The 70,734-nt window shown below is 37.8% G+C and overlaps 6 protein-coding genes across 7 annotated transcripts; 5 read left to right on the top strand and 1 right to left on the bottom strand.

The window, feature by feature from the left end:
- Positions 1-4,974: 4,974 nt before the first annotated feature.
- On the top strand, positions 4,975-6,596 carry LOC133803514 (uncharacterized). Its single transcript, XM_062241584.1, has 4 exons — positions 4,975-5,281; positions 5,509-5,611; positions 5,968-6,129; positions 6,293-6,596. Exons 1-4 carry the CDS (start codon positions 5,004-5,006, stop codon positions 6,455-6,457), a joined length of 708 nt encoding a protein of 235 aa, XP_062097568.1. The 5' UTR covers positions 4,975-5,003; the 3' UTR covers positions 6,458-6,596.
- Positions 6,597-10,111: 3,515 nt separating this feature from the next.
- On the top strand, positions 10,112-13,191 carry LOC133805262 (uncharacterized). Of its 2 annotated transcripts, none has more exons than XM_062243394.1 (9): positions 10,112-10,271; positions 10,432-10,554; positions 11,159-11,239; positions 11,332-11,420; positions 11,554-11,628; positions 11,749-11,810; positions 11,892-11,951; positions 12,202-12,390; positions 12,759-13,191. In XM_062243394.1, exons 2-9 carry the CDS (start codon positions 10,432-10,434, stop codon positions 12,833-12,835), a joined length of 756 nt encoding a protein of 251 aa, XP_062099378.1. In that variant the 5' UTR covers positions 10,112-10,271; the 3' UTR covers positions 12,836-13,191. The 2 variants fall into 2 exon arrangements, with proteins under 2 accessions (XP_062099378.1, XP_062099377.1); XM_062243393.1 differs by having other exon boundaries at positions 10,113-10,271; positions 12,202-12,396.
- Positions 13,192-14,402: 1,211 nt separating this feature from the next.
- LOC133805261 (expansin-A11) lies at positions 14,403-16,493 on the top strand. Its single transcript, XM_062243392.1, has 3 exons — positions 14,403-15,154; positions 15,259-15,580; positions 15,793-16,493. The coding sequence occupies exons 1-3, from the start codon at positions 14,914-14,916 to the stop codon at positions 16,100-16,102; spliced, it is 873 nt and encodes a 290-aa protein (XP_062099376.1). The 5' UTR covers positions 14,403-14,913; the 3' UTR covers positions 16,103-16,493.
- A 1,881-nt stretch (positions 16,494-18,374) lies between these two features.
- On the top strand, positions 18,375-20,408 carry LOC133805260 (peroxidase 64). Its single transcript, XM_062243391.1, has 4 exons — positions 18,375-18,673; positions 18,796-18,984; positions 19,104-19,266; positions 19,728-20,408. Exons 1-4 carry the CDS (start codon positions 18,443-18,445, stop codon positions 20,126-20,128), a joined length of 984 nt encoding a protein of 327 aa, XP_062099375.1. The 5' UTR covers positions 18,375-18,442; the 3' UTR covers positions 20,129-20,408.
- Positions 20,409-25,113: 4,705 nt separating this feature from the next.
- LOC133804124 (uncharacterized) lies at positions 25,114-27,375 on the top strand. The gene is made up of 6 exons (XM_062242280.1): positions 25,114-25,355; positions 25,454-25,502; positions 25,604-25,730; positions 25,844-25,914; positions 26,014-26,086; positions 27,054-27,375. Exons 1-6 carry the CDS (start codon positions 25,175-25,177, stop codon positions 27,165-27,167), a joined length of 615 nt encoding a protein of 204 aa, XP_062098264.1. The 5' UTR covers positions 25,114-25,174; the 3' UTR covers positions 27,168-27,375.
- Positions 27,376-27,549: 174 nt separating this feature from the next.
- Positions 27,550-29,449, bottom strand: LOC133804123 (UPF0496 protein At1g20180). Its single transcript, XM_062242279.1, has 2 exons — positions 29,226-29,449; positions 27,550-28,958 (listed from the first exon to the last, which is right to left on the bottom strand). Exons 1-2 carry the CDS (start codon positions 29,278-29,280, stop codon positions 27,778-27,780), a joined length of 1,236 nt encoding a protein of 411 aa, XP_062098263.1. The 5' UTR covers positions 29,281-29,449; the 3' UTR covers positions 27,550-27,777.
- Between the last annotated feature and the right edge of the window lie 41,285 nt (positions 29,450-70,734).

The raw sequence follows: 70,734 nt of genomic DNA on the forward strand, positions 1-70,734 counted from the left end.
GGCTTAGGTGGGTTTAGACCGTGTATTAGTTGTCCAATATGAGTATAATGACTATAAATACTCATATTGACTGCTAGGTTTTAGTTACCTCTTTTTGTATTTCATTCTTATTTGTAAAAGAAATTCTTTGTTTTGTAGAGGTGAGTGAGTTCGACTCTACTTCTGTTTTTCAGTGTCCTTGTAATTGTTTTGAGTCTTCAAACAGTTCTACAAAGGAGGAGAACAAAGTGCAAACCTTCGGGAGAAGGTGGTTCAAGTCTTGCTTTGGGAGGAAGCAAGCACACTTCAAGCAGATCGAAGGGAGTTCGTATTCTTGAAGGTTCAGCAATGTTCATTTGTCAATGTGTAATACATCAAGCTTGCGGCATATAATAAAAGGGAGTCTATTTATGCATAAGTAAAAAACTTTGTATTTTTTAGATTTTACTAATGAATCTTATCTCTGGGCGTGACCCCGTGAACTAGAAGCAATCCGCAAGGATTGCTGATACCACGTATAAAAACTTTGTGTGTTTTTATTTTCTGCACTTTAGTTCTTTTCTAATTTTCGGGTATGTAGTTACAGAACCCTGGTCTGTAGCTACAGAATATCTGTTTCAGTACCAACTTAATTATTCCTCATATAATTAATTGATTAATTAAATAATAAATTGATAATTATAATATAGAGAATTTTAATTAAGACAGGTGCAAGTTGGGCTAAAGGCACTGCTGGCGGAAGTGGGGCTTGTCCTATACTGTTAATGTGCTCTCAACGTTGTAGAGCGACGACAACGGAAAGCTTGCAACCAAAACTGGTAATGCTTATTTTTTCTTCTAATTTGACACGACTTAGTTATATACACAATACTCTATCATTCGAACTGCGATTTTGATGATTTAACATGCTATGGAAAGTTAAGAAATTGATATTCAACTTTCACGTCGTTTAAGAATATGAAAAGAGAAAATTATTGAAGGATTTATAGTTTTTCGACCTAAAAAAGTCGATCTACGTCTACTGGCCACAACAACCGTACGTAGGCTAGCTTTCTCATGCTCACTAAACTGGTTTTTAGACTAGTCGTAAACAAATAAAAATTCCCATGCAAAATTTAAAGAAAAGTTTTATATTTTATGTAATTTCCACTAATACTTATACTTGGGCATGTGTTATAATGGGCCACTGTTTAGTGGGGCTTGTGCTTAGTACTGGGCTTGAGTATTGGACCAAAGCCTAATTGTGGTCATTACAACATTCACTTTATTTAAAAAAAAAAAACAAAATAATTTGAAAAAATTATTTCCTTTAACTAGCAATATAATAATTTCATTTTCTTTAACTTTTCAAACAAGGAAAAAACAACAACAAAGGATGGTATTTACAAATATATAACTAGTTGCTATGTTTATTCAAAATCAGCTTAATGTTTTTTTTTTTTACAATAATATGAAATATTTATGAAACTAGTAACTATTGATTACGAAATTTAAAATGCCGATCATTATATATATATTTTTTAATATAGATTAATAATCATACTTATTGTTTTCAGAGTCCCATCACTTTTGTGAAATCATTTATTAAATTTCTTAAAATTTAGTTATTAATGTATTTATACTAAATATAAATAATTTTATTCTTTTAAAAAGTTTTTATAATTTAATGTAGATCAAATCTAATTACAATAAAAAGGAATAGTTTTTTCTTTTTATAATATGGAGTTAGAAGATTCAGTTTTCTACAAATATAGCTCTTGGTAGATTCTTTTGTTGATGACACAATGAGCTATTTACAAATTAAAATTCAATATAAGAATTAAAATTATATTCTATGTAATTAAAAAAATTGAAAATAATTACCTTTAAAACTAAAAAAATATTTTTTTTATATCCCTAGATTACTTTTCGTAAGTACTGATTTGTGGTATATATTTTCATAAACACTCTTCTAGTTTAATTAGTTTTGAATGTGGGACAAAAATGATGGTTAATGCATCACTAGTTTACAAATATGATTCAAATTCTATAATATCCATAAATTTGGAACAATTTTGGACTACAAATCTCACTAGACTAGATAATACTATGTGTATTATAAAGTGCGTCTAGGCCTAGCCCTAAGCACAGGCGGTGTAATGCCCCAAAATCCTTAATGTGGTTTAATGGTCGGATTAGTAGGCTGGGAGGGCCATAATTGATTTATTATGCTATTAAACTATTATATGCATGCTTATGTGAAATATATTGTAATATGATGTTAAATGTATGCATGTGAGTCCACATTTGATTATAAGGGTATATTGATAATTTGGCCCGTTGAGGGCATATTTGAATATTTTGGTGCATGTTTGTGATTAATTGTTGAGGCCACATTATGTGGATTTGTTCGAGCTATTCGGCATGAGACGATCTTTGATTATAAACTATCGGTTTGGTTATAACAGGCTTAAGCTCGGGGCTCGGGGTGAATCTCGGGGTGTTTTGGCGATTAGAGCGTTACCGGGAATAAAATGGTAACGAGATTTGATTTATTGGTATTTGAGAATATCGAGAATAGTAGAAATTGGAGAGTGTTAATTATGATTAACGAAATAGGTGAAAGATGACGATTTTACCCTTGGGGAGACTTTAGAAGCTTTTAAATGACCTCGGGGCATTAAGGTCATTTGGCATGGATATATATGACTTTATTGGCTATAGAAACCTGTAGAAAGAACAGAACAAAACAAGAGCTTCACCTTCTTCCTCACGTTCATCATTTTCTCTCTTTTCTTCTTTGGAATTTTTTAAGCCAAATTGAGGAATTAAGCTAGGAGACTAAAGGTTTGAGCTTAGGAACTTGATTCATTCATTGAAAGGGATTCAAAACCAGTTTGAGGTAAGATTTTATCCATGAATTTCAAGAATTGCTCTGTTTTTCTTATGGTTTTTAGTCAAGAGATTTTGATGTGGTTAGTTGGGAATTCATGGTGGTTTTTGAGAAAATTTGCTTGGATTCTGTTGTTGGTATGTTGATTGTGTTGTGGTAATACTTGGTTTTGGATTTGGAGATGTTTGAGTAAGTTTTTGGAAGGATTGAAAGAGGGAAAAAATGAGGTTTTAATGGGAGAAAACATGGGTTTTTGGCTGTTGGGAGGCAATGCCGCGACGCTTGGGAGGCAATGTCGCGGCATTGGGTGCAGGAGCTTGAGGCTGGCACCTCTGTTTGGGAGACGGGCCACGGCATGGTGGAAGTAGGGTCGCGGCCCTTAAGAGCTTTTTTGGGCAAAATTGTGTTTTTGTCATGGGAACTCAAACCTTAGGCCTCAGGATCGTTTCTACTACCCGGTTTAGTAGGATTCGACGTCCCGAAGGCTTGATCTTGGTTCAGGAACTTTTTATTATTCATTTTATTGATTAAATCCCATATTTGGTTATGACTAGGTGACCGCTAAAGGGACTAAAAGACAGATCATTCTCAAGGGTCGGTCTTATATTAATTATCGCTCGAACCAGAGGTAATGTGACATGCATGGTTATTCATGAGGCATGTTGAGTGTTTAAATGTGGACATGGATTGATTATTGAATGCTTAGCAAATCTTGCTCACTTGTGCATGGTACTGACTGAATAGTCAGAATTGACAAATGTGTCAGTATCAACTGTGAAGTTGTGACTCATTAGTCAAGTTCGGCAGTGGTACTGGGCACTGGTCACACAGTGCTGACTCATAAGTCATGAACTTCTTTAGCGTGTTCAACGCAAACCAACAAAGATTAGATCTAATCGACATCTGCATTAAATGACTTAGAAGAGCATTAATGCCAGACCGACCTCAAGTTTGATGAATACTATAAGCGCTTGTCTAGCCAAAGGCTAGTTACTTAGAGCCACAGTGACTATTTAGTCACATGGCTGTGGGTGCTGAGCCCCGTGTGACTTACCCATCAGTCACTCATCTATTTAAGCCAGTGACTTACACAACAGTCACTCATCTGTTTAAGCTAGTGACTTACCCATCAATCACTAATCTGTATAAGCTAGTGACTTGTTTGTCAGTCACCCATTATGGTTTACCAGAACCTCAAGTATTGAATCACTCATCTGATTAAGAGCTATAAGCTCCTTCATGGTTAATGTAACCACAAAGTGATATTCACTCATCTGTTCAGGGTTATAAGCTCTGTATGATTATCATGATCATCATTTGATATTATATACTTGCATTATTATGTTTTCTTACTGGGCTTTGACTCATGGGTGCTATGTGGTGTAGGTAAAGGGAAAGAGAAGCTCACCCAGCTTTGAGTGGATAGCTTAGGTGGTGATGTGTACATATGCGGCCGCTTGACCACCACGGCCAATGAGTATTCAGAGGAATTAGGGGGTTTACCCTATTTTTACCGCTTAAGTCGGCGGATTGTAAATTTGAACTGTAATGACCAAAGGCCCGCAAAATTTTTTACATACAGAAATTATATTTTTTTACATACAGAAAGACTCCTAAAAATTTGAGAAATATTATTTTATATATAATTTCTTTTAAAATAACATTGTATAAGGTTTCATACCACTCACGACCGGCCAGGGTGTGTCCAACACCATCTAGACTACCAGAATAATCTAATTTCATGTAAAATCATTTTATTTTACATTTAATCAATGTATTGATTTTTTTAACTAAATAAATAATTAATAATTAAAATAATGACGTCTTTATGCATAAAGCTGACGTATATATATATTGCTGAAAATAAATAATTGTTTTGTTCTAAATATCGAGTTGGGATATAGTAGATGTGGGGTCGAGCACTTATTTTGTAGTATTTTCCTTTGATTATAGTACATGCTCCACTTTTTTGTCTTTGTTCATAATAATGTCCACATACAAAGAAAAGAAAATATTATTAGTAATAATGTTAGATTTTAAGATATTAATTACTAATAATGGTAATAATTAAATATAAATAATATTAAACACTATTCGCTATATGTATTCATAAACCATATTTATTCTCTAATAAGTTACGACATAAGAAAAGATGAAGGGACCAAACTACGCCACTTCGGTCTTACAGTCAACTTTCGTGTTCTTCGTCTTTATCTTATCCGTTTCGATTGTATATGCTCAATCCTTACCACCTGCTAAATCTGATGGATTCGTCTATGGAAAACACCGAGTCGACTGGGATGCGATTCAAATTGAAGCGTTTGTCGACCCTGTTTGCCCAGATAGCAGAGATGCCTGGCCAGCCCTCAAACAAGTTCTAGACCGCTATGGCGACCGTGTTTGGCTTCTCGTTCACCTGCTACCCTTGCCGTCAGTATATTCTATCTCTTTGCTACTGATTTGGGTTTCTATATCTGGGTTTTTTATTGCAAGTTATGAACGCTAATTCTTATTGTTACTAACGGTCTTTGACTTATGCTTACCCATTTCATTAGGCGTAAAATACTTATTTTGTTGTTATGGTTTATGATGAAATGTCTCTGACTGTATTGAGATTAATCAATTTCTTTGATTATCTTTGTTTGTGGAATTTGCAGTTATCATGATAATGCTTTTGTGTCTTCACGTGCTTTACACATAGTTAATGACATAAGTAGTCATTCTACATTCAAATTGTTGGAGTGGTTCTTCAAGTATCAGGTTTGTGTGCTCTCATATTAGATCAGTGCTTCTTTTACATACTATAGAGTTTAAACCATGTTGTGAAATGGAGTACCTCTAAAAGTCTATTTTTGTTTCCCCTCTTATCTAACCGTGAGTTATTTTGAAATGATATTCTTGGTAGTGAAGCTAGTTTTGGTTTCGATTGTTGAATTGATGAAAATGAAATTGATGTTTTAATATCATCACATGGCTTCAAAAAGCAATCTTTAGTTATAATGTGGCCAATTCTAGGGAGGCTGCTGGCTAACTTGCCTCTTTTAGCCATATTTTTTCTGCTGTCAAATGTGTTACCATTTTCATGTGTGCTAAGCTGGATGCATACTTTTGAACAGGAAAATTTTTACAATGCTCAAACTCGCAACTTGACAAGAATAGAGGTTGTGAATGAGATTGTGGAATCTGCAACACAACTACTTGGGAGCTCTTATCTTGGTACTCTTGAATCGGGATTCAATGATCGGAAAACTGACCTTAAAACAAGGGTTTCCTTCAAGGTACTGCACCTTATTACTTTTCTATATGAGATGTAAAATTGCTAGTATTGTTGCAGTAGTACACACAAAGGTGGTTACTAAAATTTCATTTGCAGGAACTAATCAACCAAAGACAAATTTGATTTTGTTAGACAATTAACATTGGATTTCTTTGGTCTTGCAGTATAGTGGTACAAGAGGGGTGTATGGGACACCTACTTTCTTCATCAATGGATTTCAATTACCTGATGCTGGCTCCCCATTAGACTTCAATGGATGGAAAACTATCATTGATCCACTAATTGGGAATAAGACCACCAAGAACAACGAAAATATGCACTATTTCTAATGAAAAACTTGGCCATGAAGCCTTTGAAAGAATAAACTCTATGCCAAAAAACCGTGGCCCAATGTGTATGTTTTGTATTTGATACTGTGACACTGTAGTTGAAGATTTACAAGAAGAAGAATGGGGTCTTAGTTGTTTATATTATGTTGCTTGAGCTTCATTTGCTCTGCTATCCTTAATGGTAATTCGTAACTTATAATAAGATATGCTCTAAAGTTGAGATGAAATATATATATATATATATATATTTAGAAATGTTACATTATGAAAGTTCACTGATCAAAGCTATACAAACTAAAAATGAGACATTTAAAACCCCAGTTGGAGATCAAAATGAAATTTTCATTGTGTTCTCATTTTGTCTAACAAAAACTATTACTATTGGGTTAGAGAACCAAACTCATTCCCTAATATGATGACTAGCTGCAAGTTGAAAGGGATTTCATTTGGCTATGGCTGTGGCTATGGCTATGTCTATGGCTATTGTAGTGATTCAGAAGAAAACTCGAACTCTCTTTTTCTGGTTTTCTCTTTTGCTTCTATCACATGAGTTTCTTCTCAATTTCAACATACCTTATCTTGTGGTGGGGGTGTTTTTGTATCAAGCTTTGAAAGCTTCATTTTGTTCTCAAATCAATAATCTTTTGCTATTGTTACTGCCACAAGTCAATTTGAAAAAAGAGAATTAAGGTGAATTTGTAGGGATTAAAGCCTCTCTACCAAGCTGTAATCTTCAAATTTCATAGGTCCTAGAGAATGGGCTTCATGTTGAATATGGTAGTTCTGGTTCAGATTTGCAAATGTTAAGAAAGTTCACAATTATACCAGGTGCTTGGGGACTAAGCAGCTTGTGCCTCATAACATTGCTTTTTAAAAAACTTTGTTATAGGTTGCTTTCTATCTTTATAAGTGAATGCTTTGCTTTTGGCTTTAGATTAATTCCTCAATGATTATTCCTCTTCTTCAAGCTTAATTGACAAACATTTTTTAGTGTTTACCTAATGAGTGGATATGTTCTTTCTATATCAAAATAGATGAGAAGCTAATTATTTTGCTGAGGATCATCATAATCGACTGATAGTAACACATTGTCATAATCAATAATAATAGAAAGAAAAAAAGTTAGAACATTATTTTCCAAATTTATAAGTCATATAATTAAAGGAAAAACTTAAACAATCTTTATTGGTCAAGATAATATTAATATAGAAATTAAAAGAAATATTTTCTAATTATTAATTAATATCTTTTGTAATTATTGTCTAATGAGTTTGACTTCTGTATCTATAATTCTAGAAAGTAGGAAAACTTATTGAGATAATTATTTGGATATGTATACTTTCACAAGTTATTGAGACATTTTCTTTTTAAATAATAAAAAAGTACCAATTTTCGAATATTTTGAAATTTTGTGTACTAGTTTGGAAAAGCTTGTTCCAAAATTTAATTATTTGTTTATGTAGGAAGCTCACAAAAACGAATTATCATTATAACAACTAGTTTGAATTTTTGCAAATAGATTAGTTAAAAGCTATGTAAATCATTGAGAATTTGATTTGGACTTTTGGATTAAGATTCTTGTGAAGATATTTTTGAAAGAAAAGGGCATCAAATTAAAGGAAAATTTACATGGAGCAATGTTTTTTTCTAACTTAATTACCAAAATATCTTTGCTTATTTAAAATACACTTTTACCGTGTTTTATATACGTTTATATAAATAGGACAAACAGTAATTTTTCCCCTTAAAATATATTCATTGAATAATTTTGCCCCATGAATGATTTTTTGGGGGCAAAAATGCCTATTAAATTATGAAAATTATTGCAAACATTCTCCTTTTGTTACATTATGTTAATTTTTTAAGCTGTTTGTTATGTAGTCACATGTTACATGCATAATTACAGTACGATGATCTATTTAACTAGCTGAAGTTAGCTGAAATCGAGTTTATTGATGTTAAATATACAAAAATTAGTTCTAAAAATGAACATATATGTATTCAAAAATTGTCATTATATGACTATGTATGTATGTATGTATTAACGTGTTATGACTATCGAATCTTGTTACATTAGCGCAACACTAGTGCTACATGGACAAACTCTTTAAAAAAATGAACGAAATGCAATATAAGTGGCATATTTACAATAATTACTATAATTCAGTGAGGATTTTTGTCACATAAAAAAATTTAGGGGGCAAAATTCTATAAAAGTCATAATTCAGGAGGAAAATTTCCTATTTGTCCATATAATTATTATATTGTATTAAAATAAAAAAAATATTGTTGATGCTTTGTTTTTGTCACACATCTCTCCTTCTCTCATCTTTTTCCACCTTTTTTTTTTTAAGTTTATTTCATTTTCTCTCTTCTCCTTAATTTTAAAAATCTTTTCCGGCCACACCACTAGTCGGTTGGGCTCAAAAGTGTTACCATCGTGACCTACTCTTTAATGTGATCATCATTTTGATATGTGAGAAGCGTATATTTTTTCGCCGTCGCCGAGAAGATAACTAGAATAAAAAGTAACATTTTAGTTTTTTTTTATATATTTTGTTAACAAAAAAGTAATTAAATTTTAAACTTAAATAAAATTTAATATTCCAAAATTTATATTCTTATTTTACATTTAAAATATACCCTATGATATTCTAAACAACTTAGCTATTTTAGAAACATTTAAACTAACTTTTTAAAAATATATTATTTAGGATATTGTTTGGTAATTTTTAAATAGAACGTAAGAAGACTATTTTTTGTAACTCACTAAGTTTGTTGGTTGCTTTAAATTTGTGGCATACTAAATATCTTAGTCATATATCAAAATGTAACTAATTGATATCTTAAATAATTTTAAAAACAACGAAAATGTAACTTTTAAAAGTAACTATGCAGTATACTAAATAATATCATTTTCTAATAAGAAATTTATGATAACTTGGAATTATAGAAATAACCTTTTATACTATATGATAACTAATTAATTTTTAAAATAGACTTGAAAGTAATGTAAACATATTTTAATAATAAGACATGTAGATTACATGAGTGACTAAAAAAGTCTATTAAAAATTTTCATTTAAAAGTTAGTTTTTTATTAATAAATTATAGGTAACTTATTATACTATATGGTAGCTCATTAGTTTCTTAAATAAGCTTGAAAGTTACCAAAATGTATCTTAAATAATAAGATACCATAATATAACATAAAAATAACTAGTTTGTGTATTAAGATATCTACAAATGAGTTTTGGAGATAACCAAAATGTACTGAAATAATATGATCTAAAAATACAGTTTTTAATAAAAAAAAAGTGACCAATTAGTGTCTTATCGGTATCGTAAGTAACCAAAATGTAACATTTTACAATCCAAAAAAAAACAAAAAAAATTCGGGTTAATTTTTTCAAAATTTGGTATGCTATACTAATTTGGTACCAGTATTTATGTAAATAGTTTGATTGAAGGTATTTTTGTGAATATTTTATATTCTAAGTATATAATTGTAAATTTCCCTAAATTAAATTAGTATATATAAAGAGTTTGTTGAATTATGGGCCGAAGTATAAAGAGGCCCCGGGCCCAAACTCACCGAAATAAAGTGATTATTCGATTAGAAGAGTGGACACTTGGAGGAAAGAGAGGGTAATCGAGAGTAGTTGGGTAATTTGGAAGCGATTGGCAGTATATAAAGCTAGATACCTCGCAGTATCCGATTTAGGGCGTAAAAGAAGAAACAAAGCCGTAGAAGAGGGCTCTTTCTCAACTTAGTTCACTGCCTTAAAAGCTTATCCCTTTCCAAACTCCAACGGTAAACTCTCTTCTCTCCCTCCTCTTCCTACCAAACCCTAATTTCATTTCTCTCATCTTCTTCCACCAAATTACCACACCTTCTGTTCTGTTTTTCATCTACTCGACGGTTTTTTTTTTTCTGCATGGTGCTGATATGGTTTTTTTTTTTTTTTTTGAAGATGGATCGGTACCAGAGAGTGGAGAAGCCGAAAACTGAGACGCCAATTGATGAAAATGAGATTAGGATTACGAGTCAGGGGAGGATGCGGAACTATATCACTTATGCCATGACTCTGCTCCAGGTGTTTTCCGCTTTTTCCTTTTTATTTAACTTATTAATTAAATGATTAGAGTGTGTTTTGTGTATTTGCATGTTGATGATACAATAATAATATTCCATTAAGTAACTAGTTTTTAACTTTTAGGGGTTTAGTGTGGGTTTTAGGATGGTAGTGTTGAAGCCATTGAGAGAAATTAATAAGACTTGTTTGAAAAATTGATTATGCTTTATGGTAGAGATTTTTAACGTCTAAAATTTGAGAAAGGCGATTAACGTGGTTTTGAGAATGTTTATTTGTATAGTTTGAATATCGAAGGAATAGTTTACTGAACAAAGTGATACTAGATTCGAAGCGAGAGGATTGAATATGACTCATTTTTTAGTTTTGACATTGGGTATTCATCCTTTATCGTAAAATCAACTCTAGCACAAGGTACCCTAGGAATCAAACACAGAACTCATGGGAGCAAATTGTGGTTTTGATCACCTTTCTGAATCTGACTCGTTTCTATAATCTTTACCAATTTTGGTTGCTAAGAGTGAAAAAGTATAGAGTTGGTCTTTATCGTATTGTATGCAATATCTTTAGTTTTTTCTTGGTCTTACTCTTACATATTATTATGCAGGAAAAAGGATCCGATGAAATTGTTTTCAAGGCTATGGGAAGAGCCATCAACAAGACAGTGACCATAGTGGAGCTAATTAAGGTTTGATTCATGTTTGTACATTGACAGATGGTTTGGTTAAACTTGTCCGGCATTGCTCTGAGCCCTGTAAAGTTGTTTGCTATTTATTCCAGAGAAGAATTGTTGGTCTTCACCAGAATACGTCAATTGGATCCACAGACATCACCGATACATGGGAGCCCCTAGAAGAAGGCCTCTTGCCGTAAGGGCATCTTAAACTATTGTGACTGTTATTTTATTACAGTTTTGCACTATCTCTTGTTAGATAATAATGCAACCTTTGATGGTTTCAATTGTCGTTGTTACTTAATTCTTAGTTTTTTTTTATCCCACAGTTTGGAGACCACGAGACATGTGTCGATGATTGTAATAACCCTCTCAAAGAAGGAATTGAACAAGACTTTAATTGGGTGAGTTCATGATGGGTTCTTTATGCTCTTGGGTTGATGATCTTGTAGGAACATCATACATTGTTTGTTTTTATGTTTACTTGTGGTCCGTAATTATTCACAAACCATTTCTGCCCACAGGTACCAGCCTCCATTACCTGCTGACCAGGTGAAGGCATCAACTGAACTTGATTATGATGGAGGTAAGACCAGTTATCTTCTTTTTTTCCCAGTGCACCTATTGTCCCATTTTTATAAATTGAAGATTGAACCTTGTGCTGCAGAGCGCTCACCAAGAGGTCGTGGTCGGGGCCGCAACTATAGAGGACGGTCAAAGGCCAGAGGTATGTATCACAGCATGCTTCTATAATATAACTGCTGGTTGTACTGCTAGCCTACTTTGTTCCTCTTGTACCAAGTAGGATGTAAATTGCTGGATTCATCTAGCCATTGCTGCAGTGGTGATTTTTTGTTTGCACCAGTTGTCATGGTGTATCTTGTTGATCATTTAACAGCATATAAGATTTTATTTGGCTGATCTTAGTGGTTGTAAAATGATAATATATTTGATGTAACGGTTGTATTTTGTTTCAGGGAATGGTTTTGCTTCGGCTGATTATGAAGATGGAGGTTGGGACATGAGTCGGAACAACTCAAGAGGTAGAGGGTTCAGAGGTCGAGGGAGAGGAAGAAATTTCCGTGGCCGTGGAAGGGGAGGGTATAATGGAACTTACGTTGATACACAGCAAGATGGAGATTACAATCAAGAAGCCCCTGTTCAAGGTCGTGGTATGTACAAGTAGTAGTCTGTTCTGTTTAATATTTTTCTTAGACTGGTAGTTTAGCTTATATGCCAGTCATTGGAATCTAGGCTTGTCCTTAGATATATTCTTCTAAACTTCTTTTTCCACATGTTAGATCCATATCAATCCTGTCATCTTGTTGTCAACTTACCCTTTCCTTTTATACTTTTTCGCCATTAATCTCAACTCCCAACCTCCCCCCCAAAAAAAAGCAAAAGGATGTGCTTAAGTGGTATTTGATGGGATTTGGATGTCTACTTTTAAGTATGCATAGTTCTTTTGAGGAAAAATTTCTTCATTGTATGTTTGCTCATTTATGTATTGTTACCTGACACAATTTCTTTGTAGGTCGAGGCCGCAGTAGGGGAACCCAGGGAAGGGGACGTGGGTTCAGATCAAATGTGCCGATCCAGGTAGCTGCATAGGATGCTGAATGGGTGTTTTGACGGACGCTATGCATGCCTTTATTGGTTATGCTGTTTTTTTCTCTAGTTCTCCATAAAAGGTAGCTTTTTTGTTTAATTAAAAAAAAGGTCCTGGACTGCCAAATGTTATAGGGGTCTGTTGTGTAAACTATTTTGTATTTAGTTTGGAGCTGCTGTTGTTGTACAAGGCAAATCCTTTTTTTTGGTAGTAGACACTAGACATAGGTGAGAGAGAGTAGTTATTTGTTCATGTTTTTTCAGTTTTAGCAGCGCATTCTTTTATTTTTGTTTTGGAGAGTTGAGCTGTATTTTATATTTCAGATAAATTATAATATAATATAGTATTGTTAGGCGTATTTTTTGTGCTAATATGGTAAAAGAATTGTGTTGTTTATGTGACTTGATCCTATAAATCTGCTTTACCATATGATTGCATATTGCATTGCATGGTACGGAAAAAAACTTTCTTTTGACTTTTGAAATTTGTAAATTGGAAATGTTTGACTTCAAATTTTGTGAAGTTTTAAATCGAAAGTCGTAATTTGTTGGTGGATCTATATATATATTTATTATATCTTATAACGGCGGATATACTATATTATTGTTCCATATTCCATCTTCCATAAATTCCTATCACTTTTTTTTTTTTCAAAATTATAGAATGAAGAATAAGTCGTCCTATATAGCAGAACTGATATTATTATTTTCTAAATGTTATATGTTATCAAATTGAACTATGAACTAATTTGATCAGCTTTCACACTGTTATGGTGGTGGCATGACATAATTTTTATAATATGAATTCGCAACTAGCTTGTAAATTATATCATAAAGGAAGAAAAAAAAAAACCCAACAGCTTTGCGTATAATCCTCTCATAACAAAATAATATAAACCGTTAAAAAAGTCTTATCTATCATGTGCATCAACGACTAATCATTTAATTTCCAACAAGTACTCATTTTTAATTTTTTTTTTAAGGTACTAATACTGTTACTCTCATTACATGTAGACTTTTTCAATTGTATTTAATGTCACGCCTGAAAATACGAGAACACACTTGTATGAAAAAGAAATTCAGACTTTTACGTAATGGGATTGCAATTTTCATATATATATATATATATATAAATATATTTTCATCATTGCTTTCCATTTCATTCTCTATTCTCACTCTTCGTACGGTAGTTACCTACTATCATGCCCCAAATATAATTTGTCCTTGAATAAACAAATTAATTAAATCTCTCTTGATATGTTGGACGGTGCTCTCATCACATGCAACTACAGTTAAACTTAAATTTTTGATCCGAAAGATAATTCTTTTCGTACCGAATTTGTTTATTTAAAGATGTAAATGAGACAAAAAGATTGATCACATTTGGTCACTATGCCAAATTAGGCAGATCCCATATATACACACACACTTGGGCAGAACACATGGATAAAATAGAGCCCATTATTGACGGTGGCCCACCAAAATGAAACTCAAAACAACGGCGCCGTTTAATGGTTTTTTGTTTTTGAGAATTGAGATCCAATCAACACTGTGCTGTCCAATAGTCTATCACTCCAAAATCGAAAATGGGTCATGTGCATGTCACATGAAAAACAACTTCATTTTATCGAAAAGGTTAAGGTAGATAGAGTAACATGTGATGTTGAACGATAATGATTAAAAAAAAAAAAAAGCAAAAATATTCCCTTCAACCCTTTAAATTATACAACTTTCTCTTCAAATAGGAACAATGAACAGCTTTTTAAAAAATCCCAGAAATTGAACATTTTGTGATTATGGATGGGTTAATGATTTATTCACGGCTCTTTCATTGCGGAAAATGCATGTGGGTGTGGGTGAGAAAGAGCAAGAGAACGTGGGAATAATTGAATGAAGACTCAGAACCCCCTCTTACAGACTTTCAAACATAATTCACATCATTATTTTATTTCATTAAAAATAAAAAATAAAAAAAAATTCTATTTTAAGTTGTCTTCAGTTTCAGAGCTCACATGCTATACCTTGTTGTATTAGTATTACTTGTCCTGGTCCCTTATTTAAAGCTGGAGCTCTGATTGGAAATGACAATAAATGTAAACAAAGTACATTCATTCTCATCACTCAGTCCTCTCATCACTTCTCATCCATCTTTTTTTTTTCTTTCTCTCCTCCAATTAATAATGGCGAAACTCATTTTTCCATTGGCGATCTTGGCTGGACTAGTGCTCAATATTTCTACTCAAGTGGGTGCATTTGCAGCATCTGGCTGGACTCCAGCTCATGCTACATTCTATGGTGGAAGTGATGCCTCGGGCACTATGGGTATGTTATGTTATGTTATGTTATGTTATACACATTTAATCTTTATGTTTAGCATTAGACATGGATGGAGTTTTAATAAGAGTTTTTGTGGTATTTTTTTGCAGGTGGGGCTTGTGGATATGGTAACTTGTATCAAGCAGGGTATGGTACTAGGACTGCTGCACTAAGCACAGCTTTGTTCAACGATGGTGCTTCGTGTGGCCAATGCTATAAGATCATGTGTGACTACAAAACAGACCCAAGATGGTGTGTCAAAGGGACTTCTGTGACTATCACAGCCACCAATTTTTGCCCACCAAACTTTGCTCTTCCAAATAACAATGGAGGCTGGTGCAACCCACCACTCAAGCACTTTGACATGGCTCAACCTGCTTGGGAAAAAATTGGTATCTACAGGGGTGGCATCATACCTGTTGTGTTCCAAAGGTCACTATTCTCAACTCTCTCTTCCTAGAAACCCCAATTGTTGGGACCCCAATTGTTTTAAAAAATAGCATTAATTGTAGATTTTTGAAAAATATCACTTTAAACTATACCAAAATTAAAAATGTATACATATTTGGATTACACAAATAATAGTTTGGTCATCACTTGTGTTTGTCTCATCAATAAATGTGGAATTTGGTTTTATGGTGCAGGGTTCCATGTAACAAGAAGGGTGGAGTTAGATTCAGCATTAATGGGAGGAACTACTTTGAGCTTGTTTTGATAAGCAATGTAGGAGGGGCTGGATCTATTCAATCTGTGTCCATTAAAGGCTCAAAAACCTCTGGATGGATGTCCATGTCAAGGAATTGGGGATCTAATTGGCAGTCAAATTCCTATCTCAATGGTCAATCACTATCATTTCAGGTCACCACTACTGATGGTGTAACTAGACAATTCATAAATGTTGTTCCTGCAAATTGGTCATTTGGCCAAACATTCGCAACTCGAGTCCAATTCTAAGCTCGAAAACAGTTTAGGGTTCAGGGTTTAGGGTTTTGATCGGATAGGCCGAGGCGTGCTTGGTATTTTCATGAAGCAGCCCGCCGCTATTTTCTGGTCATCCAATCATATGGTTGAATGAATATTTTGGGGAGCAAAAACCTATGAACTCAAGGCTACTATTTTAATTATTCTTCCTTTTATTTCTTAAAGGAAAAGGCATAGCCAAGGATGTTTATCCTTCCTTCATGTGTGGATTTTGTATTTGTTATAGCACTCAAATAAGAAGTGCATTAAAGGTGCAACTTCGTCATGTAGAAATATTACTTTCACAGTTTACAATCCTTGTAATACGAAATCTTGTTGTAATAGTCATATTATTTAAAAGTTGAATGTACTCTTTATAAAGTAATTTGGTTATTATTTTGTACTATTGTGTTTATACATTTAAATGCTTTGAATTGAGGTGATGATAAATTTTTACATGCAACAAATTATAAGACTAAATCGACTCTATAATTGACTGGAAAATCAATCTTGCTGCATAGGTTAAGGCTGAGCATAGGCCCTAGGCAGGTTGAGTTTCACCATAACCAGCCCAATGTGAGACCTAAATGGGCCATCTTCCTGGTCTGACCTTAATTTGAAATAATAGGCCCAGAGCCCAATTCATTGGTCATATGAGTGGGCTAAGCATGACACTTGGCCCATATCTACTACAGTGACCGTTAGGCAGGCAGTCACATTGACTTTCCGAATTTACACGTCTTTCTCTTTTCCTAAATATTAGAAAATTGACCAACACTCAAAAGTCGTTAAGTTGTCATGTAAGAGAGTAGAGACCTAACGACATTAATAGAATTAAACGACAAGTGTCTCAAGCTAGGCATGAGCTCTAACCAATCTATTATCAAAATAAAAGGAAAGTCCATAACAAAAGCTACAATAATCATTTATGCATGTTTTTATTATGATCTTAATTATGAGCTGTTGGCTATGACATGTGAAGAACCGTTGAGTTGGAAACTCTTAAATTATTACTCTAAACTAACTAAAGAAAGCTTTAATTTATTCTTTATCAACTCTATCCACCAACTTGTATTCGTTTAAGTAGGGTCACTTTGTTAATTTATGGGAGGCAAATATTGTGCTTAAAATTTAAGCTCATTCTTTCAATTTAGAAAAAAGTCACCGAAATTCCCTGATTTGCTGTCTATATATATATATATTTGTTAAGCTTTTTATCTTAATTCATTCTTCATTACCTACTACCTTATATTATTAGACAGTAGTTTACTCAACCGAGCTGTACTCATTGAATATGTTGACCGATTAAGAAATATTACCAAGTTTTGTACCATGTGATCAAGTGGATTTGTTCTTTTTTGGCCATAGAACTAATTAAATACTAATCCTTTTAGAGGAAATTGGATTCAGTATGTAGTACTTTTTGGATTTGAGTTTAAAAAATTTGAGCCTCCTTTGTAATTTGAAAAATGTTGTAAGTACTAGTGTGTTAGAATGAATTCATAAATTAGTATAACTTAATCATAAAAGACTTTGAATTAATTTGGTACAATATAATTTTAGAGAAAAACTATTTATTTTACAATAAATAACGATTTATTTTGCAATAAATAATGATTATTAAGTAAAGAAATTGTGTTTTTCCCATTAAAAAAAAGAAAGTGTTGATGGTTTTCCCCTTACAAAATAGTGGTTTTTTTTCTTACCAACTATTATAACATATTAGTAGCAAGTGTAAATACATTTAAAATTTTAAAAGTTAGTATACATATACTTCTAAAATAAATAAGTGATGATATTCACATACAACTCAAATAAGTCTCAATGAATAATACTCTTAAAATACTACTTGGTACAAACATGAATAAAAAAATACATTAACTTTAATTTAATTAGTAGAGTGTGTGTGAGAACTATACTATTTTATTACTTAATAATTACTATATGATATATAGAGGTTGTTATAATTTATCAAAGTTGTTATCGTCACTATTATAATCATCATTAAATATATATCATATGCTATAAAACGACAAATAAGGAACCAATACGACTAGACTCTCCTCTAGTTTATATCATGAGAATTGCTTTAAGAATACTACTCCACTAAAATGGTGGTGGGTTCTCGATCACCAAATTTATTAACAACCACATCTCTTCAACAACGACTCTCCAATTCTCTAATCTCTGACTTTTTTTCTTCTTCTTTTTCTGCTATATATACCGCTCTCCATTCCAAGTCATTCTCACACTTTAAACACAAAACTATAATATCATAGTATAACGTATATATATATTACGCAGTAGTACTCTCTCTTCATCATCAACTTAAGCATGGAAACCCTAGCTAATAATTCAATACTAGTTTTTGCTCTTCTCATCATCATCATCACACTTTCAATCTCATCATCATCTGCTGCGAATTCACTGAGCTTGAACTACTACGACCAAACGTGTCCACATGTAGAGTATGTCGTCGCCAACGCCGTGAAGAAAGCCATGTCCTACGACAGAACAGTTCCGGCTGCTCTGCTCCGCATGCACTTTCACGACTGCTTCATCAGAGTAATAATAAATGTTTTGTTATGTAAATTAGTTTTGGTTAAGTGGTGATTGTGGTTTTGGTGTGTGTGTGTGTGTTTTTTTTTGTTATGAAATGAATTATATATATATATATATATATATAGGGCTGTGATGCGTCGGTGTTGCTAGATTCAACGAAAAAACACAAAGCTGAGAAAGATGGGCCTCCTAACATTTCATTGCATGCCTTTTATGTCATCGACAATGCAAAGAAAGCTGTTGAAGCTCTGTGCCCTGGTGTCGTTTCTTGTGCTGATATATTATCCCTTGCTGCCCGTGATGCCGTTGCTCTGGTGCGTATACTGTTCTTCTCGACATCCTATCTATCTACAATTAATGTCGTTTTGCAAAAATTATGATTACAATTAATCTAATTAACCTAGTAAGGTTTTTGGTGTGGTGTTTTTGTTAGTCTGGGGGTCCTACTTGGAAGGTACCAAAAGGCAGAAAAGATGGGAGAATATCAAAGGCAAGTGACACCAGACAATTACCAGCTCCCACCTTTAACATCTCTCAACTCCAACAAAACTTTGCTCAACGAGGCCTTTCCCTTAAAGATCTAGTCGCTCTCTCAGGTACATGTCATGCATACAATTATTATTATAAGTTTATATCTTTTATTATATATAATCTACCCTTAATAATAACGGGAAATTCTCAACTGCGACTCTGGTTTGTTTTGCTCGGAAAGTATTTTTGGTGAATTTCTTTTTTATGATCGTGTTATTTAGAGAATCCTGCAAATTTTAAAAAATGTTGAATAATTTACAGTACTGAAAACTAGATTTAAGACAGATTGTTGCATGTATGACTAATTTTTTTATGCATGTAGAATATAATATGTTTAAATTTTATTTTTAGTACAGTAAATTATTCATAATTTTAAAAATTTTGCAACATTCTAAATAGTTACAATATACATTGATATAAAAAAAACTCACCAAAAATACTTCGGGGAGCCAAAAACACTAAAGGGTGCACGTGTGTGACGCATTTGCCAATAATAATAATAATAATTTGTGTATATGGTACATAGGAGGGCACACACTAGGGTTCGCTCACTGTTCATCGTTCAAGAACAGACTCCACAAATTCAACGCCAGCGTGGACGTTGACCCGACACTTCACTCGTCGTTCGCGGCCAGCCTGAGGAGTATTTGTCCAGCTCACAACAAAGTCAAGAATGCGGGGACCACCATGGATTCCACGTCGACAATCTTCGACAACGCCTACTACAAGCTACTTCTCCAAGGCAAGAGTATCTTCTCTTCAGACCAATCTCTACTCACAACTCCCCCAACCAAGGCCTTGGTCTCCAAATTTGCTGCTTCTAAACAAGACTTCGATAAAGCCTTCGTTGAGTCCATGATCAAGATGAGTAGCATCCATGGTAGTACTGGCCAAGAAATCAGGCTCAACTGTAAGGTGGTTAATTAATTAATTAATTAATCATTTTTATAATTAATTTGTGGTTTGATTAATAATTGAAGAAGATGAGTGATCAGTAGCCAAAGATGTAATAATTAGTAAATTTGAGTTTGGGTTTGTGTGTGTGGGATATGTAATTATTGTATCACTTTGCTTTACTTTGTTACTGTTTATAAAGTGAACGATAACAAATTAAAATCAAAGTTTTGGGAAATCAGTTTGTGTACTATGTGTAAGTGTAGCTCAATTTTTCAATTAATTATAACTTGGCATTCCAGTTTGATCATAATATATATTTAGTGATTTTTTTTTAGTTTTCTTAACGGGCAAATGATATGAAACAGTTTTTTTCTTCCTTTAGTTTTTGGAGTGTGTATCAAATATTTATAAACCAGCAAATTATATGAAGAGCTCGAAGTACTGAACAAATGAAGAGCTCAAAGCTCTCTCTGCGAATGAAGGAGCTTCGAGCTCTGTGTAGAAATAGTAAGCAAAAAGGGTGCGGAGGGAGAATGATCATTGCTCTACTCTACACCATATTTGCGGTTTGATTTGAAGGAACAAAAAATAAGTGGGAAAAGGAATATTAGTTAGAAAGTTTGACACGTGACCTATCAGAGAATGTCTTTCTAATTCACCTACTCAATAATTTCTCCATAAATAGTAAAGAATGTACTCATTTTGGGAACATTGGATTAATTTACTGTGACTCTACGGCTACGATGTGATCATAATTATGTCGTCGCGTCGCAATAAAACACATCAAATTACAAATTTGAAGAAAAAAAAATATTTTTATTTTTTATTAAAAGTCTACAAAGATAACATGTCGTCGCAATAAAGATTGTTGTTGTAGATTCAAAATATCTTAATTTATAGAAACGACCGTCGTTGATAGGTCTCTTAACTTTTTTGAAGGAATATACAACGCCAAAATGATTTATTATATATTATTCAAGTTTAATTTTTTTAGCAACGACATTTGTAGAGCTTTAAAAAAAATGGTGGGAAACTTTCTACCAAAAAATTGAAAATTAAATTTTGGAATTTTCTATGTTGTCGTTATATGTTATTTTTATTAACGAAAACTATGCGTTTCATCTACTACAATGAAATTTGTGTAACCTACAGAAACGACACATCGTCGCTATAGGATTGCAAGATATAACCCAGCTAGGTCGTCTTATTCCCTCATTTTCCTCCATTCGACGAGGAAACGTCCCCTCTGCCATTTTCAGCAAGGGTCCTCTACTTGGGTCCCCTCCGCCTCATCCACGAGCCTTCGATGTCTCTCTAGTGCGTGTAATCATCTTGTTGCTTAACAAATAAGAATTTTTTTTCTTCAGATTTTTTGCTTGTGTGTAATGCTTTGTCTCCACCAATTCTAGGTATTGTTTTTATTTTTTAATTGTATATATTTATTTTATGATAATATTTACTATGTTTGATTTTGTGTTTTTTTTTGGTCTCATCTTTCTGTTGTTGGATCTCCATTAGGTGTTGGCATTTTTCTTAATTTTTAAATGTATAAATTTGTTTTATGATAGTGTTAGTATTATGTTTGATATTTAGTAATTTGTTGTGTTGTTAATTTTATAAATTGTATATTTTTTTTCCGATTTGTGTCTCTTTATGAAAGAGATTAATAAATGAATAATTTAAGCTATAGGTCAAAAGTGATAATATATAAAGGTAAAAAACTGAGCACAATCCAAAATCAAACGCTCGTTGCTCCCGTCGTAGAAAGAAGAATAAGAGAAAGAAAAGGTGAGGGGGAAGAAGAAGAAAAATTTGGAAAGTTTTTTTTTTTTTTTTCTTTCCTAATTGTAACTATATTTGGTTTTATATTTTATATATAGTTTGAAAATTTTATTGAAATTAATTTAATTGATTAAAATTAGGTTTTTTTTTTTCAAAAAAACAAAAAATCACTAGGCAGAGAAACACTATTTTGGAGTGGATTGTTACAGAAACACTATTTGAAAGTGTTTTGGTAATTTCATCGTAAAAATAAAATAAAATATAAATAAAAACTTAATTACTTAAAATGTCACAAACTAAAAGGCCCACCATAAATATCTCCTTAAAAATGTATCACTAGTTTTTTTTTTAATAAAAATAAAATATGTGTATCTTTAGTTTTGTTATTTGAATAAAAAAAAACACAATATATTCAACATATTTAAAAAAAAAAATTAGTACAATATTATTTTAATAAACAAAATTGAACATACAAATTTATTGGTTTGTTTTTTAACATATATAAAATGGTCCCATATATTGGAAATCGCATAGACAAAGCAAGGATGAGTTGGTATAAATTAAAAGGTGAACAGCACTAATAAGATGTAATATTTTATTATCCACTATTATTGCTTTAACAAAAATAGAATGGATAAGTTATTAATTTTTAAATTTAAATATTATTTATTAGATATAAATTTTTTATTTATTAAACACATTAAAATTTAAATTTAAATAAATTATACAATTTGTAGCCGAAGAAGAAAAAATCATACTGCTCTAAAGACAAGGCACGTAGTTCTGAAAAGCTCCATCAACAAATTAATATAGGATATCAAAGTTAATACATAGAAACGACAACAACAGATAATGTAAACATTGTTTTTAAGTTAAACGATAAAAAAATATAAGCATTGCAATAAAGATTTATTGTTTGATGGACGAATGACAATAAATGACATAATAAATTTAAGTAGCGTGATGACAATAATTTTTCTTTGAGTACAATATTGTTTTTAAAGGAGAAAAGTTGAAAAAATAAATACACATACAAATTTATTGGTTATAATTGTTTTTTATATAAAATGGTCCCATATTGAAAACCAATTGACAAATCGGAGGATGAAATTAGTATAAATTAAAGGGTTAATATTATATATTTTTTTTATCTAGTTTGATAATTGAACATGTAGTTTGGCTTGTTGTGTATCTCTAAGTTAAAATTTGTTCAGATATAGGTGTTTTATTTGCTTTTCCAATCCCATTGTTCTTGTACTATTTAAAGACTCTTTATATTTTCTTTTGCGTAATATGGTATCAAGAGCAAAACTACGAAGTTTTCTTTTGTTATTGGTTCTCATTCTCCGGCACCGCTCTTTCTTTTATTTTCTCTTTTCCTCCTTCATTTCTTTGATGTTGTACATGTCTGACACGACAACTCAAGAAAGTAATGAATCTCATCTAGCTGTCTTTGCTGTCATGGTGCCTCCCTCTTCCGCAAGTTCACGTGGAATGTTTGACGATTCGAACGACTCATACTAACCCGAACAATATTCTTGTTTCTCATCCTCTCAACAATGGTGATACTCACATTTTCAATCTTAGAGGCGCTTTAAATATTTATTATAATATGTATACATATAATAAAATAAAATAAAAAATTAAACAAATAGAAAATTCTTAATAAGGATGAGAATATGGAGGAATGTAGTCACTCTTGTTCTTGCATCGGGATGGAAAATACCTTATTTTCGCTCTATTCCTCATTTAGGCGGGGAATCCTACCCCATTAAAAGCGGGTGCCCATAAATTATTATTTTTTAAATCCTAATCATAATCAACACAAATAACACCAATAACCATCTTTCTTCTATGAAATACGTTACTTAAACCATCAAAACACAATCTTTAATTCCAACTTTGAACACTAAAAATAAAAATTCCTTTTGCTTCCAAATTTATACATATATGAAATAACTCATTTGCTATATCAACTTTTTTTTTTCCTAGGAAAAAGAAAACTATAAATATCTTCAAAATGTCTTCTTTTTTTCTTTGAGTCGAAACCCTTTCAATTATATAAAAGCACAAAGCAGATTACTGGAGAAGTCACTGCTCACCCCAAGTCCTCACCAACAAGAACAAAATGGTGGTCTTTTTTCCTTTCATCTATCCTTCTAAGAAAATCTTTATGCAATTTAGAAGTATGGACACATTTTTTATATACAAAAAAAAATACTTACTTTTATAGCCAATAAAAAATGGTATGAGATCACACTTTAAAAAAAAATTAATGTACATGATTTAAGAATATATCACATTATTACGTTTGCTTTTTTTCTTTAATATAAAATAGAGATTATACTACTTTAGTGATCTTTTGTTTGCATCAGCTTATATTCTTCTAATTTGATGAAAATACCAAAATACTATTTTGTATTTAACAAATCAGTACAAAATCATACTTTGAATATAATTTTAATCAAATTTATTTCAAATATTACCAGGATATTATATTTTTTAATTACATAAAATATCTAAAATATAAATTTTAATTATTTTTTATTATTAAAATGGCAATACTTTGGTAATATTGAAAATAAATTGATTAAAATTATGTTTAAGAATATGCTTTTGTACCAATTTGTTAAATACATGCTAGTTTTTTTTTTTTTGGTATTTATTAAACGAAAATAGTGTAAGCTGCTAGGAAAGCAAATAAGAAGTAATAAAATGGTATAATATCAGTATTGTTATTTGAAAAAAATATATATTTATACTTAACATTTTTTTCTAATTGTCATCGAATGCAAAATTAATTTTAATAAAAAAATTGAAAAATAAAATAAATATGTTTTCCTACATTTTACTTTAAGAAAGTTCTAATTGGCTGGTTTCTAAAAATTAAAAGAATATAACTTTTTGTTTATTAAAATGTTTGATCATAAAATTTAATTGAACTATCTTCAACATAAAATAAGAACAAATAAAAAATTATACTCATTTTTTTAAAAAAAATTGAACAATGAATAATTGATAATGTAATAATACCAGTGTTTCATGCCAATATTTTTAATTTCATAAACTGTGAAATCTGTAACATTTACCTTATTTCAGGGTAATAAATGTAAAATTTAAAACTAACAGGGGTCAAAAGTGAGATAAAAAGTAAAACTTGAGGACAAAATTGAAATTAACCTGTTTTTGTTTGTGTGCGTAGGTATTACTATCACTGTTTAAAGTCTCTAAAAAGTACTGAAAATTCGAGTTCGACTTCTCCTTCCGCACGCACAAGTACTCGATAGCTCAACAATGGAGTTTGAAGCCTTAGCTCCACCAGATTCTGCAGTGGTGAAGGACCATGAAACCACCACCACCACAAGCCAAGAAGAAGAAGATGATATTTACAAGCTTCTGCTCCCTGACGTTCGGGACCTTCCTCCTACTCCTCCCTCGGCCGTTCAATCCAACTTTATTTCCTATTTCGCTCCAGGTTTACCTCCCTAAAACCCCCCACCGTAACTGTCATTTAAACCCTAAAACGCTTCTGCTAAAGCCCTAAATTATGATTTTGTTTTTTTCTTCTTCCAGATTTTTTGAAGCCAGGACACGATCAGTACATTTATCGTCACGCAAATGGGTAAACTCCCCTATATTTATATATATTTACAATTCTAAAGTATTGTTCTTTTTAGTAAATTTTTGATTGATTTTTCATGATTGTTCTTGAAAAAAAAAAAGATTGTGTGTGATTGGTTTGGCTACGACGCATGTGGCTTTTAAGGACGAAGGAGGTATCACGGCTGTTGATTTTAATGTTGGGAAATCTAATCGAAGTGAGATGAAGGTCACTGGAAAACGCAAGAAGGTCTTTTATTTTTTTTTTCTTTTCTTTTCCTTTTCTCTCTGAAATTTGGTGTCAATTTTGACCATAATGAAAAAGGCACAGTTTAATGAATGTGAAAAAATGTTGTTATGCAGAATGCTCAACTATTGGAGCCAAATTCGGCTCTCTGTAAAGTTTTCACCAAGGACAACTCTTACATTGTGAGGTAGAAGCTTTTTTTTTTTTTTTTGGATACCCTTATCCCCAATTTTGGTTCTATGCTTGTTTTTATCTCTTACATAGTGTGGTTGGGGACTTTTGGCAGGTGTTGCGTGAAAGGCTCGCTATTGGAAGTAAATGACAAACTAATCAAGCAGCCACAATTGCTTAATTCATTGGTAAATCAATTCAATCACTTACTAATACTCTATTAATTTAATTCCCCTGTACTAATTCAAGTTTAAGTATTATTTTCTATGCCTTTGTGAGAAAGGCAATAAGTCCTCTGGATCCTTCTGTTTTTGAAATGATTTCCCTCTTCTTGCGGTGTTGTATTTGGATTTTTATGTACTTATGTCTGGCATGATTTAACTATCCTTATCATCTAAAGATGAATGAATCGTTGTTGTTTTTGCTGGAGTTGCTTAAGTTCTAATTGATTGTGTTTAACTTAGCATGCCATGACCGAAGTAGAAGCTGATATCGTATGGGTAACAGAACTCTATCACATAAGAACATAAATGACTTCTTTTATTCACCTCTTCTTTTTGATTCATAGTTCTTGTTAGTGTTGAGATATTCTTGGATTGTATTGGCTAGAGAAGAAATGAAAAATATAATATGGTTGAGACTAATATATAAGACAAAGATAATGAGTTTCGACAAGCTAACATTCCTTTAGTTTCCGTAGGCTAACATTGTTCTATTTCCCAATAAAAATCAAGACGAATTCGTACTATTGTTCCGAGTACAAGAGAATGTAAAACATGCTACTATTACCATATTTGCTGTTTAAGCTTGTTTCTAAATAAAGTCCATATCCAAGTTCTGTTAAGATTTTTTTTTGTCTTGGAAAATTTTCATCTATGATAATGGAAAACTGACAAACTGTGATATGTAATAAACTGTCAACTGTAGATGAACATGAATGGTTTAAATTGCATAGCTTTTACTGTGATAATTGGGGTTTATATCAAGTTTTATTCATTAGTGATTGAAAGATGCTGGAGGTATTAGTCAATTTCTTTTCATGCTGGAAGTGTTTGGGGTTCGCTTTTTGCGTTATTTGAAAGTAGTGTTCTGTTCTTAGCTCGTATAGTTCTTCCAACCTGTTGCTTATTGCCATTGCATTTTGCTTCTTTACAGGCAGACAGAGAGGGCTATATTGCCATTATCATGCCAAAACCAGCAGATTGGCTCAAGGTCAAGGATTCTTTAATGGGTTCCGAGGAGTATAAAAAACTTAAAGAAATTTGTTAGTTTGAAAAATCCATTACTCAAATTTTGTTCCCGAATTGTCACTGGCTTAGCAATTTAGCCAAATGAAAAGCATCAATGTTGTCATTGTGCTTTTTTTTTTATTTTTTTATCGGGTTTCAAGTGTTGTATTTTATTTGTCAATGAAAATAATTAATCATTTTGTGTATTATTAAAGTTATAAAATAATGGCTAATAATTTAGTATCAAATTTCCTTGAATTTATTTTATTTTATTTCCTAATCCCTGTTGCCATTGCTTCATCTATTTATTTACTCATGCAAAACTGGTACCAAGATATGCAAAGTTCTAAAGCCCTTGCGTGAACAAAATTTTGTTATATAGGAGAAGGGTGCATCTGCTGAGTGCATGGATAAATACTATATAAAAGAAAATGTCGTAATGTTGTATAAATAATTGTTTAAGTGAAATAACATTATCATATATTCATTTGTCACTGAAGCAAAATTCTGAGCTAATAACGAAGAACATAAAACAATTAATGAAAAAATTTCAATTATAAGACACTCGACAGTGTTACTTGCCCAATGACTTGTATTTTGTATAGACGAACACTATCTTCTTTATGGCATGAAAGCCCAATCAGCTTTGCTCATTGTTGACTAGCTATGATCTCTTGAATGACTTGCCTTCTGGTTCGGTTTATGGTCAGCAAACAAAGGTATATATGCTCTTCAAGCTCTTCAAGTTGCTCCAAAAAGCTAGAATCCTGAGCTTGAAACTCCCTCACAACTTCCTTCAATAGCTCAAACTTCTTACTCCTCACACATATATCAGCCACAAATTTCTTGTGCTCCACCTCATTTTGTAACCTTCTCACCATTTGACTCATCGTATCAAAATCATTGATCAATATAAAAACCCCTTTTGCAGCAACATCAAGCTGCTCACCAACCCCACCTCCGGAGGTTACCCCGCCTGATGACCCTACCCGATTCCGAGCCGTCGAATCCAACTTTCTCTTCTTACCCACCAAGTAAATTGAAGAACAGCCCATCACAGCAGGAACTGCCACAAAACAAAACATGCCATGTAATGCAATGACTAACAAAGCAACTAAGAGCAAACTATGCGATATCACAAGGCCAACTCCTCCAACTTTCTTGCAAATCTTTTTGAGCTTTTCTCTCCTTTTGATCTTCTTCTGTTTGGACGTTAGTTTATGGAGTAAAACCATGTAGCTTTCCCGAATATCACTATATTGAAGAGGGCTTATAATTGTCAAATGGTTTCTAAGCAATGCAATCGAAGCGAGCTCTCTGAATATGGCTCGGCAATAATATTGGCCACTGTGATGATGATCTTGATCTTGATCGTGATTATTACTACTGCTACTGCTACAATCATGGAGTATTAGTACCCTTTTGCTCATCTTAATCACTTTTTTTATTTTCCGATAATCTGACCGAGTTTGATGGATGCTTCTTAGAAGCAATTCGCACGCGTGACATGCTCGTAAGCTTGCGTCGAAGTATTCGATCAAAAGGTGATGAAACTTTAAGCTCTCCATCATGTTCTTTAGTGTTTCGGGCCTTGGATCTAATAAGTACTCGGAGAAATCCCAATAAAATGGCGAAGAAGACGACGACGACGATGATGATCTAGTTGCACTACTACTACTATTACTAGTGTTTGTTGTTAATCCCAACTGAACTCTTCCCCACATTTCTTCATAGGAACTTGTTCGGAAGGCGTTGGTGTACTCTTCATTAACACTTAACTTGCTCGACAAGCTACTATTATTGCCACCCTCTACGCGTGATGATCTGCCAGCTGATGAGAACATGAATTTGCAATCATAACAAAAATAAAATGTCAAAATCAATGAAAGAAGCAACTAATGCATTTCTACGTACTTTAACATAACATGTTCTCGTGAGATCATGATGCATGTGATCATTAATTATATATGTCATTGCTTTATTTTTTCACACAAAAAAACCCAGCAAATTATACTCGATCGATCTCAAATTATAATTAACACCCATGTATTACAAATTGTATAATTTCAAAAGGATGACTATATATATATATATATACCTGTAAATGGAGATTTGAACTTGTTCCACAGAGCCCTTCTCATAATTGAGTACATAAATGATTCAGTTGAAGTTGGAACAAACAACACACATACATATATATATACACACACACACACAAAACTAGCTTTTCTCCAAAAATAGAGCAAAATAAGAAGCCAATTATGGGGTTGAGTTGTTATTTGTATATTTTAGGCTTGAGGAGAAGTAAACAGAAATCACAGAAGCAAGTCCAGTTGGCATTATATATACAAGTAGCTAGCTAGGGCAGAGAGCCACATCATTAGTTATGACTTTTGGCACACGTTAACGTCTCTCACACGGTGTGTATTTCTACGTGTAATGTAAACTGGCCTTGAATTATATATATACATGTGTGTATGTTACACTACTTATACATGACATGAGAGCATAAATTAACATTAAGATACATAGTAAAGGGAAGGAATTTCATAAACAAACGTTATGGCAGGTGATGTGTAATTATTATTATTATTAATTACTTGAACACTTCAAAAAAAGGAAAAGTTCATCCTCATACTCATCCTCATCCTCATCTTCATCTTCATCTTCATCCTCATCTCTTCTATTGTGAGAAAATGGCCTAACTGTTTTTGACTTCCTATTTCCTCACTCTTGTTTCTTTTTTTGGTAATTAAGTCATGATATTTTTACCAATTATAACCTTATCATAATTATGATTGATTTAGCTTTACACGACTTGTTTAGTCCAAAACTAAAAAAATAAAATAAGTATATATTGACACGTTTTTTGTTATGGTATTGAATCACTACATGTGTTTACGTTCATACCAAAAAATTGTTAGCTGTTTTCCACGTCTCAGCGTTAATTTACGTAGTGTTTTCTTTTTTAAGCTTACCACAAGGTTTTGAGGACCACATTTTCGGCTTAAAAATATATAATTTTATTGGTTAATTATATAAAATATGGTCCCATGTTGGAAAGCGCATGGAAAAAGCAAGGAAGAAATTAATTGACCAAAGTAAAGGCTTAATAACAGAAATAAGATGTCATTATTTATTATAAACTACTAGTGCTGTAAGGAATTAAATTTTATAGGTTAGTTTCTTTTAATTTAAATATTATTAATTTAAAAAATGTATAATTTATTTTAATTATATTTTTTAATTGTTATTTAAATTTTTAATAAATAAACAATGTCATATATTATAAATGAATGATGTATTAAAAAAAGTTAAAGCCAAAATATAGTTTAAAAGAATATGATAATTTTTAATTTATTTTTACAAATGGTTAAACTAAGAATCCATTAGATATACACTTTTTACATATAAAGATATGATGCATTCTAATTTTAAAGTAAATTATTTGATGTTATTTATTAGTTTGAAATTTAGTGTTCATAATAATTTAAATTTTGGTATTTTTTTTATGTTTTGATTTATATATTATATATGGTGATTTTAGATTTAAAATTAAATATTTTTTTAATTTTCTTTTAGGAAAAATAGTCAAAAAATCTAAATTAAAACTATGAATTTAAAAAGCTTATTTAATCAAATTTTAATTATTTAATTTCAAAATTTTTAAAGCCAATAAAAAATTATATATAAATATATATTATTTAATTAATGGCTAAAACAATTAAAATAAGTAATTTCTCATTAAAAAGAAAGCAAAACGAGAAAATAAGAAATAACTATATTTATGTCTTATGTCACTATTAAATATATGTTTGGATAAAAAAATACATTAAATGACAAAGTAAATAATTAATAAAAGAAAAAAAAGAATGAATTTAAGCACATAAATATTTTTCGGTTATAGTTTTGAAAATATAATTGATATAATAATTTAATGTGAAATTTAAAATATGTGATTAGAAATTATTATGGCTCATTTATTACTTTTTATTTTTAATTGGTTTACTTTATTTAGATGACTTTATTTATTTTATATTTTTTAATTTATTTACCTTATTTAGATGACTTTAAGATTAACGGTGTTAGAAAATAATAAAAAAAATGCTAAATATAATGAAAACTAATAATTATTGTTAAACTCACATTTATAATATATAAAGATACTAGATAAAAGCAACGTGCAATGCAAGTTTACTAAGTTTTATTTAGAAAATATATTAATTTATTTTTATTATATTTTTTTAATTGTCATATAAATTTTAAATAAATAAAAAATATTATATGTTATAAAAGAATGACATAAACAAGTTTAAAAAAAAAAGGCTTAAACCAAAACATTGTTTATAATTTTAAAAAATTAAGATAATTTTTAATTTTTTTAAAAATAAAAATGTTAAATCAAGTATATGTTAGATACACACTTTTTATATATATAAAGATATGATGCATTCTAGTTTATTTGATCAAGTTTTAATTATTTAGTTAAAAAAATTAAAGCCTACAAAAATGTTATATATAAATATATATTATTTAATTAATGGCTAGGGTAATTAAAATAAGTAATTTCTCATTAAAAAAACTAAAAAAGTAAAATGAGAAAATATGTATATTTATGTCTTATTTCACAATTACATATATATATATATTTGGATAAATTAAATATGTTAAATAATAAAATAAATAATTAATAAAAGCACATACTTTAATATAAATTTAAGTATATATATTTTTCGGTTATAGTTTTGAAAACATAATTGATAGAGCAATATAAATACTTTAATATGAAATTTTAAAATATGTAATGAGAAGTTATTATGGCTCATTTATTATTATTTTTTTAATTTATTTACTTTATTTAGATGATTTTATTACATTTTAGTTTTTTTTTAATTTGTTTACTTTATTTAGATAACTTTAAAACTAACGTACGGTGTTAAAAAAAAAAAAAAAAAAGTGTTAAATATAATGGAAACTAACAATTTTTGTTAAACTCACATTTATAATATATAAAAATATGTCAATTGTGCACATATATATATATAAATAGTTTGGAATGCATATATATAAAGGGAAATTTGAATTTTTGTGCTTAGTGGGGACTCGTAATTAAAAAATATGCCACCCACTATTGACGTCAAAAAATGATGCTACTCTTTCACTATTTTTCCAAAATGCTCCCGACATATTTTTTAGCCTATATCTTCATCTTATCTCTTCTCCCCTTCTCTCTCTCTCTCTCTATATATATATATATATATATATACATATTCCCTCTCTCTTTCTCTTGAAGAAAAAATCTATGGGTAAGGTAAGTCTAAGAGAACTCAAATATAATGGCAAGTAATTATCACTTAAGACACTAATTATTGCATTTCGAACAGATCTGGGCATGATTTTTGGGTTTTTTCGCAATTTTTTTCAGATCTGAAACTCTGTATTCTGCAGAAAATTGACTTTGTTTGATGGTTGCTCGATGCCAGCTCGATGGAGCCTTCAAATCAAGATTTTTATGAAGAAAAAAAATTGACTTTACTTGATGGTTGCTTGATAGTTGCTCGATGGTGCTCTGTATGATTCTTGCAAGATGCATAATTTTTCACTCAGGAGTCTGTTTGGGGTGAATTTTTTTTTTTTTTTTTTTTATAATTTGAGTATTTTTTTTTTCGAGATCTACACATTTAAGATTGGTATATACACATTTGAGAACTTTAAAGCTTGAAAAAAATACAAAAATTAAAAAATATACACATCTAGTTTTAAAGTTCTCAACTGTGTGTATACACATCTCAAACGTGTAGATCTCGAAAAAAATACCAAAATTAAAAAAAAATCACCCCAAACAGACACCTAAGTGAAAAATTACGTATTTTGCAAGAATCGCATCGAGCAACCATCGAGCATGTTTACCCAATAAACGACTGTTGATGACGTGGCAAGAATTTCTCACATGTGGTTGACACGTGGCAGAGTCGAAATGAAGAGGTGTTGTTCGCTTATCTACTAGCTCCCTGTTGCTTCGTCAAACCTCACGATTAGATGCGACCAGACTGGCCGTATGCTTCAATTTATTTCCTTAAAAGATTGTAATTTTATAATAACTACGTTGATTATTTCCTCTTTATTGCCTTGATACGCGGATATTGAGGATAATTAAGGCCCATTGACCCATGTAATCCCCCTTGAGCCTATAAATATGCATGAAAGAGCTCAAGGAAGGGAATTTTGACTTTTGAACCCTTTTTAGGAATACTGGGAGAAAGAGCATATAGTGCAATTATCCTCCAAAGAGTTGTAATTCTCCTAAGGCTTGTGAAACTCAAGAACCCTAGTTCTTTGATCACGGCATTGGGATTCAATATCAATAATAGCACTAAGTGGTCGTAGGTCATTACCATTTATTGGGGCCGAACCACTATAAATCATCTGTGTCATTTCTTTACCATTGGATTCCATTCTTGATTTGTATCTCATTTCTTGTCGTATTTTTGACTCCGTGTCGTTGGCCAAATCGAGGGTCAACATTCTGGTGCTTTCGTTGAGAGTTGAACTCAAGAAGCTGTAAGAAAATCTAATGGCAAAGACATCTAAGAAAGTTGGACCGACTGCTGGCGCTACATCATCTCAACCTCCTCCTCCAAATGTGGCAGAGAATGAACAACATTTAGAGTTTGAAGAGGAGGATTTGGATACGGAAACACTGAGGGCAACCCTGCGGTGTTGCAAGATGAGTTGGCCTATATGAGGGCCAATTAAGAGAGCGCAACGGAGACAATGGCGCTGCAATAGAAAGAGATTGAGTGTCAGCGCCAAGAACTGAATGAGCAGTAGGCGGACATGGACCGTCGGCAGAGGGATGCCATGAACGCTCTTGAAGCAACCATTCAATTGGCTCGGGGACAGGCTATGCCGGCCTCTCAACCGGATCAGCCACCGAGTGCGACACCACAGCGGGCTCCCAATCCAAGTCCTTTGCTCCAGCCAGCAAGCCCCGAAAGGCTGGAGCAGCCACCTGTGGCTCAGGAGGATATCCCAATCTGGGATCCTGAGCAGCAGCCTCCATCTCAAGCTGGTCGAGGCAATCCCCAGTGCTAGAGGCAGAATAGGGCCAGGAAATCGCCCCGCAACCCTAGACGCCCAGGGGACGAAGAGCTGAATCTTCCGAGCAGACGGAAGCGTCTTTCTGCTAACAGAAGGAACAACGAGTCAGGCTCTGCGGTTAGAGGCTCCCCACGGCATAATAATGCACGGGGACCCAACGACCAGCGCAGGCCTCCTCCTGACGCTCGGGAGATACCAGCCCGAGGAGGAAATAACGTGAACAGCCGGTCACGCCGTAGTCGGCCACGACTATAATGAAGCTGATTCTGGCAGAGGGAATGCCAGTCGGAGGAATGAGGAAAGAGGTGGAGGCAGGAACCCCCCACCTAGAGAAGATAGGCCAGCAAGCCATAATGCTGGGGGGCAACCCAGACAAAACAACGTCTTTGATCGGCTAGGAGTTAGCGAGAGAGGCGCAGGGATGAAGATTTGAGGGACGTGCTCAACGACCGTCACGAGAGACATGATGAGTATGCTCCTCCGGCACCGGTCGTCCCAGCGATCCCAGAAGCAGTTCAAGCACAGATTGATGCTCTGAACCAGGCAGTACAACAGCTGGTCGGGGGTCGAACATCCCACATAGAGTACGATCGGAGGAGGGGCACTCCGTTTGTGCAAAGGATTGCTGTGGCGGAAACCCCCAGTAAATTCAAAATGCCAACACTGCCAAACTTTGATGGGTACAGAGACCCAGTATCTTATGTCAAAAAATTTGAGATACAAATGGACATACAGAAAGTGTCAGACGATGCCCGCTGCAGGATCTTCCCCGCAACACTGTCTAACACCGCCCAGGAGTGGTTCTTTAAGTTCCCCCTGCTAGTATAGTATTTTGGGAAATGTTTGTGAAGGATTTTTACGGACAGTTCTATGCGGGTCGCGTACACCCCACTGAGGCCAACCAGCTGGTCGAGATACGCCAGAAGGAGGGAGAGCCCTTGAAGGAGTATGTCCAGCGCTTCATGCGAGCAGTAGCTGGAGCCAAGATAGTGGGGGATGAGGGAAAAATGATGGCCCTAACTGCTGGGGTTAGACGCCATTCTCCCCTCTGGAGTAGCCTAAGAAAGAATGTGGTAAGAAGTACCCAGGAGTTTTTGGATCGAGCTGATCGATATATCAAGCTCGAGGACGCGATTGCCAATGAGGGGAAATCGCCAACGAAGGACAAGGGGCCAAAGGAAGAACCCGCCAAGGTCGCCAACGGGTCGGAGAAACCCAATGGAAACGGCAAGGGCAACGGGAATGGAAATGGCAGAAATGGTGGAAAATGGGCGAGCAATGATCCATCAGCTTCTGAGCATAAACGCCCCAAAGGCAATAGATACGAGCCGAGATTCACCAACTACACGGCCCTTGTCAAAAGTTGAGCAGAGGTCTATCAGGCGACCAGCTCTTGTGTTCCTTATAAGCGACCCGCACCTATAAGGAAAGATATCTCCAAGAGAGATACCAAATTTTTTTGTCATTTTCATAACGACTACGGACATGACACTAATAAGTGTAATCAGTTGAAGGATGAAATTGAGTTCCTGATCAGGCAGGGACATCTAAGGAGATATGTGCGAGCCGCAGGAGGGTCTCAGCGAGAGGCTCAAGGTGGCAACGAGCAGGCGCCTGCACGCCAACGCTTGCCCCTTTACATCCAGCTCCTATGGCAGGCACGTTACTCACCATTTGTGGTGGCCCACACCTTGCAGGGGACAGTGGGAAGGCAAGGGAACGATATGTTCGAACCCTATGTGTAGCGACCCAAATTTCCTAATAAGGTTTAGGACCTTGATTAGGAGGCCGGGAGGGCCATAATTGATTTATTGTGCTATTATGTGATTCTATGCATGATTACGTGGGTCATATTATTATATGATGATAAAGGCATGCATGGGGTTATATACTCTATTGTGAGGGTATTTTGGTAATTTGGATCATAGAGAGCGTAATTGCATACTTGCGTGTATATTGGTGGGTCAATGTTGAGACCACATTATTATACGGGTATGTTTGCAGCTTGTGGCTCAAGGCGATCCTAACAAGCGGTTTAGCGGGAAAGTCACAGCGAGGATTTATACCCGGCTCGGTGTGAGCCCGGGGATGTATCTGGGAATTTGGAGAATATATATTGGAGATGATTTGGTATTGAGAAATATAATTGGTGACTAACTAGAAGATGGGAATTAAGTGGTAAATATTTAGGACACTTGAGGAGTTAGTGGCAATTGGGAGCAATGACCAAAATGCCCTTAGGATGATTTAAAGGTTTAGTTATTATTGGGAGGGCAAGGTGGTCATTTGGCTTATTAAAGGATAGACTATATTCTGCTTTATGATATTAGTGGAAGTTTTAGATTAACTCAGAAGCTTAAGGTAAAGAAAAGAAGAAGGAAAGAAAGAAAAACAGGACACTTAGAGTTATCTCCTCTCTCTCATTCGGCTGGGTCATCTCTTCACCATTCCTTGTGGGTTTTGGAGCTGGAATTCCAGAGTAAGCTCAAGATGGAGCTTAGGGCTAAGGACCTTGGTGAAGCTAGAAGAACTAACAAGATTCAGCCAGTCAATTGAGGTAAGTTTTAAGGTTTCCTGATGTGATTTCTGGGTTTTAATGAGATGGTTTCTAAGTTTGAGTTTCTGGATGGAATAAAGGGATATGAACCTGAGGAGTTGAAGGGCTTGAGGCTGGTTGGATGCTAGGAATAACCTAAGGTCGAAATCCTCCATAGAAGGTAACAAGTTATGGCTTTGATGTTCTAAGTATCTGGTTGAATCTTTCAGTTCTTGAGTTCAATGTTTGTTTTTCTAGTTTGATGATGCATGTGGTTAGGTCTTGTGTTATTGAGTTGTATGGGGTGAGATATAGGTGATGGTAGACTCAATTTGGTGTGTAATTGAGGGTTGGATGGGTTCCAAGGGGTTTTGGTTCGAGGAAAGTCGAAGAGGGAAAACAGGGTGCTGCTGGTCTGTGATTAGCGCTAGCCTTTGGGCGCTACAGCACCAGGCTAGGGCTTTCTGGGCGTTTTGGTTCTGCCTGTAGCGCTATAGCGCCCTCCTTAGAGCGTTGTAGCGCTACCTTGTCTCCAGGAAGGGATTTTTGAGTTTTTCTTTAGGGTTTTTTCCTGGAGGCTCGGGGTTTGATTCCACACCCCGTTTGGTGGAATTAGGGCTTCCCGGGGGCTCGGGATTGGTCCTGAGGCTAGGTTTTGGATTTGAAGTTTGGTGGTGATTCTGATCTATGGCTGTGACTAGGTACGTGCTAAGGTTCAGACGGGATCGTGCTTGGGGATCAATTGAACGAGCTAGCGAGATCTAAAGGTAAGAAAGCTGCACCTGATTATGTGGTGAGGTTAGGACTAAGTGTTCCCTATGTTTGTATGCATTGTTATGTGAATGTGATTAACCATGTGAATATGATGGGACTAAGAGCTCCCTATATTTGTTTATCATGTCATGAGGTGGTATTATGCCATGGGACATGCGATAACTGGCCTAAGGGTGTCAGAATCGACATTTGCGCACAGGGCGTGGCTCGGCCACTGGTAGCTGAGGCAGCTTATTTATCACTGAGCTCGGTTAAGCTGGCCGGAGTCAGTGAGTATTCCACTGGGGGCAACCTAAGTGAGCCGAAGACAGTGGGTTAAATAGAGGGTGAGACCTAAGGGCGCCGAACCTGAATATTACTTGATGGATGTGATAAACTGTTGATTATGAATGTGAATATTGCGTTATGGATATGATTTGCTGATTGTCTGGATGACAAGTTGTTAAATTGTTGAGTGTTATCACTGACTTAATAAATGTTATGAATTGCTGAATTCCTGGTTATGCATTGTGGAATATTTTATTATTGATGTTGATCTTGCCATGATATCATGCTTTCTTGCTGGGCCTCGGCTCACGGGTGCTACGTGGTGCAGGTAAAGGCGAGGGTATGCTGAATCAACCATGAGTTGGAGAGCTCTAAGGGCGAGGTGTACATTGTCAGCTGCTCGGCCGCCACGGTCAGGGAATTGTACAGGAACGGAAACCTAAAATGTGTATTTTGCCATTAGAGTGACTTGAGTTATTTATAACTTTTGAGATTTGCTGTAACTGAGTCATTTAAATCCTGTTTTAAGTTTCCATGTATTAAACTGTCATTTTTAATGAAAATAGCCTGTTTGTGACCAAAATCTTTTATTCCTAATCCGTTGATGACGTTGGATTCACATTTTGCCTAAATGACTTGATTAACAAGTCTTGCACTATTTAAAACACACAGTGTAACGGTCTTGGTTATCCAGGGCGTTACACTACGGCACGACCAGGACATCGAGTTGATGAGTGTGGAGGATCGAGCACCAAAGAAGGCTCGAATAGAGGAGGAATTAATAACCTTCTCTGAAGATGATGCCCAGTACGTACGATTCCCACACTCCGATCTGTTGGTCGTTGACGTTCAAATTTCCAACATGATGGTTAAGAGGGTGTTGGTTGACACAGGAAGCTCAGTCAACATCCTATACAAGTCCTCACTGGAAAGAATGAAACTGTCCATCAAAGACTTGGAGCCATGCAACCAAACCATCTATGGTTTTTCTGGCGAAGGGCTCGCCCCAACTGGGTCGATTAGGCTTCTAGTTACAGCAGGTACTCCACCTGTTAACAGGACATTACTCACTACTTTCATAGTAGTTGATTGTCCTTCGGCATATAATGCTATAATTGGGAGGCCAATTTTGGTCGACCAATGAGCTGTTACCTCGATATGGCACCTGGCCATGAAATTCCCAACCGACGCAGGGATAGGATGCGTGTTGGGAAATCAGCGGGAAGCGAGGGAGTGCTACAACGCCTCGATAACTAAGGCAAAGAAAAGTATATCGAGGGAAATTACCGGGAAAGAGTTGCAAATGGCGGCTGATGTACAAGCCCAATCAGGTGATGATGTCACCAAATAGGGCGTTGCCCAAAGTGAGGACAGAGATTTAGATCCACACTTTGGGGATTTTGATGAAGAGATAGGACCCATCGAGGACCTTGAAGAGGTCCGACTCGATGAAGAAAATCCGACCAGGGTTGTGAAAGTCGGTAAAAACTTAGAGACAACAACAAAACAAGCACTTGTAGAATTTTTGAAGGAAAACCAGGAAGTCTTTGCCTGGTCACACAAAGATATGATCGGAATAGACCCTACAGTCATTAGCCATGTCCTTAACATAGACAAAAGTTTTCCACCAGTACAACAGAAAAGGAGGCTGCTCGACAAAGATAGATCAAAGGCCCTAAAAGAAGAAGTCGAGAAGCTGAAGGAGAATGGATTCATTAGGGTAGCATTTTATCCATCATGGGTCTCTAATCCTGTACTAGTTCCCAAGCCGAATGGCAAATGGCGAACATGCGTGGATTTCACAGACCTTAATAAAGCTTGCCCTAAAGATTGTGTCCCACTCCCTAGAATCGACCAACTAGTCGATGCCACTGCAGGGCATGAGATTCTCTCATTCATGGATGCATACTCCGAGTATAATCAGATTAGTATGCATCCTCTTGATGAGGATCACACTAGCTTTTGGACTGACACAGGGCTTTACTGTTACAAAGTAATGCCCTTCGGTTTGAAAAACGCTGGTGCAACTTACCAGCGAATGGTTAACCACATGTTTAAGGAGCTGATCGACACAAACATGGAGGTATATGTCGACGACATGCTGGTTAAGTCAAAGAAGGCAGAAGGGCATATAGGGGGCTTGCAAGAATGCTTCAATGTCTTAAACAAGTATCAAATGAAGCTGAACCCCCTCAAGTGCTCCTTCAGTGTAGGATCAGGGAAGTTCTTGGGATTCATAGTAAACTCTAGAGGAATTGAGGCCAATCCCGAGAAGATCAAAGCCCTAGTTGATATGAAATCTCTAGCAAAGATCAAGGATGTTCAAAGCTTGACTGGTAGAATTGCTGCTCTCAGTAGATTTATTTCCAAATCGACGGACAAATGCGTCCCATTTTTTAATCTACTCAGAGGCAACAAGAAATTTGAATGGACAGAGGAGTGCGAGCATGCTTTTCAAGCATTAAAGACGCACATGTCACAACCACCGATCCTATCAAAGCTGGTTGATAAAGAAACTTTGTTCATCTACCTGGCGATCACAGAATACGCTGCCAGTGCTATCTTAGTAAGAGAAGAAGAAGAAGGCGTGCAGAAGGTTATTTATTATGTAAGTAAGAGGCTAATTGGAGTGGAGTTGCGATATCCACCCATTGAAAAATTAGCCTATTGCTTAATCTTAGCCTCCAGAAAGTTGCGGCCCTACTTTCAAGCTCACCCAATCACGATTTTGACCGACCAACCTCTACGACAAGTTCTGTAGAAGCCAGAAGCTGCAGGCAGATTATTGAAATGGGCGGTCGAACTTGGGCAGTTTGATATCTCTTACTTGCCATGAGCAGCGATAAAAGGGCAAGCCCTGGCTGACTTCATCGCAGAGTTCGCTGGGCTTCCAAATAGAAAGCAGCTAGAAGCACCTGAAGAACCTGAGCCTCAAAGCCAAACTCCCTCATGGAAGTTGTTCACGGACGGCTCCTCTAATGAACATCACGTAGGAGTAGGAGTGAGTTTGATAACACCTGAAGGGCATCGATTTCACTGCGTAATCAGGTTTGACTTCACTGCTTCTAACAACGAGGTCGAGTATGAAGCACTGCTCCCTGGGTTACGATTGGCCAGGGACATGAACATAAAGGCACTTGACATCTACAGTGACTCTCAGCTGGTAGTAAATCAGATCATGGGGGAATACCACGCCTGAGGTTTAAAAATGGTTGCTTACTTAAACAAAATGAAGGATCTATTAGCGCAGGTTGACAAGTACATCCTTCAGCAAGTACCTCATGACCAGAATTCAAACGCTGATGCTTTGGCCAAACTATCAAGTGTGAAGGATGCTGATACTCTGAACAAGTGCCAGTTGAACGGCTATCGGTGCCAAGCATCCAAGCAGAGGAGACTACTTTGGTGATCCAGGCGGCAGATACATGGATGCCACCATACATAAAGTACCTTATGCAGGGCGTCTTACCGGCGGACAGAAGGACCCTTCAACGGCAGACTGCTAAGTATATCCTAGTCGATGGAATTTTGTACCGAAGGGGATACTCAATGCCACTCCTCAGATGTATTTCGAAAGAGAAGGCCAAAGAATTGATGAAAGAAGTCCACGAAGGCTTTTGTGGAGACCATGCTGGGGGGCAGAGCTTATCGAAGAAGATCCTAAGGCAAGGATACTTTTGGCCAACAATGAATGAAGACTCGATGAAATTTGTGCGGAGGTGCGACAAGTGCCAGAGGTTCTCCAAAATTCCACGAGCAGCCCCTAATGAGCTAAAACAGATGCAAAGTCCATGGCCGTTCGCAGTCTGGGGTATAGATTTAATCAGATCTCTGCCCACAAGCAAGGGCGGCGTCAAGTACGCTGTGGTTGATGTTGATTACTTCACTAAATGGGCCAAAACTGAGCCACTCGCAACCATAACGACCAAGAAAGTGCTGGATTTTGTGGTCAAAAACATCGTATGTCGCTGTGGATTGCCATGGAATATTGTCTCAGACAACGACACCCAGTTTGATAGTGATTTGTTCACCGGTTTTTGCGAACGACATGGAATTATTAAGAGCTTTTCTTTAGTCGCTCATCCTCAAGCAAATGGACAAGTCGAAGCAGTCAATAAAATGCTAAAGGATACTATGAAGAAAAGACTTGAAGAAGCTAAGGGGGCATGGCCGAAGCAATTGCCTGAGGTACTTTGGTCGTACAGAACTTCCCATCGAACAGCAGCTGGCCATACTCCATTTTCCTTGGCTTATGGATATGAGGCTGTTGACCACAATTTTGGCCAACGACGAATAGACGTCAAAACTACAGTAAGCCTTGAATAGAAAGTAAATAACACACGTAATTTTTATAGTGGTTCAGCCCCAATTTGTTGGTAATAGCCTAATCCACTTGGAGTTGTGATATATTTAGCCTACACTTAAGATCAGATGAACTTGAGCCAACTGAGTTTCTTAAGTGTAGGTAGAAAAATACAGAGCTTCTCTCTCTAGAGAATACAAGCTTTATCTCTCTAAGCTCTAAGAAAATGCCCCAAGAATGCCCCAACAATTCCAAAGTCTCAAAACTAGAGAGTTTTCTCAATCTAAAAAGATCAGATCCCTTTAAATGATGCCATGATCCATTTATTTATAGGCTTATGGATCGTACATCAAATATATCCCTTTGACTGGGTCCTTGGTTCTTCCAATATACTTTAATTAGTAAAATATAAATAAATTTAAATTACAATAATATAGCTATTATTCCAGGATATCTGAGAGATTCCCGCAGCAGTTGAGAATGATTCGGGTTGATGCTGTTGCTGAGGCATTACTGAAGAGTCACTAGATGGTAACTTCTGAGATTCTAATCCGTGGACCAACCAAATCCATCCCTGAAGTGACTCATCGACCAAGACAACTCACCGGTCAACATAGGCAAGCACCTCTCGTCAGCATAGGCAAAACACACCTCTAGCACACCTCTGGTCAGTATAGGCAAAGCACTCTTGTAGCACACCTCTGGTCTAGCAAAACACTTTACTGGTCTAGCAAAACAAATGACTGGTCAGCCAAAATACTCCACTGGTCGGCTAGAACATTTTACTGGTCAGTCAAAAATCTTTACCGGTCGGACAAAAATTCTACTTGGTTGGTCAAATCACTTCCAAACCAGATAAATAATTTTCATGACTAGTAATATCACAACTCCGAAGATTAATCTCTGACCTTTCCCTCCTTGGCTAATACATTTATTGATTATTAATGTGTCATTTACTGACCATGCATTTCCACTTGTCATCTTCTGATTGCCACGTCATCGAACTGAAATTTTGGGGATAACAGAGGCTATGCTGCCTGTTGAATTAGATCCGCCATCGCATCGCAAAATAACGTACGATTACGGCTCTAATAGCCAACTATTGATGGAATCTCTTGATTTGGTCGATGAAAGGCGAGAGCAAGCCGAACTCAGAGTAGCTGCTTACCAGCAAAAAGTCGCTCAATATTTCAATTCTAAAGTACACGAAAGGAAATTCAATGTCGGAGATCTAGTACTTCGAAGGGTTTTCCTTAACACCCGCGACCAGGCTGCTGGAGTACTCGGACCTAATTGGGAAGGACCATACTAGATTGAAGAAGTCCTCCATCCAGGCACCTATAAACTTGTTCGCTTAAATGGAGATCTCATTCCTCGCTACTGGAATGGAGAAGACCTGCACAAGTACTATCAATAAACAATTCTTTTTTAAAGAATTGGCTTGTATTAATTTTACTTTTTACAAGTTATGAAAAAGGTTTGGTCATTTTACCTGACTAATCGCTTATAAGTGTAAGATCTTGTTGATCACTCATATAGATATGCTTTGTCCATTTATTACGAGAAATATAAGGGACTATGCGCAAGCAGTCATTCTTGCCAATTATTGTATTTATTACAAATATTTTATCATTATGTGTGTTGTTTTGCTGTATTATCGTTTTAAATTCTTTGCTCCAAGCAGTAATGTTCGAACAGGTTTTGGTCAAGGCAAGTGACCAAGGACCTAAAGCTCCTCAATCACTTGGGGGGCATATAATGCATCTAGTAAGCAAAGCATATCGAAAGGTATGTAAACACATGAGAAAAATAAGTGAAAGCATGCTAGGGTACTTAGAGTATTTTTCAAAATTTTGTATTTTGTTAAATCAAACCAAAGTACCATGCTAAGTTCGGTCATGCAAACAAATGTTATGATAAAATGCAAATATTATAATATCAAAAGGAATTCCTTTATACCGCGAGCAGTAGATGCTCGAATGTAATTGTTTGTTAAAAGTAAAAGTTGCCCATGCAGCAATAAACATTAAAAATTAAAAAAGTAAAAGTAATTTTCTTTACACCACGACCCGTAGGTTGTGTGTTCAAAAGATAACAAGAAAAATAAAAAAGACTACGAGGTTGAAGGATCTTGAGGAGCGTTCTGGTCGATAGTAGCGCTAGCTTCATCATCCGCGTCGTCAATCCCCGTTGCCAGGAAAATCTCTGGGGAAGCAGGAACTTTAGCTCTTTCTTCTTCCTCCAGGCAAATGGTGCATTGGGACATTAGAGTTTGTCTCAAGCGCTCAGACAGATAGCTGAAGTCGGCCTTTTGATTGTGCTTCCAAAATTCATAGAAGCAAAGGTGGGTGGCTTCCTTGTACTTCTCCAAGTTCTTGGCATTAGTTTCTTCAAGCTCCTTAACGCGCCTTTCCAGCTCCTCCGTCTCCTTCCTGCTCGCAATCAGATCGAGCTCAAGCTGTTTGGATTCTTTGTAGTTAATTTTGGCACTCTCCCTGAATTTTTCTTTATTTCATTGGATTTGTTCAGGGTGACTCGACTTTCCAACATCTCCTCGGTCAGCGTGGCTTTTTGCTCGAGCAGTTCATCATTTTGCTTGGTCAGCTCTGCGTTTTTCTCGAGCAGCTCGTCGTTCTGCTTGACCAGTTCAGTATTTTTCTCGAGCAGGTCAGCATTCTTTCCCTCAAGCGCCTTCATTGCCTCGGCGAGCCTGGTGTCAAAGTTTTTGGTCTGGGAGACCATTGCACCCGCACGGCGCCAGCCAGCAGTCATGGTCAGCAATCCCTACGACCAGATGAAAGGAATAAGGTGATGACAGAAAATTAAGAGTAAATTACTCAGCAACAGAAAGCAACTTACACTGACTATCTCATTCAGCCCTCGATTTATTATTTGGTCGGTTTCCATGGAGATGGTACCGTCGATGGCCTCTTGACTACGTTTGTGTTTTGAGAGTTTGTATATTCTCTCCCTGGCCGAACTGACCACGATGCTGGCCAGAGTGTCTTTGGGTTGAGTGCGGTGTGGCTGGTCGGAAGGCGCTGGAGGAGTGGAGTGCTGATCGACCGGTGGAGTTGAGGCCGGCTGGTCGAGTGGAGAAGGAGGTGGCCTGGTTTCCTTCGAAGGAATAGCTGCTGAAGGACCCTCAGTCCGAGCCTTCTTTGAAGTAGTTTTTCTGCTCTCCCTGCGAACCTCTTGCTGTCTTTCTTCCTGCCTGAGGAAGTAGCAGCGGCCTTGTAATGCTCGAATACGTCTTCAGACGACATATCTGCATAAAAGGAAACAATACGGGCAGTGAGACAAAATGTATAGATGGAACTATAAAAGAAAGCAAGAAAATTATAAGTAAAGTACCCGTGCTACAACTGCTGGTCGCTACATTACTTACTGAACTACTGCTACCTTCACTTACTGCCTGGAAGTTGCCGTCCTCGTCAAATAAGTGACAGGGAATTGGCAAACTATCTAAGAATGAGAAAACAGAATTGTTCTCATATGAGGAATCGTCGATGGGAGCAGAGGGTTCGGTGGCTTTCTTTTTTCCCTTTCCTAGTGGGGCAGGGGGAGCAGCAGCTCACGGGGTGCTGGAGTGCTCCCTGATTGTCACTTCAGTCGTCCTCCTCCTTTGAGGTTGTGACACGTCTGGGTGCTGCTCGGGAATCTCCTCACCGGTGGCACTCCCCGCTGTTGACTCCCTCATATCCTAGTGAGGTGCCAAAAGTCCGACTAGCCTCAGGTTAGCCTCTATGACCAGCTGTTTGACGCTCTTCTCTACGTCAGTCATGCTGGCCAAGAGCGATGATCGGACTTCCATGTCTGGAGTGGGAGTCGGTCGCAGCCACGGACCTGAAATGCACTAAATCTCTAAGGGGAACGCATGAATAATTAAAGGAAAATAAATGACATGGGGAGCAAAAATATTACCTCCTTGGGTGAAGGCCAGGTTGTTGGCGACCATGTCAGTAGTAAGAAAGTACTCTAGGTGGTACTTCCCCACATTGGATATGAAAGTGGTATCACTCAGGAAAGTGCGGGTCGTTTCCTAGTGGTAGAAGTGGAAGAACCCCGTGTTTTTTTTATTGGGGTTGGATTTTAGGTCGAACAGATAGTTGACCTCGTGTGGCGTGGGGACCGGCCACTTCTTATGGCTATAAATAATATAGAGTGCAGAGAGCATTCTATACCCATTTGGGGTTATTTGGAAAGGAGCAACCCCAGAATAGTTGGCCACTCCTTGGAAGAAAGGATGGAGAGGCAGGATCTCTCCTGCCTCGATGCGGTACCTCGACCAGGCGCTGAAGGCGCCTCCAGGCATATTTTCCCATTGGTCTCTAGTAGGTTGGACTAGGGTCACCCTAGGAAGCCCATACTTCTTAATGTAATTGGCAATCATCCTAATCGTTACTTGGCTAGGAGGGGTAACGTACCATTCGACATCTGGTTGAATGACATTTCGGAGTTGGGCTTGAGTTTGGATTTCTGGGTCGGGGGTATTTTCTTCTCGACCATTGGTCGAAGGAATTTCAGCCCGAGGAGCAGGCTGATTTGAAGGAGAAGCGGATGGTTTCTTTTTCTGGGCTTTGGACTTTACTCGGCCCATATTTTGAAGTGGGGACGATGGAATGCTTAGGGTGGCACGAGAAAAAGGGATCTCTGGTATCAACAACAACGGTTGCTCCTCGTCCTCAAGAAATTGGGCCAGAAAGTCATTGTCGATAGGCCTCTCACCTCCCCATGGATCTTGCATGAAAATTTTTGAACAGAAAAGGAGGAGATGAGAATCTAAGGCCTAAAACCTTGTGTTTAAAAGTTGGAATAACGCTGCTCGTGTATAAAAGTTAAGCTTTTATACGACCAGTAGCATTCTGATAAAAAAACATTGTATTTCAAGCGAACAGTTTGGAAAATAGATTAAAAAGCAGAAGTGAAAAGTTTTTTAGGAAAAACTTTTCAACTCTGAAAGGGCAGAAAAAACCAGTTTTTCAACTAGCTTAAAAATCAATTTTTTACTTCGATTTTACGCCCTAAATCTATAACCCTGACTACCAAACTAATTCTTAACCCCAGCAAAGTATCTCTCCCCTACTATATCAAAAATCAATCAATATGCCCATTTACCCCAAAACAGTTTCAGTCAAGAACATTCAAGAGCTCAGATACGAAACAGATCAAAAAAAGGTTTTGCATGGCATCTCAAATGACTGAAAGGTTCGAAAAACTTACTTGGATGAAAGTTAGAGTACAAACACGAATGTTTTGAACGTCTGAGCGAAAGTTCCTTAGATCAGCGATGGAAGCTTCTGGGTTGTTTGGCTCTGTTCTTCAGAGTTCTTGAAGAAGAGAAGATAAGTGAAGAGTAAAAAGTCAAAAATGAGCTTGGGGGATTATTTATATTGATCGTGGCACTGTAAAAGAGGTAATCATGGAATTACTTTTTTCAAAGCATGGGGAAACACAATAGTCCAGACAAATTTTTGGGAAACCGAAAAGACTTGATTGGACATGATTAGTTACCTTTTTCGAGAAGGCATGGGCGGCTCTAACAGATTTGGTGGGGTATGCGAAGGGTCAGTTTCCTAAGTTTATTTTATGCTGATCGCAGTAAAATAAACTTGGGGGGCAAATGTTTACCCAAAAACTGACTGCAGATGATGTGGCAAGAATTTCTCACATGTGGTTGACACGTGGCAGAGTCGAAATGAAGAGGTGTTGTTTGCTTATTGACCAGCTCCCTGTTGCTTCGTCAAACCTCACGATTAGATGCGACTAGACTGGTCGTATGCTTCGGTTTATTTCCTTAAAAGATTGTAATTTTATAATAACTACGTTGATTATTTCCTCTTTATTGCCTTGATACGCGGATATTAAGGATAATTAAGGCCCATTGGCCCATGTAACCCCCATTGAGCCTATAAATATGCATGAGAGAGCTCAAGGAAGGGATTTTTGACTTTTGAACCTTTTTTAGGAATACTGAGAGAAAGTGCGTATAGTGCAATTATCCTCCAAACAGTTGTAATTCTCCTAAGGCTTGTGAAACTCAAGAACCCTAGTTCTTTGATCACGACATTGGGATTCAATATCAATAATAGCACTAAGTGGACGTAGGTCATTACCATTTATTGGGGTCGAACCACTATAAATCATCTGTGTCATTTCTTTACCATTGGATTCCATTCTTGATTTGTATCTCATTTCTTGTCGTATTTCTGACTCCGTGTCATTGGCCAAATCGAGGGTCAACAGAGCACACATCTAGTTTCATCGTGGAACCATCAGGAAAATTCTAAATTTGCATAAAATTGACTTTACTTGCATAAAGTCTAAATTTGCATCGAGAAAAGCCTAAACCATCGAGAAAATATTTTAATGAAAAAATTGACTTTGCTCGATGAAGTTCGATGGTTGCTCGATGCGATTCTTGCAAGATGTGTAATTTTTCATTCGTATGTCCATTTGGGGTGATTTTATTTTCAAATTTGGGTAATTTTTTGAGATCTACATGTTTGAGATGTGTATATACACATTTGAGAAGTCTAAAACTTGAAAATATACTAAAACATGTCTTAAACGTGAGTTATGTTTTGAATTTTTATATTTTTTTTCAAGCTTTACACTTCCCAAATGTGTATATACACATCTCAAACGTGTCGATCTCGAAAAAAATACTCAAAATAAAAAAAAAATCACCCAAATTGACATTCGAGTGAAAAATTACGCCTATTGCAGGAATCGTATCGATCAACTATCGAGCAACCATAAAGCAAAGTCAATTTATACATGAAAATCTTGATTTTGAAGGCCCCATCGAGCAAAGTCGATTTTCTGATATAAAAAATGCAAAAAAAAAAAAAAAAAAATCATGCTCAGATCTATTCGAAATACAATAATTAGTGTTTGAAGTGATACTTGTTATGAGTTTAAGTTCTAAATCATTCAAAACTATCATGGGCCTTTTTTGTGTAGCTTCTATGGAGAAGTTAAGAGAAAGAGAGATGAGAAACGGAGAGACAAAGAGATAGGAAAAACTAAGAAAGAGAGGGTGAGGGTGTGTGGTGATGGTGGTGTTGTGGCTACCATTTTTAGAGAAGATCGAGATTGAGAGTAAGGGAGAGAGAGAAGAGAGTATAGGAAGAGTTGGGTGCAATAATAATGAGATGAGTATTTTTGGAAACAATAGAAAGAATAACACTAAAATGTAATGTGAATACACCATGTAATTTTTTTTAATTAGAAGCCCTTATAATGCATAGAAACTCACATTTCCCTATATAAATAGTTTAGGATGGTGTGTTGGTTATGATCAATTACTTACAGTTGATTACTGATTAATGAAACAAATATAAGTTTAAATTAAATATAAATCAATTTATAATGAATTTTAAAAAAAAAATTCTTCTGTCACACGGTAAAATTATGTAAGATATATAATTAATCTTTTAATTTACTTATTTTCATAAAAAAAGAATAAATAGGATTTTTGCCCCCAAATTATTACCATTATCAAATCGTGGCCCTTTAATTTTTCTGCCTCTTAAAATTTTTCATTGAATTATGCACATTATTGAAATATAGGGTTTTCGTTAGTTACCATCCTACATGGCTAATAGAATGTTGATTTGGTAATTTGGGCACTGATGTGGCATTATTGTAACACCCTTTTACGTCAGGTACGTCTGCCGCACATTCATAGGACAATTCCTACAAATATGTTAGGCTTCTAACAGTGAAACTATAAAACAAAGTATATAAAAATGCGGAAAATTTAATACTTTACTTTATTAACACTTGAGTATTTACAAAGTCAAATATAAACTAATCTTATACAATAACACAAGACTTTTGAAAATCTTATTCATAAAGTTCTTGCTACTGTGTCCGGAGTCCACAAGATCTCTAAGTATCAAGCCATACCTAAAAAGGGGGAAACAACAAAATAATGAGCTAACGTCGAGTAAGTAAATCTCATGCAATGCTTGAATACATACTCAATCCACTGCAACAAAAGATGCATGACGAAATATACAACCATAATCATAAATGTTGACCCACGATTTGGCCAACTGACACGGAGTCAAAATATGAATGATATGGACAAATATAAAGAAAATAATATAATGACGAAAGTAAAGAAAACACAGCAATTTATAGTGGTTCGGCCCCAGGATCTGGTAATGACCTACGTCCACTTAGAATTATATTGATATGAAATCAGAAGTGTGATCAGAGAACTTGGGTTCAATGAGTTTCAGCACTTCACTTAAAGCAATACAAGTGTTTTGGGAGAAATTCTATCTCTCTCTATCGTTTTTTTAGTTCAAAAGAAAAGTCCTCTCCCCTTGAGCTATATCTTGCTATTTATAGGCTCATAGAGGATTACAGAATATTGTTGCAGATATTATCCCCTGAATAGTGGGATATTCGGAAGATTGCATGAGATAAATTCGGGATTCACAAAGATCTTCTCACAAATGTTGCTTTGCCAGTGGGACCACCGACCAGTCTGGTCGTGGCAAAGATAGGCTTGTCATGCTTCTGGTGTGTCCCCTGGTCGATACTCTAGCAGATGCTTCCAGGTGTCAGCCACGTATCAAGAAATTATTCGCCACGTCACCAATGCTAATTTACCTGATAACATTTTTCCCCCAAAGTTTATTTACTACGAATAGTGAATAAACTTTGAACGTATGACTCTTCGGTAACCCCTCCTGACGTGTCAGGACCCTTCGTGCGTTCTTGAAAAAAAGCAAACTACTCCTGTCTAATCATGGCATTTCAGTTCCCCAGAAACACTTTTGACGGCCATCACGTTTCCCCATACTTCGAAAAGGGAAAATTAATGATCACGCCTTTTGAATATCAGAGACAAACTTATATAAGATCACCAGAGCCATTTCTTTCCTTTTCACGCACGCCACTACTCTGCCGAAAACCCTAAAAACCAGAGCTTTACCTTCTCCGGCGAACGTTTTCTTGTGCTTTCAAGACTCAAACGGTGGGCTTCTTGACTCTCGAAGCTCTTACTTCCACCTTCACGACCATTTTCACTGGTAAGTTTCTTGAAACCTCATGCTTCTAATTTCTCGCGGTGCATGCTTTTGAATAGTGTACTGTTTGAGTCTCTTGGCTTCTAGTTTTTTAAGCGCCCATAGATAGAATATTTTTGTAGGCAGAGTAGGCTTATGAGTTGGTTTAAAACCCAAGATCAGTGCTTTTTGGGACGTAAAATCGAAGTAGCAATTTGATTTTTAAGCCAGTTGAAAATAATTTTTCTTGCCCTAAGGGGAGTCGAAAAAGCTTTTCAGGAAAACCCTTCACTTTCACCCTTTGATCCGCTTTTTAAACTGTTTGCACAGAAAGACTTAGTTTCTTGCTAGAATGCTGTTGTATAAAGGCTTAGCTTTTATACTCGACCAGCGTTATTCTAAAAGCCTTCTAGACTCTTCTGACCTCACCTCCCCATTCTTCTGTTTGCAGATTTTAATGCCAGATTTGTGGGGAGGTGAGAGACCCATCGACGACGACCTTCTCGCCCAGCTGCTCGAGGGAGAAGAACAACCAACCGATCGCATTCACCAGATACCTTTCTCACGAGCCTCTTCCAGACCACATCCTTCTCCTCCAATGGCCCGTTCAAAGTCTCATGGCAAGAAAAGGCCCGACTCTGAGAGTAACCCTACTTCTCCTGCCCAGCCTGGCTCGCAGACGGGGGCTCCCTCGACCAGTGGCCGAGAGAAATTTGTTCCTGACCCTAATATCCAAACTAGGGCTCGTCCTCGTCATAGGAATCTGCCTGATGTCGAGTGGTACACTCCCCCGGCCAGTTCGATGACCCCTCGGATGGTCGCCAATTGCTTCAGAAAATTCCCCCTTACGGGGGTAACCATTACATGTCCTACTGCGGACCAGAGGGCTAACCGTCCAGGAGGAGCGCATAGCACCTGGTCCCGGTATCACATTGAAGCGGGGGCTTATCTCCCTCTTCTTCCTTTCTTTGTAGGGGTGGCCAATTATTTCGGCGTCGCCCCCTTCCAAATAACCCCCAACGGATATAGAATGTTGGCTGCACTCTATGTCCTGTACAAACTTAACAAGTGGCCAGAACCTTCACCTCATGAGGTCAACTACCTCTTCGACCTCAAGTCCAATCCTCAGCACAACGGGACGGGCTTTTTTCACTTTTGTCACCAGGAAACCGGCTGGTCGTTCCTGAGTGGTACTACTCATGTCTCGAATGTGGGGCATTATAATAAGGAGTACTTCTTTACTCCGAACATAGCCAGTAACAACTTGGCCTTCGCGAGAGGAGGTAAGAGCTTGCCTTTCGCTGGTCGATACTTTTCCCCAGAGTATATTCTTTTATTTTTTTCTCAATTTTGACCTGTTTTTCAGGCCCCTGGCTACATCCGACTCCAACACCAGACATGGTGTTGAGGTCCAATGCTCTGGCCAGGATGTCTGACGCAGCGAAAAGCGTCAAGGCCCTGATCATTGAAAAGAATTTGAGGTCGTCTGGCCTCCTGGCTCCTCGCCATGAAAATAGAGGGTCTGTGGTGGACGAAGCCACTGCCGAGGGGGTTCCCGAGCAGCAACCTCCTGTGCCTTCTCCCAGGAGGAGGCCAACAGGAGTTTCGATCAGGGAACCCACGGGTAGCCCTTCTGCCAGAAGGCCTTCTGCTCCCCAAGGCAAGGGGAAAGAAAAGGCCACAGAGCCTGTTGTTGACTTGGGAGAGTCCTCTGATGACAATGGTAACTTTATTTCGCTTTTAAATGGTTTGCCAATTCCCTGTCATATGTTTGACGGGGACGGTAACTTTACATATGCTCCAAATCTAGGGCCAGACTTCTTCATGCCAGAAAATGAGTATATGATTAATAGAGTCAATAGTGTAGCGACCAGTAGTTGTAGCTCGGGTATTCACTTTATTATCTTCTTTCTGTTGTATTACTTACTTTCACCTTTATCTTTCCTTATTAGCCCCTTGCGTTTACCTTCATGCAGATATGTCGACTCCCAACATCTTCGACATGTACCAGGCCGAGGAAGAAGAAGAAGTCCCCCAACTCTCTCGGAGATCGAGAAAGAGGGCTGGTGAATCCAGTCGGGGCCCTTCGGCCAAAAAGAGTCGACCAGATGACCCTCCTCAGGGCACACCAACTGGGCGAAATCCTGCGCCAACTGGGCGAACTCCTACTCCTCCTCCTGCTCCTTCCGAACAGCAAAATACTCCTGTTCGGCTCAATCCTCCAGCTGCGCCTGCTAGGGAGCATCTTTCTCGTGAAGAGGCCCATGGGGTTAGGCTCGTGAGCCGTGCCATCAGATCTGCCAAGGATCGTCTTGACCGCATAGGCAAAGGCGAGCAAATTGGGACCGCCATGCTCCAAGCTGAAGAGTTACCGGTCGACCAGATCCTGAACAGGGCTCTGAACGAGATCTCCAGCGTAAGTGTTTCTTTATTCTTCAAGTCTTGTAGTTTTTAAACCTTGTGATAAGTCCTAACTCCTTTTTCTTTGTGCACAGGCCTTGATTTCTGCCACTACTGCTCGTACCCGAGCTCAGGTTCTTGTCGAGCAGGTCGAGGCAAAAGCTATCGAGAAATATCAGGTGAAGGCAGCCGAGGAACTTTCGGCTGCTGAGGCCAGGCATGCTACGGAGTTGGAAGCGATGGTCCGAGAGAGGGATGCAGCGGTGACCAAACTGTCCGCGGCCGAAGCTGCAAAAGATGCAGTGGTTAAGCTGAGGGAAGAGTACCGGTCGTACAAAAAAACTCATCTCCGCGAAATCAAGCATCTGGAGGGAGTAGTCAAGACTAAGGATGATACTATTGCCACTCTTGAGGGCAAGGTGCAGCAGTTGGAGCTTGACAACTCCAAGAATCTGGAAAAGTACAAAAGGACCACACTCCGATGCTTCTATAACTTCTGGAAACACAATCAGAGTGCTGACTTTAGCTACCTTTCAGAAGAAGTCAGAGCTGCGGAGTTGGCCCGGTGTGCTGCTCAACTGGCTGAAGAGGAGGCAAGAGCTGCGACTCCTGCAACCCCAAGCGTCGTTGGTTTGGAAGAAGAAACCATCGAGGAAGTGACTGACCAGGATGCTGCCCAAGATCCTCCTGCCCCCCAGGCCTCTTAACTTTTATTAATTATTTTTCTTTCTTTTTGAACATGCGACCCACGGGTCATGATGTAAAGACACTAGTTTCTTTTTAAACTTTGCTGCACGGGCAGTAAATCTTTTTTATTTGAACAGTTACATCCAAGCAGCAATGCTTGCAGTGTAAAAGCTTAACTCTTGGTGCTATAATATTTTTATTTATTATAACATTTGTCCGTATGACCGAACTTAGCATAGTACTTTGCCATGATTTATCAAACACAAATTTTGAAAAATACACTAAGTACTGTAGCATGCTTTCACTCATTTTGTTCATGTGTTTACATACCTTGAGAGTATGCTTTGCTATCGATGTGCCTTATATGCCCCCCAAGTGATCGAGGAGCTTTAGGTCCTTGGTCACTTGCCTTGACTATGGCCTGTTCGAACATTCCTGTTCGTGCGGAAAAAATGATACTTGTGATACAGCAAAACAACACACGTAATGAACAAATACTTGCAAATGTAAATTCACAACAGGTTGGCAAGAATGACTGGCTGAGCACAGTCCCTTATAATCTCGTATTAAAAATGGACTAACATGTCTTTACGAGTGATTCTGAAACAGAATCTTACATATACGAGCAGTTAACCATACATCGTGGCTAACCCTCGTTGCAAAACTTGTAAAAATTAATAGAAAAATCTAAACAAGCCAGTCCTTTAAGAAGGGCTGTTTATTGATAATACTTGCGCAGGTGTTCTCCATTCCAATAGCGCGGAACGAGATCTCCGTTTAAGCGTGCAAGTTTGTAGGTGCCTGGGTGAAGGACTTCTTCAATCTGGTAAGGTCCTTCCCAGTTAGGTCCGAGCACGCCAGCAGTGGGGTCGCGAGTATTTAAGAAAACTCGTCGTAGCACCAGATCTCCGACGTTGAATTTTCTTTCTTTAACTTTGGAGTTAAAGTACCGGGCGACTTTTTGCTGGTAAGCAGCAACTCGGAGTTGAGATTTTTCTCTTATCTCATCGATCGAGTCTAAGGACTCCATCATCAACTGGCTGTTCATGTCCTGGTCGTAAGTCAAACGCCGATGTGAGGGGGGATCTAGCTCGACAGGCAACATTGCCTCATATCCGTAGGCTAGAGAAAATGGGGTATGCCCCGTCGTTGTTCGATGAGATGTTCTATACGACCAGAGGACTTCAGGTAGCTGTTCCGGCCACGCTCCCTTAGCTTCTTCAAGCCTTTTCTTCAGGGTGTCCTTGAGGGTTTTGTTTACAGCTTCGACTTGCCCATTCGCTTGGGGGTGCGCGACTGAAGAAAAACTCTTAATAACTCCATGCCTCTCGCAGAAATCGGTGAACAGGTCGCTGTCAAATTGGGTCCCGTTGTCTGACACTATCTTTCTGGGCAAACCATACCGGCATACAATGTTCTTGATGACAAAGTCGAGAACTTTCTTGGTCGTGATAGTTGCGAGTGGTTCAGCTTCTACCCATTTCGTGAAGTAATCGACTGCTACAACTGCGTACTTTACTCCTCCTTTTCCTGTTGGAAGTGACCCAATCAAGTCTATTCCCCATATTGCGAAAGGCCACGGGCTCTGCATCTGTTTTAGCTCGTTTGGTGCTGCTCGTGGGATTTTGGAGAACCTTTGACATTTATCACATTTTCGTACGTACTCCATTGAATCCTCGTTCATTGTTGGCCAGAAATAGCCCTGTCTAAGAACTTTTTTCGCCAAGCTCTGCCCCCCAGCGTGATCTCCGCAGAAGCCTTCATGCACCTCTTTCATGAGTTCCTTAGCTTTCTCTGATGTAATGCACCTGAGCAGTGGCATTGAATATCCTCTTCGGTACATAACACCGTCGAGTAGTATGTCTCTAGCAGCCCGCCTTTGCAGAGTTCTGGCCTTGTTTCTATCTGCTGGCAATGTCCCATTTGTCAGATACTCCAGGTAAGGGGCCATCCATGTATCTTCTGCACAAATTTCCATGTTGGCTTTGACCACATCTATGCTTGGTTTACTTAATCTCTCTACTGGGACTATGTTCAAGGTGTCAGCATCTTTAGCACTTGCAAGTTTGGCCAAGGCGTCTGCATTCGAATTTTGGTCTCGCGGAATCTGCTGAAGGGTGTACTTTGTAAACTGGGCTAGCAAATCTTTCGTTTTGTTAAGGTAGGCCATCATCTTTAATCCTCGCGCTTGATATTCTCCCAGGACCTAATTCACGACCAGCTGAGAGTCGCTGTAAACATCGAGCGCTTTTATACTCATATCCCTGGCCATTCTCAGCCTAGCGAGGAGTGCTTCGTATTCTGCTTCATTGTTTGACGCTGCGAAGTCAAACCTGATTGCGCAGTGAAATCGATGCCCTTCGGGCGTTATCAATATCACTCCTGCTCCTGCGTGGGATTCACTGGATGATCCATCCGTGAATAGCTTCCACGAAGGAGTCTCGTCTTGAGGCATGGGCGTGTCAGGTTGTTTGCACAGCTCACTGTTGGGGAGTTCGGTGAACTCCGCAATAAAATCGGCCAAGGCTTGCCCTTTTATTGCTGCTCGTGGTGAATAAGTTACATCAAACTGTCCTAATTCGACCGCCCATTTTAACAGTCGTCCAGCCGCCTCAGGTTTTTGGAGGACTTGCCGAAGGGGCTGGTCGGTCAGAACTGTGATAGGATGGGCTTGGAAGTATGGACGCAATTTTCTGGAGGCTAGAATCAGGCAGTATGCTAATCTTTCGATCGGTGGATATTTCAATTCTGCACCGATGAGCCTTTTGCTGACGTAATAAACAGCTTTCTGTACGCCTTCTTCCTCCCGTATTAGTACCGCACTAGCAGCAACTTCGGTAACCGCCATATAAATATACAAAGTCTCTCCTTCGATTGGTTTTGATAGGATGGGAGGTTGCGACATATGAGTCTTTAAGGTCTGGAATGCTTGCTCGCAGTCTTCCGTCCATTCAAACTTCTTATTTCCCCTGAGTAGATTGAAGAATGGAACGCACTTGTCAGTTGATTTTGAGATGAATCTACTCAGGGCAGCGATCCTTCCGGTCAGGCTTTGTACATCCTTGATTTTCTTCGGCGACTTCATGTCGATCAGGGCTTTTATCTTGTCGGGGTTGGCCTCGATTCCTCTTGAATTTACTATAAACCCCAAAAACTTCCCTGATCCGACTCCAAAGGAACATTTGAGGGGGTTTAATTTCATCTGATACTTGTTCAGCACGTCAAAGCATTTATGCAAATCCCTCACATGTCCTTCTGCCCTTTTGGACTTTACGAGCATGTCATCCACATATACCTCCATGCTTATCCCAATTAGCTCTTTGAACATGTGGTTGACCAATCGTTGGTAAGTCGCACCTGCGTTTTTCAGTCCGAAGGGCATTACTCTGTAACAATACAAGCCCGTATCGGTCCGAAAGCTGGTGTGATCCTCGTCAGGGGGGTGCATGCTGATTTGGTTGTAACCCGAATACGCATCCATGAACGAGAGGATCTCATGTCCTGCAGTTGCATCGACTAGCTGGTCGATCCTCGGGAGTGGGAAGCAGTCTTTTGGGCAGGCTTTATTGAGGTCTGTAAAATCCACACAGGTCCGCCACTTGCCGTTTGGCTTGGGGACCAGCACCGGATTTGAGACCCACGACGGATAAAACGCTACCCTAATGAACCCATTTTCTTTAAGTCTTTCGACTTCTTCTTTTAAGGCCTTTGATCTATCTTTATCGAGCAGCCTTCTTTTCTGTTGCACCGGTGGAAAGGCTTTGTTTATGTTCAGGACATGGCTGATTACTGCAGGGTCTATCCCAACCATGTCTTTATGCGACCAGGCGAAAACTTCCTGGTTCTCTTGTAAGAATCTTACCAGTGCCTGCTTTGTGGTAGGTTCTAAATTCTTCCCAACCCTTACGACTCTGGTTGGGTCTCTTTCATCGAGTTGGACCTCTTCCAGGTCCTCGATGGGTCCTATAATTTCTTCAAAATCCCCAAAGCGAGGATCCAAATCTATATCCTCACTTTGGGCAACACCCTATTTGGTGACTTTACCACCTGATTGGGTTTGACTGTCTTCTGTCATCTGCAATCGTTCTGGGGTAGCGCTCCTCGACGCTCCACTTTTTGCCTTTGTGATTGAGGCGTTGTAGCACTCCCTGGCTTCCCTTTGGTTTCCCAAAACGCATCCTACCCCTGCGTCTGTTGGGAACTTCATGGCTAGATGCCACATGGAGATGATGGCCCTCAGCTCAACCAGTATGGGTCTTCCAATAACGGCGTTATACGCTGAAGGACAATCGACCACTACAAAAGTGGCGAGTAGTGTCCTTGAGGTAGGCGTTGTACCCGTTGTTACTGGGAGTTTGATCATTCCGGCTGGTGCGAGTCCTTCTCCATAGAAGCCGTATATGGTTTGATTGCAGGGCTCCAAGTCCTTTACGGACAATTTCATGCGTTCCAGCGTTGATTTATACAGGATGTTCACTGAACTTCCTGTATCGACCAGTACTCTTTTTACCATCATATTGGCCATCTGGATATCCACGACCAGCGGATCGGAATGTGGGAACCGGACGTGCTGGGCATCGTCCTCAGAGAAGGTTATCCCGTACTCCTCTGAGCGAGCCTTTTTCGGCGCGCGGTCCTCCACAGTCATCATCTCGATGTCCTGGTCGTGGCGTAGAGTTCGAGCATATCGTTCTCTGGCCTTTCCGCTATTTCCCACGAGGTGCGGGCCTCCACAGATGGTTAAGAGCGTTCCGGCTACGGGGGCAGGCTGTAATGGTGGCGAGCGCTGGCGTGTGGACGTCTGCTCGTTGCCACCTAGAGCTTCTCGTTGGGAAGTTCCCGAGGCCCGTACGTACCTTCTCAAGTGTCCTTGTCTTATAAGGAACTCGATTTCGTCTTTTAACTGGTTGCATTCATTAGTGTCATGTCCGTAGTCGTTATGGTAACGACAGAACTTGGTGGTGTCTCTTTTCAAAATGTCTTTTCGAATGGGCCCAGGTTTCTTGTAAGGCACACTAGAGCTTGTGGCCTGGTAAACCTCTCCCCGAGACTCGATGAGGGCAGTGTAGTTAGTGAACCTAGGCTCATAACGATTACCCTTGGCGCGTTTATTGTCGGAGGTGGAAGGCTCGTTATATGGCCGTTTCCCACCATTTTTGCCATTACCGTTGCCGTTTTTATGGCCTTTGTCGTTGCCATCAGGTTTGGACCCATTGGCGGCTTTGGAAGGTTCGGCGGCCTTTTTACCCTTGTTCGAGGGTTTCCCATCGTCAGCAATGGCTTCCTCGAGCTTTATGTAACGATCGGCTCGATCCAAGAACTCTTGGGTCGTTTTAACTCCTTCATTTCGGAGACTCTTCCAGAGGGGAGAGCAACGCTTTACCCCTGCGGTAATGGCCATCATCTTGCCTTCGTCCCCTACTGTTTTTGCTCCAGCCGCCGCCCTCATAAATCGTTGGACGTAGTCCTTCACTGACTCTCCGTCCTGCTGGCGGATCTCGACCAGTTGGTTTGCTTCGGTTGGGTGGACACGACCCGCGTAGAACTCCCTTACGAACATTTCCCAGGAAACTATGCTTGCAGGTGGGAACTTAAAAAATCACTCCTGCGCGGCTTCAGAAAGTGTTGCAGGAAAGATCCTGCACCGAGCGTCTTCGGACACTTTCTGAATGTCCATCTGGATTTCAAACTTATTCACATGCGAGACGGGATCCCCGTATCCATCAAAGTTCAGGAGTGTAGGCATCTTGAACTTGCTGGGAGTCTCTGCGTTGGCTATCCTTTAGACAAAAGGAGTGCCCTTTCTTCTATCGTGGTCGATGTAAGAGGTTCTTCCCCCGACCAGCTGTTGTACAGCCTGATTCAGTGCGTCTATCTGAGCTTGCAATGCAGTAGGAATAGCTGTGGTCTCTGCTGCTGGGGGGATGTTCTCACCATGCTTCTCTCGACGATCATTGAGTATGTCTCTTAGGTCTTCCTCCCTTCTCCGTTGCTCGCTACCTCCGAGTCGGTTGAAGACATTATTTTGCCTGGGTTGCCCCCCAGCATCTTGCCTATTTGGTTGGTCACCTTGAGGTATTTGGCTCCTGCTTTTACCTCTATTTTCGCTCCTCCCATCAGCATTGCCCTTGCCTGAGTCAGCCTCGTTGTATCCGTGGCCATCTTTGAACCTTGATTGGCTGTGGTAAGATTGGTTGCTCCCTCTATTCCCGTCTCTGGCAGAAACGCCCCGAGCGTTAGAGGGTGGCCTGCGCTGGTCGCGATTTCCCCGTGCATTATCATGCCGTGGGGGTCCACGGACCGCAGAGCCTAACTCCGAGTCCCTCTTGTTACCAGGAGGGTAGTGATCCCTGTTCGCTTGGTGTGGCCCATCATTCTCACGGCGTCTAGGACTACGAGGCTGTCGTTCGGCCCTATTCCGCCTTTGCTGCGGGGGATTACCTCGAGCAGCTTGGGATGGTGGATTTGCCTCGGGGTCCAGTGGGATGTCGTCATGGGGCATCTGAGGCTGCTCGGGCCTTTGCGGACTTGAAGGATGGATTGGCGGGCTAGGATTGGGACCCTCCTGAGGTGGCCCATTCTCAGGTTGGTTAGGCTGCGAGGCAGGTGCGGCCCGATTTCTTGCCAATAGCAAGGCTGCTTCGAGGGCTGTCATGGCCTCAGTCTGGCGGCGATCCACCTCTGCTTGTCTCTCGCTCAACTCCGCCCGCTGACGATCAAGTTCCTGCTGCTGCCTTGCCATGGCTTCTGCGGCAGTCTCTTGATTGGCCCTCAGACTAGCCAATTCTTCTTGCAATGCGCCCAGGGTGCTCTTCAGCGTTGCATCGTCCATTTCCTCCTCTTCAAAATCTAGTTGCGGCTCATCTTCCGCCATGCTTGCAGGTGGAGGAGGAGGTGGTGGATTTGACGGTGCAGCGGCGGCAGTTTGGCCAGCTTTCCTTCCTGCTTTCGCCATCGGTTTTCTTAACGGCAATGAATTGTCCTCTCAATGAAAGCACCAGAATGTTGACCCACGATTTGGCCAACTGACACGGAGTCAAAATATGAATGATATGGACAAATATAAAGAAAATAATATAATGACGAAAGTAAAGAAAACACAGCAATTTATAGTGGTTCTGCCCCAGGATCTGGTAATGACCTACGCCCACTTAGAATTATATTGATATGAAATCAGAAGTGTGATCAGAGAACTTGGGTTCAATGAGTTTCAGCACTTTACTTAAAGCAATACAAGTGTTTTGGGAGAAATTCTATCTCTCTCTATCATTTTTTTAGTTCAAAAGAAAAGTCCTCTCCCCTTGAGCTATATCTTGCTATTTATAGGCTCATAGAGGATTACAGAATATTGTTGCAGATATTATCCCCTGAATAGTGGGATATTCGGAAGATTGCATGAGATAAATTCGGGATTCACAAAGATCTTCTCACAAATGTTGCTTTGCCAGTGGGACCACTGACCAGTCTGGTCGTGGCAAAGATAGGCTTGTCATGCTTCTGGTGTGTCCCCTGGTTGATACTCTAGCAGATGCTTCCAGGTGTCAGCCACGTATCAAGAAATTATTCGCCACGTCACCAATGCTAATTTACCTGATAACAATAAATATAAGAGGACGACCATAAAGTCCACAGTTCGTTACTAGTTTAAAGAACTGTGAGCACAAGAGTCTCACAAATGTATCCCATGAAGTGATGGTTCCAGGCTCTAGTTTAAAGAACCATTGTTGAGAAAAGTCAGCTAGGGTAGCAGAAAAAATCCTGCAATAGACATCATCTCTTACTCCTTGAAGACCCGTTTGTATTTCGAAGTTATTTACGTGTGACATGGGATCTTCCTTTCCAGTGTACATCTTCCAAGTTGGCATCATGAACTTAGGAGGGATGGTAAGTGCATTGATTCGGTCAAAGAAAGGAGAGCCTTTCCTTATCTCTAAGTCGATATTAGTTAATTTTGAGGCAGTCAACTCCCGAACCATATGAGTGAGGGCATTAAGTTGTGCTTGAATAGCTGAAGCAGCTATTGGCACAATTGCTGGTGCGACGACTGGGAGTGCTACAACTTCTCCTTGCGGTATTGTTGGGATTACTGGTGCAATGGGTCCCATATCATTAAACCCATTGCCTTCCCGAAGCTGGTAAAGGACATCTCGCAAGTCGCATCCTCTGTTTCCCAGTCTATCGAAACAGTGCCTCCTCTAGGTTACCCCCCAACATTTTGTCTATTTTCTCGAGGAGGACCAAGAGGTGGTCTTACAGGACAATTTGTTGGCTCTGGTTGCCTTGGTGGGACAAACGGTCCTTCAGGCTGCATGTTTTCCCTAGCAGGGATATCTTAAGGCCCACGTGGACTTATGGAACAAATTGTCCTCTTGGATGCCCATTATTACGACGATCATCATAATATTGATTGTCATGGGGTTGGTAGTATCGACTATCCCCTTCATTTTCATCATAGCCATCCCTGTTGGTTGTTTGATAGCTACTATTGGCTTCTTGATCGTTCCTTCATCTATTTCTTCTTGGAGGGTGACCATGATTACATCCAGCATGACAAGGTGACTGGTCTCAATTTTGACTAGCTGGTCATTTATTCCTTGGTTGTCGAAATTGCTGACCAGATTCAGGATTAGAAGGTTGTCCTCCCCTTGAGGCTGCAGGCCTTGGTTGTTCATTAATAGTTCTTCCATCCCCAAACACTTGTCTGGCACAGGCTTGTCCTTGGTCTCGGTTGGGCAGTACCTGGTCATCTTGGTGGAGTTGACGTTGTACTCCCAGTTGAGCTCCCATGTTGGAGTGATGACTTCGAGTTTGTCCAGGGGAACCACTTGGTCTTGGGACCTTGATGGTTGAGCAGGCCATGGGGCTCGACCAGGCCTTTGAACTTCAGGGTTTGCTTGCCCAATACTCTCATGTTGAGGATTTCTGGTCGAGGTCTTGCAACTTGAGTCTATAGTAAGACAAGTTCTATCAGCCTTGCTGCTTCATTATTGCGACAATCAGCCTCCTCTTGACGAGCTTCAAGGGCTTGCTGTCTTCGATCCATCGAAGACTAAAAGTCTTGTCTTTGCTTGTTTAGGGCTTCGGAAATAGCTTCTTGGGAAGTTTCCTGATTTTCATGCATGGAGACAAACTGCTCATGCATTTGTCCCACGAATTCCTTCAGTTGTTCAATATCGAGGGTTAAGGTCTTCCCCTAAGTCCACGTGGACTTTATCACGCTTGTATTTTTCTTGTGGAGGCAGGTCTCCAGGTAGGGGAACCTACTGACCAGGGTGCAGGGGGGAATTTGACTACTTGAAGGGCAATTATAGTGTCCAATGGTAGTGTTCCCCCTTTGTGGTTCTTGGCTTTGGCTTTTAGTAGTGATAGCCATTGCTTCAAATGGATTTGATAGAGTATGATTTTGGATTTCAACTCTCAATGAAAGCACCAAAATGTTGACCAACATTTTGGTCAATGACATTGAGTCAATATAAACAACAAAATAAAATTTAATTAACTGAAATCAACTAAACGACACAAAGAATTTATAGTGGTTCAACCCCAAGAGTTGGTAATGACCTACGTCCACTTGCACTTTTATTGATCAAGAAAGTCTCAGACTCAAGATCAAGAAGAACAAGATTCATCTAAGTTTTCTAAGCCTGGGAGAGAATACAATTCAAATGAGAGTTTGTGTGTAAAGTGTCAATCTAGAACTTATGATTTGAACTTAGAGATAATGACTGTGAGAGATCCCTATTTTTTAAAGTCTCTTAGTGGGCTATTTACCCTTACAAAATAATCTAGGCCCTACACGTGTAGTGTGAGATTGTTACAACCGATTACAAATTCAAATAATGTTGGAAAAATACATTCAAATACCAGTTACATAAATATCTTGGGATATTTCGTAATATCTCGCGAAATCTGGATCTTTGGGTTTAAATAAGTTGCCCTTCGAACAGGTCCATCTTCGAGCAGCTTCATGAGATGTTACCAGCTATCTTCTCTTCGAGCATAACCCTTTGGTCAGTTTTCAACCTAGGACAAAGTAGACTGCAGCTCTTCGCACTCATGAAGTCTACTCGAGAGCTATCTTATCTCGACCAGCTCTAAGAATTTGACATCGTTTATCGCCACGTGTCTTCTTCAAATGCCACATCACCATGTCCAAATTTGGGTTAAACAATGTTTAATGGTAATATTTTTCAAGTTAGTTTTAGTTTATTTTGGGTATATGTTTAGTTGTTTTGAGATATATTTTGAGTTTATTTTTTATACATTTTAAAATTTAGGTATAAGTGTTATCCCAAAACTTGGCATATATGACGTGGTACTAATCTTGAGCACGTGGCATTAAGCTTGGACACGTGGAGTAGATTGGGCAAACCCCCCGACAAGCGGATCAGTGTATATCTGCAGGGTATACAACAAGTTGCTGCTCGGCAGGACCACCAGAAAACCTGTTGGTCGGTGTGACAGACAGATAACCCCGGTTGGCTGAAAGTAGTTACATTCATCGTTAATAGTATGCAAAGAGCGCCTAACAACCCTAAAAACTTGGTCAAGGCTCCTGAAGAATAGGACAGCAACCACTTGCGAGAATGTATGGATTTTTCCTCGTCAGTTATGTTGGGAATTATGCCCTTAAAGCAATTGTAGTATACAATGGTTTTAATGAAATAAATGAATGAATTGAATTATTTTATGTATGTAGCTTATGTACTATATTATTTCTAATAATATTAAGTAAATATTAGAAAATTCCCAAGTTCATCTATGTGGTCTCAATCTCATATTGGTATGAGAATACATGTGACCTAGATCCAGGTTACTAGTGTAGTATGACACTTTCGTGGAGGTACTTTACATGCTGAGAGTATGTAGAATTGGACCAGATGTGATTTAATAATACTTGTTTAAATACTGTTTCGTAGTATTATAAAACACATCAACTGATGATCATATACAAATTGATCTTAATCCTGAAGTTACTATGAACACCTATATATGTCATTTGATTCATGATTATGGTTTGTCAGAATGATCAGGCTAAGAACTATTATTTTGGGGACTCAACAATGTATATGGCTTAGGACATAGCTTAACAGATATGGAATCTATACCTTCTTATAGATTGAATGATGATTCCCTATTGGGTTGGATTTTGGAACTGAAAATGTTATTGACGTCAAAATTCATAATCAGATTATGAATTAACCTTCACTAGTAAAGTCAATGGTACACTAGGATATAATTAAAAGGGTAAAACGGTAATTTTGTTCTCACTTAATTATGAACCATCAATAGAGGATTAATTTGTATGTAATGATTATATCAATAGACACTTTATGGTTACAATAAAGTACTCAGTAAATATATGTATTTAATTCTCAAGAGTTCAGTCTCATATTTATAGTGGAATAATCATGAGATTAATAAATATGATTATTGAATCAAAGAGTTTTGATTAATAATCTTTTATTTATTGGAGCTTGAAATTATTGGTCCATAGGTCCCGGGGGCAGCTCTATCAACACTAATCAAGGTAAGAGTTGATACAATGGTTAAACAATGAATGAGCTAATCAAGAAAATATTTATTCTTCGGGATAAATGTGTAATTATGTGATAATTGAGGTTGCACAATTTATTATTGCATTTGTGCAATTTTCGAAATTGTGTGGAAATAAAGTAAATTGATTTTAATCAATTATTTTATTTAAGTGTGAATAAATAAATATGGATAGTTAAAATTGGTTTTGATTATTATATTTATTTAATTAATAATAAGATGATAATGGAAATTCAAATTTTGAATTTTGAAATTTAAGTTGTTATCCTTTCCTTAAAAAGATGATACCTTATTTGGATATCTAATTATTAATTAATTAAAATAAAAACACATGAAAAAAAATCAAAATCCCATTTTTCAAGGATAGGTCACACGAATAGGGCTTGGACTGCTCTATTCGTGTGGCACGTCAAATTTTATCAGATGTCGGCTTTTTTTATTTTTATTTTTAATTAATTGATAAAACATTTTAAAATGGGTTTTAAAATGGAATGTTAGATTTTTGTCTATTATCATTATTATTATTATTATAAAAGATGATTGATTTTATTATTATTATCATTATTATTATGGTAATAATGCAAATAGATTCTATATGATAGAAAATAGAAAGAACAGGTTTTTAGCGGAATAGAAAAAAAACTATCATTTTTTTCACAAAAGTAAAAACTTTTTCTTTCTAGCCTATAATCAAAAGTCTCATGTGTTGAGAATGCTTTTGATTCAAAAAATTAATCCTTGTTCTCTATGTGCCCACCCACATCTTGAGGTGTAGAGAACATTTTGGAAGATATAGGTGTGAATACTCTAACAAAGACAGGAATATCGAAATACATACGAAAAGATTCAATGATTCTTGATAGGATACAAGGGGTAAATTATTTGGTATTATTTTTCATATACATATTATATATATTGATTAACATATTGCATATTAAAAGATCCTCATATAAAATTGTTTATATGAAATTTTTTTGTTGTATACCATTACCGCAATTTCTGCTACGCACTAAGAACCGTTCCTAACATAGGATGTCTGAAAGGGAACCAACTGGTGGGCAGAGAATGTTATAATTCATCAGCAAAAAAGGTAGGGAAGGCAGTTTGTACTGCACAGCCTGTAGGGCCCAGTCACCAGAAATAGGATGTAGCCCAAAACGAAGGAAGGGGGGGGGGGGGGGGGGGAGGACATACCCTCGTTTTGGGGATATTGATACAGGGGTGGGTCCAGTTGAAGAATTAGAAGAAGTCTCGCTTGACCCAAAACACCCGACCAGGGTTGTCAAGGTAGGGAAAGGATTGTCCGGGAACATAAGATGTACCTTAATCCAGTTCCTATGGGACAACCAAGATATATTCGCCTGGTCCCATGATGATATGGTGGGGATCTGCCCAATCGTTATAAGCCACACTCTCAACATCGATACCGAACACTTCAAGCCCATACAACAGAAAAGGGGTTACTGGATCCAACGAGGGCAAATGCATTGAAGGAGGAGGGGGAGAAGCTTTGAAATAACAATTTCATTAGGGAAGCCTTCTACCCAGTATGGGTGTCCAATCCCATATTGGTACCAAAGCATAATAACAAGTGGAGGGTGTCCATAGATTTCACAAATTTAAATAAAGCATGCCTAAATGATTGCTTCACACTTTCGAGAATTGACCAGCTGGTGGACTTTATAGTCGACCACGAAATTTTAACCTTTATGGATGCCTACTCGGGGTACAACCAAATAAGTATGCATCCACCCAACCAGGAGCACACCAGTTTCTGCACGGATGTGAGACTATACTGCTATAGAGTGATGTTGTTCGACCTGAAAAATGCTGGAGCCACGTATCATCGGCTAGTAAACCGTATGTTTAAAGAACATATAGGAAATAACATGGAGGTTTACATGGATGATATGTTGGTGAAATCCAAAAAGGCTGGGGGCACATTGATGACTTGGAGGAATGCTTCAACATCTTGGAGTAGTATAGAATGAAATTGAACCCCCTGAAATTCTCATTTGGTGTGGGGTATGGAAAATTCTTGGGGTTTATAGTGAACTCCAAAGGAATTGAAGCAAACCCCGAGAAGATAAAGGCGTTGCTGGACGTGCCCTCACCATCCAGGATCAAGGACATGCAGTGTAACGCCCTAAACTCCAGGGACCGTTACGGTGTGTATTCTAAACAGTGCTAAACTCGCTAACTGAGTCATTTGGCCATAATCGTGTACTAAGTTTGGTTAGCGGTTTAAGAATAAATTTTTTGGTTAAGATATAACGTTTCACTAAAACGTTTACTGTATACATTGGGATCCCAAAAATATAATTTAAAGGTTTATTACAACAAAATATTTACAACCAACCGATCTAAGCGGCAAAACAAGGTTTAACCTTAGTTCCTCTTTTAACCCTCGGCCATAGCGGTCGAGCAGCCGCATATGTACACATCGTCACCTAAGCTCTCCAATTCAAGGATGGTCCAACTTTCTTTTGCCTTTACCTGCACCACATAGCACCCGTGAGCTGAAGCCCAGCAAGAAAACTCAATATGCTCATGAACAGTAATAACATGTCATCAGATCATAAAGTGCATGCCTAGCAATAACAGCCTTAATCACACATGCAAATAAGTTCACGTAATGTTGAGTATAAAACATCAACCAATGATCATAATAATCATACAGGGCTTTTAGCCCCAAATAGAAGAGTGATAGTTGTAAGAGTCACTAAGGTGGGTTCCGTTCCCATTAGCCATGTGACGATAGGGTCACATGGGCTTTACAAATAAGTGATCCTTTCACTAGCTTAAACAAGGTAGGTATTTGATGAAATAGTCGCCAACATAAACCTACTGAGTGACCATAGAGTCACTAACGTGGGATTCTGTTCCCTTAGCCATGTGACAAAATAGTCACCTACGCCTTTGGCCCTAACTCTGAGTAACTAGTCATAGACTAGTCAAGCGCTTATAATTTTCATCGAACTTAGGGTTGGTCCAACATTAATGCTCATTTGAGTCATTCAATGCCGATATCGATTAGACCTAATCTTTTATTGGCTCTGCGTTCATGACGCTTATGCCGTTTCTGGCTCTTAGGTCAGTAACATGCGACCAATGCCAATACTAGATAGTCAGGGCCACACACAAGTGAGCAATGCTATCAAGCATATATCATATGTCAAATATCCAAATACAGGGCATTCAGCATGCTTACTTAACAATTGCTAGCATAGTTAGGATCATGCATAAACACAGAGACTCAAGCTCTAATCAATCTTATATTCAATATTCATGGCATGCCCTAATCACATGTTTCTCGTGCATCACATGCATCACATTTAAACATCCAACATGCATCAAGAATAACCATGCATGTCACATATGGGGTGCAGGTTTTCTTACCTTTGGTCCAAGCACAGGTTACCAATAGATGAGTCACAAGCACGATCCTGATTCCAAGCCTCTAGTGATAACCTAGTCACAACCATAAACGGTGATCCAATGAGTTCAAGTTATAAAACCCAATCCTAGAACCAAGACCTAGCCTCTGGGACATCGATTCCCACTAAACGGGGTAGTAGGAATGATCCTGAGGCCTAAGGTTTGAGTTCCCATGCTCAAAACATCACTTCGGCCACAAATGCCCTCAAGCGTCGCGACCCCAACTCACTGAGCCGCGGCCCCCAGCCAAAATAGAGGTGCCAACATTAGGCATCAGCACCAAGCGCCGTGACCCCACTATTCAAGCGCCGCGGCCCCCAGACCCCTTCAGTAACCTTCACCTGCTTCATCGAGCTTGGGCCGCGGCGCCCAAGAACAAGGCCGCGGCCCATCCTTCAACCAGCCATTTTTCCTCGATTTCTCCATTTTAAAACGTTCCAAAAACATATCCAAACATTTCCAAACTCAAAAATCAAAGTTCCCAAACATCCCCATGATCCAAAACCCATAAAACCCAAGCTTCAATTCAATCAAAAACTCATAAAAACACAAACTCTAATTCAAGCTTAAAAACTTAAACAAAACTTAGAACTTAAAACTTGATTTACCTCCGATTGAGTTGTTCCCAACTAAATCCTCCGGGTAATAAGCTTCTAATCTTCCCTAGGATCACTATGCCTCGATCCTCGCTTGAATCCAAGTCCTAGAACTCAAGTTTCCTTTGAAAATGCGATCGGGAGACGAAAATGGAACTTAGAGGGAGAGAGAACTTATTGAACGTTCTTTTTATTTCTTAAAAGGTTACTTCAAGCTTAAGTAGCCTCAAACAAATCCTAATGCTCGGGGTCCCGAAAACGTCCCCGGGGGCAAAATAGTCAAAACCTCCAGAATTTCCCCCTGATCTTACTAACTCCCAATTTATCACCAAATATTTATTCCCATTACCCAATAACTCGGCAATGCTAAATACCCCTTGACTCACTCTGAGTCAAGAATAAATCCCATTGTGACTAATCCACTAGCTTACCTCCTAGGATCGTCTCGTGCTGAGTAACCCTAGCGTAACCAAACAATAATAAAGCACCACACACATATCACATATTTGCCAAATATGCCCGAAATGGCCAAAATATGAAAATCACCCAATTAATCAGAAATGGGTTCACATGCTTATTTAATACACCTAAACATGCATATAATCATATGATAACATAATAAATCAATTATGGCCCTCCCTGCCTATCAAGGTCCTAAACCTTATTAGGAAATTTTGGTAATTACAACTATCCCCTCCTTACAGAAATTTCATCCTCGAAATTTATCTGAACTGCCCGGAATATCAATTCCGCACAACTGATCCTAGTTTCCCAGGTCATTCCCTTGACCTCACTGTTTTTTGTAACATACCTTCACCCCAGGTGTAACTTTGTTCCTCAGAACCTTATTCTTTCTGTTCATATCTGGACTAGCTATTCCTTAGAGGATAACTTAGCCTCAAATCCTCAGATTCTCATAACTC

This window comes from Humulus lupulus, chromosome X, assembly GCF_963169125.1.
Source record: "Humulus lupulus chromosome X, drHumLupu1.1, whole genome shotgun sequence".
Taxonomy (NCBI): Eukaryota; Viridiplantae; Streptophyta; class Magnoliopsida; order Rosales; family Cannabaceae; genus Humulus; species Humulus lupulus.

What these genes read in the sequence shown, in the direction of transcription:
- LOC133803514 (XM_062241584.1), top strand. Translation starts at nt 5,004, where the DNA reads ATGAAGGGACCAAACTACGCCACTTCGGTCTTACAGTCAACTTTCGTG. An exon ending in AGTGGTTCTTCAAGTATCAG is followed by an intron (nt 5,612 to 5,967) that starts GTTTGTGTGCTC and finishes ACTTTTGAACAG; the next exon opens with GAAAATTTTTACAATGCTCA. An exon ending in AAACAAGGGTTTCCTTCAAG is followed by an intron (nt 6,130 to 6,292) that starts GTACTGCACCTT and finishes TTGGTCTTGCAG; the next exon opens with TATAGTGGTACAAGAGGGGT.
- LOC133805262 (XM_062243393.1), top strand. Translation starts at nt 10,432, where the DNA reads ATGGATCGGTACCAGAGAGTGGAGAAGCCGAAAACTGAGACGCCAATT. An exon ending in ATGCCATGACTCTGCTCCAG is followed by an intron (nt 10,555 to 11,158) that starts GTGTTTTCCGCT and finishes ATTATTATGCAG; the next exon opens with GAAAAAGGATCCGATGAAAT. An exon ending in CTAGAAGAAGGCCTCTTGCC is followed by an intron (nt 11,421 to 11,553) that starts GTAAGGGCATCT and finishes TTTATCCCACAG; the next exon opens with TTTGGAGACCACGAGACATG.
- LOC133805261 (XM_062243392.1), top strand. Translation starts at nt 14,914, where the DNA reads ATGACAATAAATGTAAACAAAGTACATTCATTCTCATCACTCAGTCCT. An exon ending in TGATGCCTCGGGCACTATGG is followed by an intron (nt 15,155 to 15,258) that starts GTATGTTATGTT and finishes ATTTTTTTGCAG; the next exon opens with GTGGGGCTTGTGGATATGGT. An exon ending in ATACCTGTTGTGTTCCAAAG is followed by an intron (nt 15,581 to 15,792) that starts GTCACTATTCTC and finishes TTTATGGTGCAG; the next exon opens with GGTTCCATGTAACAAGAAGG.
- LOC133805260 (XM_062243391.1), top strand. Translation starts at nt 18,443, where the DNA reads ATGGAAACCCTAGCTAATAATTCAATACTAGTTTTTGCTCTTCTCATC. An exon ending in CCCGTGATGCCGTTGCTCTG is followed by an intron (nt 18,985 to 19,103) that starts GTGCGTATACTG and finishes TGTTTTTGTTAG; the next exon opens with TCTGGGGGTCCTACTTGGAA. An exon ending in AGATCTAGTCGCTCTCTCAG is followed by an intron (nt 19,267 to 19,727) that starts GTACATGTCATG and finishes TATGGTACATAG; the next exon opens with GAGGGCACACACTAGGGTTC.
- LOC133804124 (XM_062242280.1), top strand. Translation starts at nt 25,175, where the DNA reads ATGGAGTTTGAAGCCTTAGCTCCACCAGATTCTGCAGTGGTGAAGGAC. An exon ending in TCACTGGAAAACGCAAGAAG is followed by an intron (nt 25,731 to 25,843) that starts GTCTTTTATTTT and finishes GTTGTTATGCAG; the next exon opens with AATGCTCAACTATTGGAGCC. An exon ending in CACAATTGCTTAATTCATTG is followed by an intron (nt 26,087 to 27,053) that starts GTAAATCAATTC and finishes GCTTCTTTACAG; the next exon opens with GCAGACAGAGAGGGCTATAT.
- LOC133804123 (XM_062242279.1), bottom strand. Translation starts at nt 29,280, where the DNA reads ATGTACTCAATTATGAGAAGGGCTCTGTGGAACAAGTTCAAATCTCCA. An exon ending in GTTCAAATCTCCATTTACAG is followed by an intron (nt 28,959 to 29,225) that starts GTATATATATAT and finishes TGTTCTCATCAG; the next exon opens with CTGGCAGATCATCACGCGTA.